The sequence below is a fragment of the Rhineura floridana genome, chromosome 7 (genome assembly GCF_030035675.1).
Source record: "Rhineura floridana isolate rRhiFlo1 chromosome 7, rRhiFlo1.hap2, whole genome shotgun sequence".
Lineage (NCBI taxonomy): Eukaryota > Metazoa > Chordata > Lepidosauria > Squamata > Rhineuridae > Rhineura > Rhineura floridana.
The window spans coordinates 101468427-101540515 of record NC_084486.1 but is presented as its reverse complement, the minus strand read 5'-3'; the positions used below and the strand labels follow the sequence as shown (position 1 = coordinate 101540515).

Sequence of the window (72089 nt, the reverse complement as noted above, 5' to 3'; positions counted from 1 at the left end):
TTTTGGGATGCTTCTGACCTGGCAGCCCTAAATCAATTTGATTCCTATATTGACCATTTGGTGATGTACACGTGAACAGTCGTCTTTTGGGTTGTTCAAAAAATGTGTTTGCAAGAAACAAATTATTGGCTTCACAGAATGCAATAAGTCTTTCTCCTGCTTCATTTCTGTCTCCTAGGCCTCATTTCCCCACAATTCCTAATTCTTCTCTGTTCCCTACTTTTGCATTCCAATTCCCCATGATTATCAGCACTTCTTGTTTTGGTGTGTGATCAATTTCTTCTGGTACTTCTGCGTAAAATCTCTCCAATTCCTCTTCTTCTGCGTTTGCCATCGGAGCATAGACTTGGATGATGGTTATGTTGATAGGTTTCCCGTTTAACCTCATTGATATAACTCGCTCAGACCTTGCGTTGTAGCTCCTAATTGCTTTTGCTACATCACTTCTCATTATTAAAGCAACCCCATTTCTTCTTAATTTCTCATTTCCTGAATAAAATATTTTGTAGTTGCCTGATTGAAAACGGCCCATTCCCATCCATTTTAGTTCACTCACACCAAGTATTGTAATATTGATGTGTTCCATTTCTTGCTTGCCAATTTCTAACTTTCCCTGGTTCATGCTTCTCACATTCCACGTTCCTATTGTGTGCATCGGACAACTCTGGACTCTCCTTTCGCATCTGTGCGCATCAGCCTCTGGGCTTCCTTTCAGCTTTGACCCAACTGCGTCATTAGTCACAGTGCTACTCATACGTGTCCTTTGTTCTTCCCCAGTAGCTTGGCAAGTGCCTTCTGACCAGGGGTTTCATCTTCCAGCACTATCTCATGTTGCATTTTGGTTCATAGGGTTTCCGTGGTAAGAGATATTCAGAGGTGGTTTACCATTGCCTTCCTCTGAGTTTGGATGCATGTTAGTCTGGTGTTTCAGCTTTGACCATTCCACCAAGGGTGCCCCTGCTAGGAGTCTAGCCTCTTGGTCTAGACTCCTGACGACAATGCTCTTAGCTTCTTCAACACTCTCAAACCCCCTCACCACGTTAAAGTGTGCATCCTAGAGGGGGCCATCTAGTGATGACTATATAAAAAGATACCATCCACACAGATATAACACCTCAATGGATCTGAGTATTTTAAAATGTGGCCTCTATGCCTCCTGTTCTTTGTATTTCTCCAAATTACTGTGGCTCTCTGAATGACACAGGGACTAAATTTGATAGACATCAAACTAAACCATAGGTCAATGGTAGAGCACCAACAAGGCCCTGTGTTCAATCCCTGATATTTCAAGATAAGGCTGGGAAAGATCTCTGCCTGAAAGTCTGGAGAGCTGCTGCCAGTCAGTGTAGACTTGTTCTTCAACCTTGAGCCCTCAGATGCTGTTGGACTACAACTCCCATCATCCTTGGCCATTGGCTAAAGTGGCTGGGATTGATGGCAGTTGTAGTCTGACAATATCTGGGGACCCAAGGTTGAAGAACAGTAGTATAGACAATACCCAATTAAATGAACCTATGCAGATATCATCTTATCAGGAGGTCTGTTCGACACAACATAAGAAGCATGGACCTTTAGTGTTGTAGCACCTATCCTTTGGAAGTCCTTCCCCTTAAATATTAGACAGGCACCACCTCTGTTATATTTTCAGCTTGTACTGAAGACCTTCCTCTTTCAACAAGCCTTTTAATTAGAGACCTTATCCCAGTCTGCATCTGCGTTGGAATTACTTTTTTAGATTTTTTAAAGCTTTTTTAAAAAAATGTTTTTAAAGATGTCTTGCTTTAATATGTTTTAAAGTCTTTTGTTTTTAAGATGTTTTAAAGTGGTTTTGGTGTTTTTGTTTGCCGTCCTGGACTTCTTCTAGGAGGAATGGAGGGATATAATAATAATAATAATAATAATAATAATAATAATAATAATAATAATAATAATAATAATAATAATAAATTTTAATGTTATTGTTGGAATTTTAATTGTATGTTTTTATGTTAAGCGTCACCCAGAGTGGCTGGACAACCAGCCAGATGGGCGACTAATAAATTTAATAAATAAATAAATAAATAAATAAATAATATACCATACCATCCTCTTACACAGGGCCAGTGCCAGGCATGACTGGGCCCTTGGGCACTAGCCTGTCCCGGGCCCATGGCACCTGCCCGCACCTACCTCTCCCACTGTGGTAAATGCTGGCCACAAACACATACCTGCCATCAACCAAGATGGCAGTAGGGGCATCAGCTCCTTAGGGAAGCCTCAGCCGCCATCTTGGTTGATGGCAGGCATGCGTACAGCGTGGCCAGCATTCATCTCAATGCGGGAGGTAGGTGGAGCATACAAACAGGCATTACAGGCCAGCATGGTTGTGTGTGTGGGTTCCTAGGAGCTCCCTCTCTGCAATCCATGGCAGGGTCGGGAGCCAACACTGCCACAGATCGCGGAATGGGAGCACTACCCACCCACCCTAATAAAGGGCTCTTCAGCCACCCTGTGGTGCCAGCCCTGCTCTCACAAAACATCAGAGCAGTGTACAGCAACATAAAAACATTTAAAACAATACAAAACAATAATTTAAATGCCTGTTCAGCATATATAGCTAGTTTGAACTGACCATTTCCACAGAATTTAGAGGCTGTTCTATGTGAATTATCTTAAAGATGCCTATTATAGGAACATAAAAAGAGCCCTGCTGGATCAGATGAGAGGCCCATCTAATATATCATTCTGTTCTCACAGTGGCCAACCAGATGCCTATGGAAGCCCACAAGCAGGACACAAGTGCAACATCACTCTCCTAACTTGTGATTCCCAGCAGCAATTCTCCAACAGTGGAGATAGTACATAGCCATCATGGCCAGTAGCCATTGGAAGCATTTGGATAGGTTTGCTTGTAATGGAGGTGGTTTTTTTGAAGTTGATGTAAAGAATGGTTATTGATTTGTTTTCATTTATTTAAATTATTTTTATGGTATCTTTCCTCAGCTTAAGGTGGTGTATACAGTTGTATGCAGAAAGGCTTTGTCCCTGCAGATGGTCATGTATGCACAGGCAACAGGACGGGACTACTTGGGGCATGCAGTGTTGGCTGTGGGTTTCTTTCCGCTCATGTGTTGGGAGATCATGTGTGTAAAACTTCTGAACAGGGCTATTGTTCCAAGGTATTCTGATTTAGCTACCTCCCCAGCCAATGTTTAACTGCCATAGGCAGCAAAAAACAAACCACACAGCATTATTTCAAGATTGAAATAGCTTAGTTTCAGGTCCTAATACCCCAGTTTTTAGCTAGCATCTTAGGAATATTTTTGTATTCTAATTATGATACCTTCCATTGCATTTTGAGCTTTTTTAAAAAAAAAACCCTTTAAACTATTTAGATTGTGTGAGAGAGAGACAGAGAGAGAGCGCTAAACAATCTGGTTTATGAAATGAACGTTTTTCTGTTGTTGTTTGGTTTATATTGCTGAAAAGTCCCAATACTGTTAAGTTCTCATGCACATTACTTAGAGCTATTGAATATTGTTTTGTGGGAATCTAGTAACTTAGTGTTAGTTGAATATCTTTCTGCATAATGTCTGAAGCTGAATTTACGCTCTTAGACTTATTGAGTTACAGAAACATGGGATTTTGTTCCTGCTGTCTGTACAGTTAACAAGACATCTGCTAATGAAATACACATCTTGAATGTCAGTTGATGGAAGTAGCCACATATTTATCATTTTTATCAATCTCTAAAATGCAGATTAATCCCATTATTCAGCCAAAGTCTATAAACTACTCAGACATGTGCTTTTGCAATAGTACTTTAAAGCCATTTGTTTTTTCCAGCTGGCTAAAGTGGTTTCTAACCGGTTTGCCACAGCGTCTAATAATGTGTCATGGGAATAATAGAAAAGGCCTGAAAACTGAAATCTTTCCCCATCTATTATGAGAGAGCTTGAATCCATTTCATTTTCTATTCAGGGTACTTTACAGAAACCGGGGTGGGGGATGGGGGAAGGAACAAGCCTTTGTCAATATCCCAAAGAGCTGTGACATCTTTGCTGAAGCAGTTGTACTGGCTGCCAATAGGCTACCAGCCCAAGTTTAAAATTATTATGAAATTGACATACAAAGCCATATACAGCTCAGGACCTGATTATCTGAGACTGCCTCTCCTCCTACACCCTTGTCCAGTCACTATGCGCGGCTGTGCAATCTTTGTGGGGAACACCATTTTGCAAGCAGTCCAATCAGCTATAACATGGCACCAAGCCTTCAGCTGGGTACTCCCCACTTTATGGAACTCCATCTCCACCAAAACCTTTTTTTAAAAAAACCCTAACCCTTTCCTAATTCAGGCTTAACTTAATCAGGGGTAAATGCTGATTAATATTAAACTGATTTCAAAATGTTAGATGAAGAGCAGCAAGAAGAACCAAGGGTAGATATATATTCTCTCCCTCTCCCACATACACTTTATAAAATAATATACTAATAATATAATATATAATATAATAATAATAACAATAATATAATAGCATAATACACAGTAAGGCTGCAATCCCTTGCATGTCTACTCAGAATAAGGTACGTGTATACTCTCAGGTAAGTGTACATTGGATTCCAGCCTAAATCTGTCAATTATACCCTATCAACCCATTCCGTCATCTCCAGTTCATGGGTGTGTCATTTATACTCCCCTCCCCAATTATTCACACACCATACATTTAAAGCATATTTAAAGCCCATGGCTTTTAAAAACAACAGAGATGCTCCCAAAACAACAGAAGCAACTTGCAAAAGTGAATCATTTGGGTGTTAGACGTTTAGGAAGCTGCCATATACCAAGTCAGGCCACTGGTCCACCTAGCTCAGTTTTGTGTACACCAAAGATGGGAAACCTGTGAACATGGAGTGCGCTTGAGGAGCTGAAGGATTCCTCAAATGCCCCACTTCACACTCACCTTGTTTGGTCCTTTTTTCAGACTATTATTAATCCCAACTGGCTGGCCCCATGTTCTCATTAAGGAAGGAAGGTAGGAAGGAAGGAAGGAAGACATTTGCCTTCCTTTCTGGCACAGTAATATTGTTGTACAACCAATAATATATGGCTGTGGGATGATATCAGTAAGAGAAAACAAGACCAATCCAGAGTGAAGCCAGCGCTTTCTGGACATCATTATGGCATTCACTTCATAAATGAAGTGAATGCAAGCCAAACTTTCTACCTTCAAGGGTCCTTTCTGCATTGACTTGTCTGTCAAGGAACACCTGTGTGTCTGCAGTGAAACTCCTATGCACCACAACGGATTCTGAGGAAAGTTTTAGGGCAGCCACTCAGTTCATACAGGGCCAAGGCCAGGCACTTTGGCCTCACAATCACCCCACATTATCAGATCAAAGGTCTATCCAGTCCAACAACCTGCTTCATACAGAGGCTGACGAGATGTTTTGAGGAAGGCCGCAAACAGGGCACGAAGGCTAATAGCCCTCTTCTGCTGTTCCTTCCCCAGCAACAGGTATTCAGTGGCAAAACTGCCCCTGAACCTGAAAGTTCCATCATACGGCATTCCCCAAGCTTGGGTCCCTAGATGTTGCCAGAAGTGGCTTGCCGGGAGCTATGCTGGCTTCCTGGTTAATAGGTTGCTCTTGCTTATTGGGATGAAGAAGGGGAGGGCCAAGACAGCGGGGAGGTGCTTCCGCCAGTCTGTTTGCACCAACCAGTCTCCCTGCCAACTCACCTCTCCCCTTCTCCCTCCCAGTAAGCAACAGTTACCTACCTTTTGGGAAGCCAGTGTAGTAACTCTGCACCACCAGGAGAGCAGCTTCTGGTTTTTGGTCCTCAACCCCCATCACCACTGGCCATGCTGGCAAAGGATGAAGGGGGTTTAACAGCATCTGGAGACCCAAGGGATGTGGGAAGCTGCATTATAGCTAACATGACTAATAATCACTGAATTACAACAGAACCCTATAGCACACCCAACACTAGCTATGTAGCAGAAGGTTTCTAGAGATGGGGATATTTTCTTTCAGGTAACTTTGTCGTCCATTATGGATCCTCTCAATAAAGATTCCCTTTTAAACTTCCAAAAAATCCCTAGACATTAGAATAAAGTTTGTGGGTGAAGAAACTCTGCAGTCAGGGCCCAGGAAAAGATATATGATTGCCCACTCCTCCCTAAATCTTCCTACAGACCAAAAGTTACTACTTTCTTTAAACAAGTTTTTAGGTGACTTAGATTTAATTTAGGATTATAAAGTTTGATAATAAATGGAAAACATTTATCAGAACAGGACAGTTAATATGTTTATAAAAATAACACTGTTCAAAATAACTCTTGCAAAGTTCACATTCTTTTGCGCTGCAATTTAAAAAAATATATTCAACATTATTTTGTTGAATATAAAATACTCAACTTTATATCAGTTCAGACTTTATACTTTATATCAGTTGTACTTTATATCAGTTCAGGCTAATGTACTTTATATCAGTTCAGGCCAGTTTTTATGCTGTTTCTAATGGCGTAAATAGTTTTACATTTTTTTATAGGACCTATAAAAGAAGTCCAGAAAATTCATGGTGGTCCTTCATTTCCTGCAACTACTGTACACTAGTACTGAACACTAATATTAACCTGATGTTTGAAGAACAAGCATTTCATACTTGGTTTTACAGACAAAAATGAAAGACATGGTAAAACTTGCAAATTTCTTCTGGTGTGCTAATTAATTCACAATGAAGTATTTAATAACGTGATATGTGACCAATCTATTCTTACCCTGAATAGTGCTAGTACATCTCTGTTCTTCTACTTCTGCAGAATCCTCATTAGCATTTTCTTCCAATAATAATGCTTGAGAATCCAAATGAGGCTTTCACTGTCTTCCTCATCATTTCACAAGGATTTTGATATAAAGCCTAGGTTGAATAAACTTGCCTGACTTTTTTTTTTGCTTTGCTTTTTCATATTTTCTCACTTTTCTCTTCTGTGCTTTCGACTTGTATTTGTGCTCCATAATGTCAGTTTTATCTCAAAATAATTCCAAAACTCATGTAGGTATGTTTCAATGTGTTCTAGCCACAGACTGAATAATATGAGCTCCAATGCCCTGAGTGGTTTAACAGTCAGTCCCTCTTCCCAGAGAACTCTGGGAATTGTAGCTCTATGATGGGAATAGAGGTCTAACAACTCTCAGTACCCTTCACAAACTACACTTCCCAGGATTCTTTGGGGGAAGCCATGACTGATTAGACTGGAATAATAGTGGAATAAATGTCTGGTGTGAATGTGGTCTCTATTGTTATGTAAACTAGGAGCAATACGTTGCCATGAAAACTAAATAGCTGGAAACTCTTCTGGAAAGTGAGAGCCAGTATGGCAAAAAGGGACATGTATTTTCCCCCTCCCCTTGCTGACAAGTGATGTCACCCAGGTATATCTATGTGTAAAAAAGAACAATAAACTGGCAGTTTTGGAAACACACAAAGTCAGAGAGAAAGGCTGAGGAAATAGCATTTCAGGGGATGGATTTGTCCCCCTAGAAATCTGATAGGGAGCAGTAAATTTGTGACATCTGATGAAGTTATACTGCATCTTTCCCTATGCCTGCTATATCTATCTATGAATCTGTCTCTACGTGTATTTTTATAGATATATTTGTACACCACTATTTCTTTTCAAAAAAACTTCAAAGAGATTTAGAACAAACAAAAACCCACACCGTAAGAACCATTCAAACACAGTATATATATATGTTTGTAATAAAGCACATATCACAAAATGCCAGTATATGTTTCCAGTGACCTCATTCCAAAGGAAACAGAACCTGAATACAGACTGCACCCTCAGAATTCTCAACACTCAGAGAATTGGATGAGAGTAACAGTGGCTTACCCAGGGCTACCATCCTCTGTAACAGCCTGCCTCTAAAACCCATCTCACCATGACCCTGTTGTTCTTTCCATCTGGAGCAGCCTTCTGCTGTACCTCTTGACTTGCCATCTACTTTTCAAGCCCCATCTGAAAATGTATATTTTCAGCCATGTCTGGAGAAGTCCAAGGTAAATAAGCTCCGCCAGTTTTACAAAGAGGGTTCAATAACCTATTTCAGTAACTGTCCCAAAGTATAAAGGTTGCCCATTTAAAACAAACAGAGAAAAGACCCCACACAAATGGGCACACTTTGGTTATTTTCAATCCTTTGGGTCAAAAGGATGAAAACAAAACTTAGCAAATTGTTTCTGGCCTTTGCCAAATAGTGTGATATCGCTGCACGAGAACAGATAGGCACACAAACAAAATAACACTAAGACCTGAAGGAGTATTTTCTCCTCTGTCCCACCACCTTCTAATTCTCAGCAAATAAATCACAACAAAGATGTCTCTTGACTGAGATTGTTATCTGCAGAGTGAAATTAATATGTAGCAACCAACCATATGACAACAGTCAAGACTGACTTGTAGCTCACACTTATGCGTGCTAATTTGGAAGTGAGCCCTGCTGAGGTCAATAGGTCTTGTTCCCAAGAGTACGTAACTTTTTAGCTTTAGAATAGGTCTAACTGCGACTTTCAGGGAAGAGAAGACTAGGCTGCAGTCCTAAGCACACTTCCTAGGGAGGGGTAGAGCAATCCAAACCTTTGGTCCCCTGCACTGGAGGGGATTTGATTGAGATGGGTGTGTACCTCTTCCCAGCTGCACCAGACTCTACTGGCAGTGAGGCTCTACCATTGCAAAAGTCCCCATTGTGGCTGTTGCAAGCACAGGCAGGCAGGAGCTATCCGTTCCAGTATTTCTTCCTGGCATGCTGCATCAGCCAGCATAAGCCCCTCAAAATGACATGTACTGGGGGTGGTGTTAGGAAGGAGTGGGGAGGACCAGAGTCAAACCAGCCAAGGACAGGTAAGTCGTGGTGAAGGCCCCAATCCAGACATGTTTGCTGTACTAGCCTGGAGCCGATGCAGCGAACATGCAGACTTTTTCTCCATCCCACTCACCTTCTGCCCTACCCAGTGCCAGGGCTATAGATTCAGCCGTGACTCCGCCACTCCATTAAGATCTATTGTTGCCCACCAGGGATTAGGATGGTACTTTAGCAATGGAATTTAATTCCAAGAAAATGTGCCTAGGACTAGGCTGTTAGGATTTTGTGATTCTGGATGAACTAGCCTTAATTGTAATGAATTGCAATCCAAATTGGACAGCTCTTTTACACAGAGCTGCACTGAAGGCAGCATCACTGAGCAGTTGGTTCCATAATAAGCTCATGGGGGCGGGGGGAGTTCTTCAAAGCCAGCAGCTCATTCTAAAACGTCCTCAAAGCCAACAACTAGTCAATGTCTTCTTCCACACAAATTGCATAATATCCTGCCCCATATCAACACCACATCTTTTCATCCTACCAAAAGGAACAGAGGATGTACAGCCAGTTTTCAAAAACTGTATGAAATGCACACTCCATTTAGGCCACAGTCTAATGCATTGTTGTGCCTTCATAAATCCCACTGAAATCAACAGATCTTAAGCATGCCAGATCTGAATCAGATTGTGGCCTTAAAATTCGCTGAAGTTACCATGGAGAAGATCTCTCCCTGCACCCAACCTCAGACTGGTATTACCAGAACAGCTACACTTTATCACTCATCACTACCTCAGAATCTAACAAGGAGGAATGATTCAAAAATTCTCCTGGAAGCTCTTAAATCAGTTGTTTGCATGTTTGAAATTTTAGATTTAACCTTCATTACTTTTTCAAGCAAGTGAATATTTTCAGTTTACTTAGCAAGGCTCGAGTTCCAGCTGAAGCTGCCACTCAATTCAGCTTCAATCTATTGCATGTGTGACAAATATTTACAATTTGAGCCTAATTACGCCTGTCCTGTCTGCATCAGCATTCTTCAGATTGGGCAGGTAATACCAAACTCCGTTTGTGGCCGCTGGTTTTACATGTGGCTCTGTCAAATCACTCGAAGACACATTTAAAAAAGAAAAGACAGCTTTTGTTTTGTTTTGTTTAAGTGTTGCTGGAAGGTGGGGGTGGAATCTTGAACACAGTTATCTTGTGTAAGAATCATAGATTAATCTTACAATTTGCAAGAACAATAAGCTAATTGTTGCATGTTGCCTCTTTAAATGCCATGAATTTTCAGCTAAAGTGCTGAAAAATCCTTTGTTATATCTTTTGAGCTCTTGTGCATGATGAAGGACCTCTTCACACGTATGCTTTTTTGTGGGTGTATTCTGTATCATGTCATTGACATACCAATAGGGCCTTAGTGGTGGATTCTGGAATGTCCACACATCATTCTACTTTGGTAGGTGTTCTGTGATGCTTCTCCAATGTTACTGCATTTCCATCTGGAAGGGCAGTCTTATGCTGTAGCGTAACAAAAGTGAGACAAAAACAAGCTTTGAACCTTTGTGGTATGAAAAGTTACTGTCATGGGCCCCATGGAAAACTCCCGGCAAAGTGGGAAAAAGGAGGACGAGGAGGACTGGGATCCTGGGGAGGGCTCTTGTGGGCTGCAGAGGGAGGGGGCTGAAACCAGAAAAGATGTCAGTAGTGTAGCCAGCAACAGCCCCACCCCTGAACTAATGCTGACTGTTGAAGAGACAGGACTGGCTGGCAAGCCTCCTCCCACCATTCCTCTGGAGTCCATCAGCCTTCCCAAGCCGAACCCTGGCTCCTCCTCCAGAGAGGGAAGAACAGTGGGCAAGCGCAGAGAAGGGGACTTGAGAAGAACTGGCCAATGTGCCTCCTCCCCTGTTACTAAGGACATGCCAGCACAACATTACAGACTGAGGTTGCCCCCTCACCCATGCGATAGAGCACCTGCTTGCTTGCCCAGTCCTGATCTGAGAGGCAGTTCTAGCACAAATAGTGAGCCCGCACTGACCCTATTTAAGTGGTCCTGGGGATGGTGTCAGGTTGCTGCAACAACATCTTCGCTTGAGTAGTCTTGCCTAGTAATTTCCTGTAATGTCGCAGAGACTCAAGTTTTCTGTAAGCTGATCTATGAACCACCCTAGTGTCAAATTTCACATTAAACATAATGGAGAAAAGCACATCACTGATTCTGAGTCTGATACCAATGGGGTAAGCCAGGACAATTGCAGGATTTCAACAGTAAGCTACTGGACGTTCACCAATTATACACAAAGCAGTATATCCACCTCAAAACTTTTGCAGGCACAAACAGTATTGAAAGCAGGATTGTGTATACCTGTAACTGCCCCAAAACTATCATGAATGCATATCATCATGGATGCATAATAAGAAGGGTATCTGGAGGCACCCTAAGTTAGAACACACTCAGTAATTTCTGCAAATAAGCCAATGGGCTCTATTTCTGCAATACTGCATAGAAGAAAAAATAACAATAGTACAGAAATACAGAGACCCACTGGTACATCATTCTCCCTGGAACTTACCTTCTTCAGCTTTGTTATTTTATGCACACAGCAGTCTCACTGTAGAGGTGGCTCTACTTCTGATTAGAGCAGTGGGGAGTGAGAGGTGCTTCACCATTTTCCCATGGGTCAATCGACTGATCAAAATAGGGGGCCCCCAGTAGGTTTTCTTACCTATGGTAGAAAAATTATTGGGGCTCTATCTTTTTCGCAGTGGGGAAAAAAATCTGGGGCCATTTTGATTAGAATACCACCTTGTGGGAAGATGATTAAGCACCTTACCTCCTCTCCTCTGATGAAGTCACATTCTCCTATAGCAGCATTGCATTAAAGAAAAATAAAGAGACTGGCTGTTTATCACCCACATCTCTTCTGGTTTACAACCCTCAGACTTCCACTCACTCCAAGCAAATAATATTGTTAGATAAGAAGGCAAGCAGGGATGGAAGTAAGGGGGTGGAATTAGACTCAACAAGAGTCTCAATGTCCAAAAGGTCAGAGGAACTGGAGAGAAGGAATCAGTTAACAAGTGGACCAAATAGGCAGAAAAGAGAGCAGCCAGCAAAGACCAAGGGAACCACAAGCCATGAGTGGTTCCCAGGGTGGTTCCAGGTCTGGACAATTTAGCAGCACCCAATCATTGCTGTTCTGCATTAAGGTGGAAGTGGAATAGCCACTTGGCTTCCAGACTTATAGCCAATCCTCCTTTCCTCAACCCAAATGGTCACTGTATTCACAATCATGATTGAATCATGATTCCCTCTCACCACCGCTGCAATTTTGGGTGGGAAGAAAAAACAGGTATAAAAGTAATGCTATTTGGACAGGGAAGAGTTAAAGTAATATAGTTAATTCCTAGAGAAGAGAACCCATAAAGAAGAAATGGCTTAGAGCTAAGGATGAGGGAGAAATTTGACTGAGTTTGCATGTATGCAAAGTTACCAAATTTGCACTTTCCAGAACAATATGCAAATAGAAACACAGCCATCCTTCAAAATTCACATTTTTTCCAAATTCTGCAATGCAGTTTTCCAGCTAAGTAATGTGCACACAAATGTATATATTAAGCTAAAGTCGGCATATAAATGTATATATTTGTGAAAAAACATACAAAAATGCACTATATTAGGGGAAACTGCATGCAAAAAATGTGTACGTTAGTAAAAAATGCATACAAAGGAGAAAGTTGCACTAAAATGCTGATGACCTTTCATGAGGATTTTAAAAAAATCACAAATTGCTGCAGAAATGCTGCAGAATGGGAAGACAAGAAATGGAGAGGACTGAAATTGGCAGATCCTTCTATCACTACTTAGAGCACAATCTAAGAAATAGCTAGAGCAATTTGAATCCACCAGGATAGCGACATGGTAGGCCATTTACACCAAGGAAAATTGTGCAAATATTCTTTTGAGTTAAAACATTCATCTGAGCTCTGGAGGGTGGGGGTGGAAGGGAGGTGAACAGGGAAAACCTGAGAGGGGATGTTTTGTTCACAATGTTGTGCAGGTGCCTTGTCAAAAAAAAAAAGGTGAACAAAATGTGGCTGTTCCAACTGTGGCTCAGGCAAGAGCTGCAAGATGACTCTGAAGAATATATATATAAGTAGTCAAGGCAAGCAGGAGTCAATGAGTAGAGGAGTTGGTGCAGCTCAACAGAAAGCAGCAAAGAGAACAGAACTTTTGGCAGGTATTTCTTATCATGGTTTGGCAGTGATCAGTGAAGCTATCACCACTCCCAAGGTCAATGATTCTAGAACAGTGATGCTAACTGTCTGGTGTCCATTTAAACAATCCTGCTTTCTTCCCCTCTCCCTATTTCAGGATGGGTGGGAGTGGACTACTTCAGCATGCAACCAGTGGCCTGCCTTCTAACCCTTTTCTTAGAATGCTCAGCATAAATCCACTTTCCCAATCCAGTGTTATCTCTGAGCAGGAATCCCCATACACATACCTTTTGCACAAGGTTGTTTTTCTTTTCTTTTTTAACTACCTTACACTACACTGATAATTTGTGGTCACCCATTATTGGAAGAGATGTTACAGTTATGTTATTGTTTAACAAGGTGGCAATGGAGAGTCAGTACAAGGAAAAATGAAGAGATGGGAAGTAAGGGATGTTGGTGATCATTCTGAAGCATGGTATGGACTGTGTAGGAGTCTCCCTGTAACCAGCCTCTTAGAATTACTGGAACTGAAAAGAAACTGAAAATCCTCTTGAGGCCTGCCAGTTCTCCTACCCAGGCCCAATTGGCCAAGAATTGGTGCATATCTAGCCCCATTTCTTTCCCAGATGCACCATTTTGTTTTTGACTATATTTGATGTCATGTAGATTTTAGGTCATATAGACTGAAGAGAATAAAGTTACATCTTTTAAAAAAAATACTGTAAAGTGTTACACAGAACAATGGAAATTGCTATATTCTTCCAGGAAGTAACTGTCACATTGTTTTAGCAAGAGATATAAGAACATAAGGAAAGAACCTGAGCACACCAGCATTCTCCCCTCTTGCAGTTTCCAGTAGCTGGTATTCAGAAGCATACTGCCTCCAACAGTGGAAGTATTCAATATGCAATCTCAAATAATTGATCATATGCATCAAAATCCCATGATCCCATTTGCACTAGATGCAAATTCAGTCCCACTGATTACTCAGACATGGAAATAAATGCTCCATTCCTCTGTACTACACATTTTTCTTGCTGGTACATTGTATCCTTTGTCAAATCTGTTACACCTACCTGTATACAACTTTCTAATGCAAATAAGGAAGAAACAGCATTGGCTGTCAGACAACAGAATGGCAATCCTGTATAACTTAAATGAAATGAAGCAAGCCTTTCTGCATTGTAAAATTAATTAGATTCATTAATTGTATGCAGCTATATATTTTTGAATGTAATAGAAAGATGTACAGCTTTTAGAAAATGCTTCTGCATGCAAAGTTAGAAACATACTTCATAAACACACACCAAAGGTTGTAGAATAAAATGTTTCTTATTGTTTAATAATAATTGTTAAACTTCTCCTAACCCAGCCCATATAACATATTGAACACAAATGCCAGAGTTCACAAAACCTCATCAAATTTCCATAGGGGATATGCTTTGATTAGGCCTTGAACAAGAATTTGTAACTCTTGCTCTCTAACCTTTAACTCTGAAACTTGCACCCCATTTTGGTGGCTTTTTACTGTAATGCTATCTGGGTCCACTGTAGTCAAACAGCATAGGAAATATGATTACAATAATTGTGTTAGAAACAAGGTGCTGTCATGATCAAGTAAAGGCCTCCCAAATGAAACTGATAAAATTGTATCTTTGACCTTCATGTCAACTCAAACGAGACACAGTTCAAATGCTGTCTATGAATATTAGGCTTATTATTGCTGAAGGAGAGGTTGGTTTCTGCATATCATTTCCTTACAAGAATTTCAAGAACTACTCAGTTTGCAAAAATCAGCAGACAGAAATAACTTGTGGAGCATAAAACAATCTGCCAATGATAGAATAGGCCAAAACCTTCAGTTAAGGTTATGGAATAAAATAAGTAATTGCCACCACACCAAAGAAGACTCGTGACACAGTTATGGGATAATGTTATATTTATTTAAAATATAACAATTATATTAAATCCAATTGCTGCCAATTACCAAATTTAAGCAACTTCGGGCAGGTGAGGATACCTATCTGAGAGGGATTTATCCCTCTTGTTTACTGGGCATGTCAGTCTCTTCAGACTATGACTCCCTAGCAAAGTATGTGGGTAAACTTATCCCTCCTTGCCAGCGGAGTCAATCACGTGTTTCCAACCTCCACATCCTGGCCCCACCGTACAGGCGTTCACCCTGATGCGCAAGTTGGTTGCACAAGGACACCCCCAAGATCCCCACCAGCCACGCCTGACTGGCGGTTCCCTAGTGAGTGCCCTTTAATACAATGCCTCAGTCACCTATTTTGTACCCCACCTTCCTCACCTGCCCGAATTCCATGCCAGCCAAAGCGAAACAACCCAAATCCACCCATTATGGCCAATTGAATCAAATCCCAGCAGTATGGAGTAGGCAAAACCAAAGGGATGCTGAAATCAGCATCCCCCCCAAAAAAATTCCTACTCAGCCCCAACTGGCGACTAGCAAAGCCCATACTGACTAGGGACGGGTGGGTGGGTGCCACAAGGCAAAAGAGGCAAGATTCAAGGGAGGAGCTGGCTTATATGCCCTGCTCCTTCCTTACTCTGATTGGCCCAAGGGGCCCATGTGGCACAATTTTTAACCCTTTGGGAATGTTCCTGAGCCTGCTAGCAAGGTGGGGTGGTGGCAAACACGCCCCCGCCTTGGCGGGAACAGCATACACTCAGAAAAATATTTTCTTCCATAGACCGTACTACTACTACTATGTCCATGACAGCTGCTCATAACACATTATTCCTACGGCTTCAATGGGAAAGGTTCAGAACATAAAACTCTTCAACCACAAATATTTACACCTCATTTGATTAAAACTAGAACTCCACATCTCTGTGGAAAGCAAGAATAACATCAAGGTTTGTGGTGTTATGTCTGTGCTTCAGATCTTATCTTAAACTAGCTACCAAAAGATCTAGCTACCCTAAGTTTGTTTGCTTGTTGGTTTAATACATTTGTATCTTGCCTTTCAGTACATGTACTATCAGCGTAGCTTCCATAATTGCAAATGTAAACAACAAATACAGAAAATAAAATAAGATTTTAAAAAGAATAAGAAATATTTTACAGCTTCTAATAGCTACTTACGTCACTTTGGCTACAATCCTCCAAACACTTATTTCAGAGAAATGTGAGCTCATTTTATGTATTTGTTTATTACTGGCTTACAAAAAAAATAACATGCCCTGCTTTTTCTCTAGGAATGCACAAAGCAGTGTACCACCACAAAAGTGACAGCAGTAATATCCATCTTAAAAACAAAACAGCATTACACACTCACTAACATCCAGAAACCATATAAAATGACATAGTCTGTATAAGGCATATGCCCTGACAATTATGAGTTGTCTCAATTACACGTGAAAAAAATGGGCTATTTGGCAATAGGAGATTGGGGGCAGCTCTCACTGTTGTACAGCAATTCCCAGATGTAGTCCATACCCACATAGGGTTGCCAGATGAGAAGCATCCCAAACCCTGACATTTCAGGAGTGGGCCTAGTGATGTCATGGGGGCGGGATCCTAGTGATATCATTAAGCATTATAAATTAAGTATCAACCACAGTTTTTTTATCATTAATTTTATTCAAATTTTCAAACACAAAACAAAACAAAACAAAAAAGAAACAAATCAAACAATAAAATAAAATGTTGACTTCCGATTTGTCGCAGATCAGCCATAGGTCTATGATATATAACAAACCTGTCTCTTAACATATTACAAAATCACTTTCCTCCAGTAGTTATCTTAATTAATCATCAAATCTCATTAACATCGCTTTATTATTTCCGCAAAAAGTCAAAGAGAGGTTTCTACTCCTTGAGAAATATATCCATCGATTTTTCTCCAAATAAACATGTCAATTAATCCATCTCATCAAGTCTGCTAGGTCCAATAATTTCAATAGCCATTTTTCCATTATCAGTGTTAATTCCATCTTCCAACTTCCATCCTTGCACCCATAATAATCTTGCTGTCATAGTCATAGTCATATAGTAAGAGTCTGATGGGAATTTCCTTCATCACAAATATTTCCTTGCCATCAATTCTGAATGTGTTGCTGAAATATTGTTGTAAGGTCATATCTCTGTTCCTCTTTTTTATGAAACGCACTAGCACATCTCTTGAGAGTTTTTCAATTGTCACATATCTGGAATTAATTCTATAAATTTTCTCTATTTCAAGTTCCATCAAATCATTCCAGTCCAGAAATTCCATCGAAACATTGATAGCTTTATCTCTGATATCTTCATCAATTTCTCCAGAGACAACGCCGAATTCCAAACAGTAAGCTTTATCTCCAGGATCCACAAGCTCCAAATATTTTTCCAGTTCCACACTTGATATATCTGTTCCAATCTCCAGGACTTGCATCCTCCCTTCAATTTTTGCCATAAAGTCCAAATCTTTTTCCAATTCCACATTTGATATATCTGATCCAATCTCCAGAATTTGCTCCTTCCCTTTAATTTCTTTTTCATCTTCTATTGCTTGTCCATCTGCTTTTTTTCTCATATAATCCTTTATTTCTTTCAGCTCCTGTTTCACTTTACCAAATTCAGTTGCCATCTCTTGTCTACTCTGTCTCAGTTCTTGTTTCGTTATCTTAATCTCATCCATTATCTTCTGAAACATATCCAGAGGAGAAAACCCTTCCAGGGGTATATCCAGGGTCTCTGCCACTTCTTTGATTGTCATTCTTAAAGCCAAAAAAAAAACCCTTCAAATTTCCAATATAGCCACAATTCCCAAGCAAAGAGTAATTTGCTTCTTTTTCCAGCAATAAGGGAGTTAATATTCCAGGCCTGCTGACATCATCTGGCCAGCACAGTTCTTATCTCCCGCACGTCCAAGAATGCAAAACAAATTTGGTTCACAGCGCTGAACAATTAGTAACATACACGAACAGCAGATTCGTCTAAAGAAAGTAGTCCAAGAAAAAGTAGTCCCAGACATATATCAATCAAATAATCATCTAAATCAGATTTTCTCTTCGGGTAAGTTGCCCCTCATCCGTTTTAATCTTTATAGTTTCCAAATTCAGGCCAGCTTTTTGCCATAAAAAATAAGATAAGCTTTTTAAATTTTCTTTCCTCCTCCTTAATTCCTTGTATAAAAGAGAGAAGTATAACTCACCCAGGTATCTTAATTGCTAATTCTTAAACAAATCTCTTTTACTGTAGTAATTTAAGCCAAATGATAAGATTAGACAGAAGAAACCTCGCCCGTTGTGGATCGTTTAAAAGAAAAAATGTCTCGCTTTTTTTCAGCCCAGCTTGTTGGAAATCCTAACTCCGTCCTCGGCTGCTAGGTATGCCTCCTTATCCCAGGGAATTCCTGATCAATTCCAGCCACCGACAGCCCAACGAAGTTTCTGTGGATAATCTTCGGTTCACCCTTGCCTGGGAGAACATTTATACCAGTCAAAGTTCCCTTTTGACTGATTTTAAACTGAAAAAAGCTTCCTCTGAGACAGAGCTCATCTCAGAGGCAGCCACAGGCGGAGCAATCCTTCCGGGAAGTCCCAATTAAGTATCAACCACAGTTGCATGGAGCATACCACTCAAACAAAAATAAATTCTCTGATTGGAAATTAAGATAGAAATCTTAATAAATAAATGAGGGTGTTTCCATGTCCAGCTGAAGTGACGGGATCATTCCTTCTCACCTGTTTAGGGAGCCTGGGTAGGGAACATTTAATCTAGCCTACTTGCTTCTGGCAAGAAGGGTTTATGTGCCCTCACGCCAGGCCAGTCACCAGAAGCAGGGCCAGTTCTAAATGGTGGCCAGGTGGAGCACTGGCCTGAGGGCCCCTGGAGCTACAGGGGCCCCTGGGGGGCCCCTCTGCTCCCCTTCCATGATCCGCAGCAGGAGCCGTAGATTGCAGGACAGGAGGAGCTTCCAAGCCACCTGCCATCCCCCCGCTTCACCTACCTTTCTCTCTGCTGTTTTTTGCAGTGCGCGCAGGGTTGCCATCAATCAAGATGGCGGCTAAGGTTTCTGTAAGGGGCTGAAGCCTCTGCTGCCATCTTTATTGATGGCAGCAATGCACGCACATGTGTGCCATCAGCCAAGATGGTGGTAGGGGCTTCAGCCCCTTACAGAAACCTTGGCCGCCATCTTCATTGATGGCAACCCTGAGCGCACAGTGCATGCAGCCGCAAAAAACAGCAGAGAAAGGTAGGTGAAGTGGGGGGTAGCAGGGGAATGGCGGGCGGCTCGGAGCTCCTGTCCTGCAATCTGCGCTCCTGCCGCAGATCACTGAAGGGGAGCGGAGGGGCCCGGGGCAGGCTGCTGCCCAAGGGCCCCGGCATGCCTGGAGCCGGCCCTGACCAGAAGGCCATTGTAGGAAGAAGGGAGCCCAGAGTTGTGGAGATGTGAGATGGGAGCACTCAAGAGCAAAGATGGATGCCCCTGAAGGCTGCAATTCTAAGCACACTTACTAAGGGACTAAGCCCCATAGAACTCAGCAGGACTTACTTCTGAGTAGATATGATTAAGATTGTGCTGTTGGTAAGGCTAGACTATGGATCCTCTGCAAAGATACCAATATGAAAGCAGGGTTGGCAATCCCCTGCCTACCTTTTAACGTGGCTACTCAAACCTTTTTACATACTTGATCCTTCATTGCAGAGAGAGGGTTGAGAAATGAGTAAGAGTTAAGAAGATTCTCTACCCTTTCCTACCTATACTGTGGGCTGCTATAAACTCACTTTTACAGCCAACCCAGTTCCAATGAATAATAATTGACAGAGAGAAAATACCCACAGTTTGGTCTACCTTCAAAGGCAGTAGCTTGGGAACAACAGCAATCAAAGCCACACTTCCCAGCATGTGAATTCTCTTTTACCACTATTGGACAAGAAACAAACCATCATGCCAACAACAACGTGCATCATCAGTGGGTTTAAGGAGGTTGAGCTGAGCTCATGGAACCTCTGTTATTGCTTTTATGGATGTAAAGGAGGAAGGTCAGAGGTAAATGAAATGCAAATAGAAAAGAAAAACAGAAGGCAGTGATGATTCCCTAAATGCAATACCATACCAACCACAACAAGATTCATATGAGTAAGGCAGAGAACTCAGCATCCCACAACCAGTCAGGGTTCCTAACCAAAAACCAAAATTAAAAAAACCTGGCAGCCAGTCAGCCAAGGTCACAGAAATACCCATGCAGCACAACCTGACCCAGGGCTGCAGTTAGTTCAGAATGCTGCAGCATGATTGCTGACATGAGTGAGACCCTGTCAGCACATAATATCTCTGCTCTGAAATCTGCATTGGTTGTCGACCAATTTCAAGGTGTGCTTTCCATATTACAGATGCCACATAATAATTGTTCCAATCTTATAAGAAATAAATCCTTTAGAGTGGCAGCACCTACTTTGGAACTCCCTACCTATAGACATTAGACAGATGCCTTCATGTACTCTTTTCAACACCTGCTAAAAACATTTTTTGTTTAGGCAAGCTTACCCGGGCATGTAGAAGAAACTATCAAGCTTTTTATCGGTTTTTAACATTGTTGGTTTTATTATTTTGAATGTTTTTAAAAAATTGTTTTTATCTGTTTTTGCCAACAATTTTATTGTTTTAATTCCTTCTGTAAACTGCTTTGAGGTTTTTCACAATAAAGTGGTATATAAATGTTGTAAGTAAAATACATAAATAAATTTCAGAGTCACTGTGGCCCTTGGGTCTCTTTCCACTTTTAGGAACAAAGGAATCTGCCTTATACCAACTCAGGCTGTTTGCTCAGTACTGATGACATGGACTAACATTGGCTTACCAGGATTCCAGGCAATAGTCTTTTCCAGAGATTGGATTTTAGACCTTGCATGCAAAGCATGTGCCCTACCACTGAGCTTCCCTTCCCTAGCCCTTCCTCTGTTTAAAAAAGTATCTTTTAAATTTGTTCTTTTCAATTCACTAATGAATGCACAACATACCTAGGGCAGATCCACACCATGCATTTAAAGCACATTCAGCATACATTTGAAGCACATGAATCCCACCACAGATTCATGGGAACTGTAGTTTGCTAAGGGTGGTGGAACTATAACTGTGAGGGGGGGACACTATACTTCCCAGGACTCCTTAGGGGAAGTCATGCACTTTAAATGCAAGTTGGATGTGCTTTAAATGTATTATGTGGAACTGCATTACTTCGTAAACATTGCCTGTGTATAAATCATTTTAATTATTATATTTTAAATGGAAATCAGCTGCAAAGTTTCCTTGGTGACCCTGGACTGCTCACCATTTCTTAGCCTAATCTGCCCCTCAGGGTGAAAACAATGGAGGGGGACCACGACCACCCCAATGAAGAAGGGCACACTCAAAATGTAGAGGAAATAATAATGTACAACCACAGTGTGAAATCAGATACATATTGAGACATAGTATGAAGAAATATTTATATAAGCATGCATGTCAAAGGTGTTTATTATTTACACAACCTGTAAAGATATTTATAGTGCAATCCTGTGCATGTTTACTCAGAAGCAAGTCCCAATGTATTCAGTGTATTCAAACAGGGAAGTGTGCACAGGACTGCAACTTTAAATGATAAGGAACTTCACTCACCCAACCCAAAATTCAGTATCATGCCACTTTAAGCTGTTTTGCAACTGTTTTATACTTGTGTTATGGTTATTGGATTCTAAATGGATTTATTTCTTATTGTAAACTGCCTTGATTTCTGAGCCTACCTCACAGGGTTGTTGGAAAGATTCCATATACACACACTGGAGATGTAAAAATACATTTACTGTATATAATAGTTTATTGTCAAAACCAGTTGGTCATTGCAGAACTTTTTTTTTAAAAAAATCAGTATTAGTTTCCTACCAAATAAATGCATTGACCATTGGGTGAAGGGTGGGTAATAAATTCTAATTCTAATAATTCTAAGTAAGCCCTGTCCGGTTACTTTTTTAAAAAAGATTGGAGAGAGAGAGAAAGATTTACAACACAATCCTTTGCTACTCAAAAGTCCCATTGATGTACAGCACAATCCTAACAATGTCTACTCAAAAGTAAGTCCTACTGAATTCAGTGGGGTTTACTCCCAGGTATGTAGAATTAGCATTGCAGCTTTACTCCCAGAAAAGTGGGTAATGGATTAAAATTTCATATTAAGAAGGTTTTCGGAACAGGCTATGAATTAGACAAATAAACTGCCTGCTTCAACAGCCCAGAAAAAATTAAACTTTTTGACTTCTTATTAGAAAAGTATAACATATTATACACTCACTCAACTTCTGATGTGCAGACAAACAGGAAAGAGAAACTGTTTTCAAGAGTTGAAATGGGTTCTAGCTCTTGCCTGGAGGTCAGCTAATCTCTTATCAATTACAATCCTGACTTCACTTATTGGCTAAAAACCTGAAAGAGTGGGGATTAGAGCAGCCAGCTTCTAACAAAAGTTGAGGAGGGAGGTGGCTGATGTTTTGGTGTATATCTCTTGAACCAGACCACGTAGAAACTTATTTTTTTTAAAAAAAATGAAAGCTAAAAGTCCAGAGATTAAGGTGACTCACCTGGCAACCTTATACCCACATCATACATTTAAAGCATATGGCTTCCCTTAAAGAAGTAGTTTGTAAACTACAGTTCCCAGATGTCTTTGGGAGAAGGGAAAGAAAAAGCTATTGAGTTCTGCTCCGCTTTCCAGATTACTAAAATGGCACAAGACATTGTTTGCATTACTTAAATGAAAGTGAATTAACCAGGCTTGTAGTTATTGGAAATTTTTCACTGATACCATTCTTCCTTTTCCTCCACAATTAAGCAAGTACATAATGATATCAAAACCTCTTTCCATTTGACCACTGGCATAAAACTTGCATCTCTGGTTTTGTTTGAATTATTATCTCCAATTAATTGGTGTTTTTAATATGATCTGTCTATCTGTCTATCTGTCTATCTGTCTATCTATCTATCTATCTATCTATCTATCTATCTATCTATCTATCTATCTATCTATCAACCTTGGGGACAGAAAGGCAATTCACAAGTACTTTTAATAAATACATTTACTTGGCATTTTACACCTCTATTTAAATTAGATGATCAGTCATCAAATTGGATATGTTACTACCTCACACATCACACCAGTGTTTATTTTCCTTTCTGGTACACTTGTGGCTGTTCGGGTTTGAAGAATGTAACTCAGTTGGCATGAGTGTTGGTGTTGAAATGGTCATCCCATAAGATGTCTCTGTGTTGTTTTGAAATGTACTATTACAAGGCATTTTAATAAACTTTGTTTGTATTTGCCTTGATTAATAACACATTTGCTGGTGAATTTTCTGGGATGTTTGGTTCATGGTCTTTCCTTCCCTTCCCTTAGAACTCCTTGGTGGTAGCAGCCGGCTGCAGGCCTTTTGGGACTATCCCATAGCGATCTGACCTGGTTCTGGCTTTGTCCAAGTAATTTTACTCGCACTAACACTTCTAACCCCCAGAAGTCACTGATAAGCTCCAGCACACAAAGTGCAGGGTCAAGAAAGTTTGAAATGTTGACCAGGAAAAAGAAATCTTTTAAACCATGTGATTGGTATTTATTTATCTTTGTGTGTGTGTGCATGCAACACAACACAACTCACTTAGGCTGCCATCATACGCATACTTACCTGGAAATAAGCCTCATTAAATCCTGTGGCACTTACATGCCGAGTAGACATGATTAATTTGCACTGTTAAAGTGCGGTTTTCTTAGCTTTTTCATAAATTGGATTTATGCTAAATGATTCTGTTTAACCAGTACAGCACTCAGATAAATTGCAAATAAGCATACAGTCTTAGTGTAAAGGAATAATTTTTCCAAACATGCTCTTCTAAACTTCTCTCGGCAGTGGCTGTTTGGTTACACTTCTGCCATTTCCCATGATGTGTAACTAAGCCTGAAATTTAATCTGAAAGACACTTTTATGCTATCTATGGCTTAATTGTTTAAATAGTAAGGCACATTCAATGGCATCACTCTAAATTGCACTGTTTTGAGTGGCATTTTTATTAATTTCATAGAATGCAACATTTAAGTTTAATTTCTCATTTTAAAAAGAGAGATGAAATCTGTTTTTATATCAAAAACAGCAGAAAACTAAATTACACTGAACACATAGTGTGATGTCATAATAGCTGGAAGCAGTTCTAAATTATATTGCAAAAATCCTGGCATTTATTCAGGACATGTCGGTATGTCCTGAAATGTAATAATGCATGTTTTGCTTTTGGAATGTTGCATAACGCATTATTAGTGATGGCCTGATCAGCTTGAGCTCCTTCACTAAGTGAAATTAGCAATCTGTTTTTCCATATATAATGGCAAATTCTTTTCTCTTTGGGGGTCAAAAAATGCAAATACTGCAGAGAGATCCAAGCACTTCTATTTTGCAAGGTTGCACAGCTGGCAATTAAAACCATAGCATGGGCTCATTCTTTGCAAGGCAGATACTGTAAAGGATCCATGAAGTGTCAGGAAACTGGTGTAGGTTTTTGGCAGCCAGCCTGCAACAAAACATATTGCTCACAGTGATGATCCTTGGTGATACTGCAGAGAAGGACAACTCAGCTATGCTATATGAAAACATGCCCTCACATTCATATTTTTACAAAATGGACTTAAATAAATGGCACATAATAATTTCACATAATAATTAGGTGATGGTCCTTCCTAGGAGACCTGACAATGTGGATTGCTAAAAAAAAATACAAAATCGTCAATGGAATTAGGTCCCTGATCCTAATCTCCTCCCTAGAGTATCTTCAGGCCTCAGTAAGCACTTTCCACAATGCTTTACTTTTGGGTCCTCTGGAGAGGTCCTGCCAAAAGAGCTGCTTTTCATGCTACATTCCTCATCACAAATAAAGCACGGCTTTGTGTGCAGCCCCCGAATACAAAGCATTATTTGTACATGGTCACTGGACAGACAGGCAGCCAATGTTCCTCTTCTCCATAGGTGTTGAAACAAAACTGGAGTGACAAGATGAAGTGAACTTATGTACCATTAGCACTGGGGACTGAAACAAAACATCTCCAGATTTTGACATTCACATTTAGAATGCAACTGGTTTTGAGGGGAACCATTTCCAAATTGTGCTTTAAACATATGACATGCAACATGCTTTTAAAGGACTTAAGCCTTCAAATCTAGTTTATGAATGTTAAGGCAATACTCAATAAACACCAAATTGACAAATTCAACCTTTTTACATTTCTCACTCTGCCTCCCCCCCCCCCCCGGCTTTATATGTAAGGCCTAATCTACATAGCCATGAAGCTCACTGGGTGACCTTGGGCCAGTCATTGCCTCTCAGCCTCATGAAAACCCTACATTTACATTTAAGGTGGTTCTGGGAGCTCTGTAGCTTACAGGAGGAAAAATCATATTTTAATGTTTACCTATCAAAACACCCCTAGGGAGGAAATACCCCCCTCTAAAGAAAAACAAAAACAGTGTCCTTACAAGTAAGGCACTGGCATATATGGAGTAGGCTGGATTCTGTGGTGTGCTAGTTTATGTGCAGGGAATTCTTTTATGTGAAGGAATATTCAAAACACACTCTAACCTCCATCACACCATCTCATTCTCCTGTATGTGTATATCAGGTTTAAAAGCATCCATAATTCTTTCCAACTGATTAATTAACAGAAGTAAGTTTCAGTTGTAAGCAGGTTAGAAAGATTTCTGTAACAGGTCAGCACAATCCTGGGAAAGTCTACTCAAATGTAAGTTTCAATGCATTCAGTGGAAATTGCTTCCAGGTAAATACATATAGGATTGCAGGCTAAATTTGTTCAGCCCTGTTTGAATCTTTGTCCACAAAGTATGCAACTGTGGTAATTTTGATAATAAAGTATGTAACATTTATTAAGTGACTATCTTATGCAAGACAATGTACAAAATACGAAACAGATGTGAGCCCACTTGATTTACAGTTTGAAACAACAGGGCATAATTGTGAGGAGTGGAAAGAAGGGACTAATGGAAAGCACAATGAATTAATAATGACTGCCTAGAAGTCCCAGCAAGTCAAGATGGATTAGCAGGCGCTGGCAGTGTGCGTTTCTGGAGCAGGACATGCAAGCTGGAACACTTGTTTAAGTTTATTTCAGTCTTGCCTTTCTGCTAAAAGCAACAACAACCGTAACAGTCAGACTACAGCGAGCATCATCTTGATGATAACACAAGGATCAGTCAATGAGAAGACAGCATGGTGATACTTGGTACCACTCAGGCTTCTGGTAGTACCACAGAGAGCATCGAAAACAGCAGGCAGATAGTAGTATTTCTGAACAGTTTGAGCTGGAGCAACTGCAAAAGCCACTAGATGGGGATGCAAGGCAACCCAGGATAGGAAGAAGGTACATCAGGAAGTATTCCTCCAGGCCACACTGAATTGTTGAGATCTAATCATCTATGAGAATACATCTGATGAAGGGCACTGTAGTGCCAAAAAGCTTATATCAGGGATGGGGAACCTGTGTTCCTTCAGTTGTCATCAGCCAGCATGGCCAATGTTCAGGGTTGAAGGGCTGGTAGTCCAGTAACATCTGGAGAGCCACAGGTTCTCCATCCTTCGCTTATACTATAATATTTTGTTATCCTTTAAGGTGCCATAATACTTGTGGTTGTTTGTGAGGAGGTATCACCCAATGTCTTTCCAGTGGAACTTGCTGTCTAGGGCTGGGTGATCTTAACTTCAGTCTACTCCAAGCACTGAGGTGTTAAAAGAGACACATGTGAAAGGCTAAGTGTGGCGCAGCTGCAGCCAACTCTCCCCAACTAATACTGGCATTCTTAAAGAAGTAGGGCTATACTGACAAGAGGTACTGGTTTGTGTTTTTTTAAAACAAGGAGGGTTGTATACAACAGCATGCTATTGGACTTCTGTTCACTCAACAGAACTTCGCTTCCTTCTTCCCCCATGCACCCCAGATCTACTCCAGAGAGTCTCCCAATCCTGTGGAGCAGATTTTGGGGGGGGGCGCTCATGGGGGAGGAGAGGAAGGGGAAGATCCATTGTATAAACAGACATTCATTTCACTTACACAGGACTTATATGTGTATAACTATAATATAATCCATATTGTTTTGCAAGCAGCATGCCTACTTACAAATAAATTTCATTAAAAGAAACTGTTATGTGTATGTAGGGCTGGTGCCAAAGTGTGGTAAGGTCAGGCCCTGGCCAAGGGCCCCTGCAGCCCAGAGGGGCCCCTCCTTAGGGTTTGGGGGTAGCGCTACCACTTCCAGGATCCTCGGCAGGGTTGACTCCTGACCCTGCTGGAGATCACAGAGACGGAGCTCCCAGCCCCCCCTACAGACCATGCGGGTCCGTGATGCCTGCCCACTCTACCTACCTCTCCTCCCTTTCTGTGAATTCCCCGCATGCTGCACACATTGCTGCTATCAACCAAGATGGCAGCAGAGGCTTCTATAAGGAGCTGATGCCCCTACCGCCAACTTGATTGATGGCAGACATGTGCACACACGCAGCATAGCACACATGTGTGCCATCAATGAAGATGGCAGCGAGGATATCACCCTTAGAGAAGCCTCCGCTGCCATCTTGGTTGATGGCAGCAACCTGCACACCCAGCACACAGGGCATTCCCAGAAAGAGAGAAGAGGTAGTTGGAGTAGTCCCACATGTTCTCTAGGGGGGGCTGGGAGCAGGGGGCCCAGGGCAGGCTGGCGCCCAAGGTCCCAGTCACACCTGGCACCGGCCCTGCATGTATGGTTGCTACTTATGAGTTTAGAAACTGTAAGGCACATGATGAGCATGTCAGTAACTATTTAAAGAAATTTTAACTTTGCTTCAGAAATACCTGTATCTGCATATCTGCATAAAATGCATATCAGGTCCAATTTTCTAGATGAGGAGTTGAGTGCTGAGTGTAGCAGGAGCTGGTGATACTTCTGGGATGTACCTCTCCAGAAATAGCCGGTATAGTCATACCCTAAGAAAACCATACAAAAAGCAGGCTGCTCAGGTTGGAAGTCACTGTCCCTCTGTTGACCTCTTTAAGTCTCTGGCAAAACATTAAGATCACCATTCATTCTATGACCATTTTGGCTAGTAGTCATTAATAGACTCAGTGCACCTAGTTGTTGACATTTGTGGCAGTGCCCAGTCAAATAATGGTGTGTTTTAAATACAATTTATTACAGGCTAACTAATGTGATATCATCAGTTGACAGTGAATTATTCATGTCTTCATGGGTAAGTGATTAACGGTACAAAGATTCCACTCTGACCGCAGCTCTTTCTTTCCTATAAAACTAATTAGGTGATGATAATTGGGTCTCTCTCCAAGAAACACTAGAGCTAAAGGAGGCAGCTGGATTTAATGTGCAAGGAAACTCAAAACCAGTTACAGCTTTAGTATTTTGCAAAGAAATTGACATATTATTTCCTACCTAGGTGACTATCACAGATAAAACACATTGTTGGTTTATTTTGAGAGCTTTTTCTACTTTTCATGGATTTTCAGAATTATGGAAATTATACACATCTTGGATATGATCCACATCCAATCGAAGTTCATGACACAACACTAACGGATTTTAACAGAACTGGACAGTAATGCTTGATTATAAACATTCTGGATAGGTTCTTGTACACAGTTTCATTAGAGTGAGGAATCTCCCTTTAATAATACCTACTGAGAAGTAGACGCAGCAGATTACAATCTCTCCTTATATGGTATTTTACCCTGATCCTTAAAAAAGGAAGAAAGAAAACAAAGTTAGAATTTTCAAAACTGTCTGATTTTTAACAGAACCATGCTAGAACTTCAGTTTAGAAATGTTTCATATTTCTTCTCTATTTGTTATTTATTTAGAAAAATCCATAAACTATTTAATCTAAAAGCACTCTAAGACATGTACATATTCAAACCGTAAATAAAACACAGCTTCAGCCCACAAAACTTTAAAGAATGAAACTATAAAGCCTCAATCTTCCACACAATTACTTCATAATAAGTCTCATGATAAGGAGAGAGGAGTTACTGCTGAGTAAACACATGCATAGGATCTCATGGTATAACTATCAAATGAATACAAAAAAAAAGTTTAATCATCTGCCTTTTAGAAAATTCATCCATTATTCCAGTTTAAATAAATGTACATATTTACAAAATCTCCATACAGGTGCCTTCTGAAATATCTGAAGAATTGTAAGTTAACACACAATTTAACAGTCTTCTGGCACCCTAAAGACTTAACAAATATATTAGGGCATAAGTGGATTGTAATTCACAAAAGCTTATACCACAATACATGTGTTAAAGTGCTCTGTGTTGGTTTTGCTGCAGCAAATTAACATGGCCACACCTCTAGAAATTGGTGCTCATTAATAAAAGCTACAGCACTATTTTAGAAAGAAAAAAGCCATCATTAATACAGTACTGTATTGTTATTCTCTGTTACAGTAACACACCAGTAACGAAACAGCTTCAAAAAAAAAAGTATGCCCATAATTTTCAGCCTCACTGATTACTATTTGTCCCCACTAATGATTAAATATAATGATTAAAACAAATGAAAGTTTACAAGTCACAACAAATTGATAATCTGGGAACTGTTTTAAAGCAAACAGTAATATCTGCCCCCCTCTGTCTCTCTCTCACACACATATACATATCTGATGTTTATACACACTATTGTGTACAGAGTGGCTTCTGCTAACAGAACTAGAAGAGCATTCTGTACATATAGCCTATCAGACTCAACCTCATAGCGCTGTTTCACACATTTAAAAATTGCTGTGTGGAAACCACTTCCACATGGAAAGCTGCATGGACCCTACATTATATATGCACACCATCCCATCTGAGGATCCTGAACATGAGTAAGATGATTTCCTATGGTGATTATTTCCTGTGATGTTGCACAGCGTCCTATACAGAAGCAAATGACTTCAGTGCAGGAATTTTACATCTGAAACAATTGCATAGAGTATGGTTGTGCTGACAGAACTGGGTCCATCATAATGCAAAATGTCATTAGGATACTGGGTAGATGTATTGGCACCCATCCCCATGCTCACTATACAGTCTCAGTGTTCAGTTTTGTGACAGGCATTCTGTGGATTACAGAGAAGAGTAGGACAGCCCTGTGTTCCCTGCACTCCTGTTGCATAGACAGAACTCGGCGTGCTCATTGGTACCCTCTGGACCTTTGCTAGTGTTTGCAGTCCAGAGAAAGTTAAGCAGGCTTGCCATCTTGACATACAACAGACATAAACATGCTTAACTTTCTCTGGAGTGTATTAATTTGTAGGGAAATAAGTATATCCTGTTAATTTGGATGGGCCTTATATCCAAGTAAATATACTTAAGAGCCTTAATTGTCTGCTTTTCATCATGGCTCCTATAAAGCATTTTTTATTGGTAGTCCATAACACACTTGGTATTTTGAATTGTGTATAGATTATAGGTCAAAGGGGGCTCAAGGTGGTATGTTTGTCTTACGCTGATGAAGTCAGATATTAAAAAAACAGCAAAACACTGTTGCAAAGTTTGATTGGCTCTTTGGCCATAACCCTGAAAAGCAAACAATGTAGGGTATGAACTTGCCTTTCAGACATTTCATTTTACTGAATGTTGCAATTGTGTCTGAATGGCAGGATTTTGCCATTTAACTAGTTGCTTATGTGCCTCAGCATCTCAAGTCACCTAGCAAAGAGAAACAGCAAGAAGCATTGGTATCCCTGGTGATTTTCACCTAAACCAAAACATTTTCAGCAGGCCAAGTAACACATCTATCACAATGAATGGCACTTCTAGTTAAGAAAATGGGTTATAGCTATACTTTGTTATAATAGAACAGGCTATACTGACCAGTTGTCCAGTATTTATTTTTACTCTTGTACAACTATTGCAGGGTGTCTGAAAACTCACCAAGATATGAATGGCAAATAAAAACTGCCCTACACTTCTGAATCATTGGATCTTCCTGTCTGGTGCTTATAAACAGCAAGCTAATTTACTATTTCTTTTTATTCATCTTTTGGGTAGGGTTTATTCTCTTGGATTCTTCTCTCATTGAAATAACTGGGGCTGAGCTGCTTGGCAAACATTCTTCATAGTCATTGTTTAAGATGGTACTAACATCCTTTCATCCCTGATATTTGTTATCCAAACAAATTAGGTGAAACCTAATCGTTTGCTGAAACAATAATTGTATTTTCATGCTTTTATTATTGTAAGCCATTCAGACCACGTTGTTATCAAGCAACATTGTAAATAATGTTAGTAACAGCAACAACAGTCCAGTAATTTAATTCATTCTCCTCCTGCGTCTTTCCTACCATCATCCACTTCTGCCAGAGTAATTTAACCAGTTAAGTATCAAAACCAGTTGTTGTTGTTATGTACCTTCAAATCGATTATGACATGGCTCCTATGAATCAGCGACCTCCAATAGCATCTATTACAAACCATCCTGTTCAGATCTAGTAAGTTCAGGTCTGTAGCTTCCTTTATGGAATCAAACCATCTCTTGTTTGGTCTTCCTCTTTTTCTACTCCCTTCTGTTTTTCCCAGCATTATTTTCTTTTCTAGTAAGTCATGTCTTCTCATTTTATGTCCAAAGTATGATAACATCAATTTCATCATTTTAGCTTCTAGTGATAGTTCTGGTTTAATTTGTTCTAACACCCAATTATTAGTCTTTTTCACAGTCCATGGTATCTGCAAAGCTCTCCTCCAACACCACATTTCAAATAAGTTGATTTTTCTCTTATCCACTTTTTTCACTATCCAACTTTCACATCCATATATAGAGATCAGGAATACCATCGTCTGAATGATCCTGACTTTAGTGTACAGTGATACATCTTTGCATTTGAGGACCTTTTCTAGTTCTGTCATAGCTGCCCTCCCTAGTTCTAGTCTTCTTCTGATTTTTTGCCTATTGTCTCCATTTTGGTTAATGAGTGTGCCAAGTTATTGATAATCCTTGACAAGTTCAATGTCCTCATTGTCAACTTTAAAGTTACATAAATCTTCTGTTGTCATTACTTTAGTCTTCTTGACATTCAGTTGTAGTCCTGCTTAATTTGAAGGGCTTTAGGTATCAATTGCTTCTTTTAATGTGGCAGGTCTTGCAAGACCTGTCTTTATTTGTACTGATCTGTTTTTAGGTTGTGTTTGTAGTTTTTATGTTTTTAATGAAGTTTTAATGAGTTTGCTGTAATTGGTTTTAATCTTATTGTTGTAAGTCACTTTGGGTTGCTTTGCAAGGAAAGTGACTAATAAACGTTAATTATAATAACAATAACCTGACCAAACATGGGAAAGGTTTGCACTATTGTGTCTACCATGTGGCAGTGGTGGTGAAGAAAGCATATTTCACCACTATTGCATCCTCGAGTAGCCATCCAGTAGAATTTTTCCAAGTGGTGAATGGACTTTTGTCATCTGGCCAAGAAACACCCTCGGAGGCCTGCTATAACAACTTTGTGAGGCACTTTAGAGACAGAATTCAGACAGATACCACAGTTAGAGCAAATCCAGAGGAGGCATCCAGAGCACTGTGTGTTCCATCTGTGCTGGATCAGTTTCTATTATTGCCACCTAAGGATGTGGTCAAGCTGCTTGAAGAAGTGCAGCTGACCACCTGCCTCCTTGACCCTTGTCCAGCTTGGCTTCTTAGAGCTAGCCATGACTGGGTGGGTCACTCTAGGAAGTGATTAATGCTTCAGTGGAGGAGGGGGAGGTACCATCTGCCTTGAAGGAAGCGGTGGTGCATCCCCTTCTTAAGAAGACCTCCCTGAACCCTGAAGTGTTAAATAACTATTGCCCAATGGCAAATATCCCCTTTTCGGACAAGGTGCTTGAGAAGATGGTAGAAATTCAGCTTCAAGCATGCTTGGAGGAAACGGATTGCTTGGATTTATTCCAGTCTAGCTTCAGGCCTGGCCATGGCACTGAAACTGCCTTGGTACCCAGGTTGATGACATTTGTCAGGAGACAGATAGAGGGAGTGTGACCCTGCACATTTTCCTTGATCTCTCAAGGATTTTTTAATACAGTTGGCAGCAGTATCCTTTTGGAGCATCTCAGGGAGGTGGGAGGTGGGGGCACTGTGCTTCATTGGTTTTGCTCATACCTCCAAAGCTGCTTCCAAAAGGTAGCTATGGGAGGCTATCGTTGGCACCATGGGAACTGTCCTGTGGTGTTCCTCATGGTTCCATCTTGTCCCCCATGCTATTTAACATCTACATGAAGCCTCTGGGGACTGTCATCAGGAGATGTGGAGTGAGGTGCCATCAATATGCAGATGACACCCAGCTCTACCTCTCTATTCCATCTGAATAAGGAGAGGCAGTTGAGTTGTTGAACCAGTGCTTGGAGGCAGCGATGGACTGGATGTGGGGCAATAAATTGAGGCTGAATCCTGAAAAGACAGAGGTGTTACATGGCCAGTGTTCTCATGTCCAGGAAGTGGGAGACAGCCTGTTTTGGATGGGGTTGCACTCCCTTGGAAGGAGCACATTCCCATCGTGAGGGTACTTACCTGGATCCAACATTGTCACTGGAGGTTCAGGTGGCCTCAGTGGCTAGGAGTGCCTTTTCTAGCTCCAGCTGGTTTGCCAGCTTTGGCCCCTTTTGGACAGAGATGACTTGGCCACAGTACTCCATGCTCTGGTAACTTCCATATTGGATTATTGCAATGCACTCTACATGGGGCTGCTCTTGAGACTGCCTGTTTTCTACATCTGAGAATGGGAGAATCTAGCTTGTCATTTCTACATCGGGGTGGGCAGATTTCAAACTTATGGTACCTACTGGGGGGGGGTTACTACTAAAATCTACCAATCAGAGCAAAATGCAAAAGACATTTAGTTAGAATTCGCTCATAGGCAAAAAAACCTTGCGGTTTAAGAATGTACCTATAGCCCACAGATATTTCTACCAAACTTTAAAAAACAGGGAAATTGGGCAGCTATAGTGAATGCACCAGGGGAGCAGGAGACCTGACCTCCTCTCTGAGATATTGGACTGCCCTACAAAGTTGTCAAAACGCAAACACAATTTGGGTTGGTCTTTCACAGTCCAATCCACTTGCTGTGTAGCTTGGAAGAATTTGGTAACATGGCTGATTTTTAATGAATTTCAACAGATTATGAGAACTCTCAGAGAAAAAAGTCCAAAAGGGCTCTGAGGTTTTTCTCTCTTTCTTTAGACTTTGAACTCTCGATTCTCTCTGACTGTTTTGTGTATCGCCATGAAAATTGACAGGGTTGTGAAGCAAGCATTTCTGAGTTCAGAACTATAAGTTTTGTAAGGTTTTGTTTTGAAATGAGCTTATGGGAAGCCTCAGAAAGGCATGGGGGATATTTTCCATTTAACATTGCAGAATGTGAAAAATCCCCGCTGACTATAGTATACAACCACTCTCGTGGCTGTATAATTAAAAAACAGATTGTGCTCACAGACATTTTCACACAAAGGTCCACTGCTGGTTAGCTTTCTTCATTTCAGCAACCAAATTTAAGTGGAACAAGTGATTTTGCCTGCTGCTATTGTTAAAAAACTGGGAGTCAGAAACCCTTGCTGATCTACAGAAAATCACCCAGATCTACCATCTCCTTGCCCCTGTTCTATGTTGATAAGCACAATTTATCTTGGAATTCCACACAAAAATAATGAAGGGGAAAAAGCCTATGATGGGTAACTGTGGATGACTTTGCCAGAGGAGGAATCCATAAAAGATAGGATAAGGACACGCTCAGAGAAAAGTGTGAGCAACCTCATAGCCTTAGAATGTGAGGTGCTGCTAGGATGCTCACAGTGAAAATGTGGCACTAATTATGTGTCATGAGATCTTTAAAGTTGTCTAAATGCCTATACATCAAATTGTTTTAGTGTGGACTTTGTAGACAAGCCAATAATTTGCTGCGTTTAAAACAGTTTGTTAGTAATGCATTCACAGCTTGATCCCTTTGCAGTATGCCTCTAAACTCTTTCCCAAAATATGGGTATTAATAAGTCTTGCATTTTACCCCCTCTTTCAAATAGATCCTAAACATATTTTCTCAGAAATTCATGCCATTTCAGTCAGAGTTATATGCTCTTTTATCTCCTCATATGTATGCTTAAGATGGCACTAAATATGCTTAGGATGTGATCCTAGGCATGTTTTGAAGCAAGTTCCTTGAAATGAATGGAACCAAATTTCTAATAAAATGTGTTTCTGTGGGCAGGGAAATGTCAAGCACAGCAGCAAGCTTTATCTGAGAGCTAGGAGAGTACAGTGCACACACACAGGGATGTTTTATTTTGTTAGTCATTTTATTCTCAGGCTACAGTGATATCTGTGGTTTAGAAGTGCTTCCATCACAATGTTTGTATGCTGAATCAATTTTTTTATAAGTTAAAACCCAATACAAAATATATATTTTTTAAAAGTGCATCCAGTATTTGTAATTTTTTGCAACTGTAATTTTTTAATTGATTTTAAGGTGATGTTTTTATGCATGTGATTGGTTATATTGTATTGCTTTGATTGTAAGTTTCCTTAGGGATATGTTGCTGAAAGCTGGATATCAGTCTAAAAAATAAATAGATAGGAAGGAAGGAATTGATCTTTTGTGTTAGATTTTTTTTCTGATTCTGATGCTGATGCTGATTCTGATGCTGCTTTCACAGCTGCTAAGGACTTCTATAAATATCAGTCTTCTGCCATCATCAGAACTGTAGCGTCCTATATTGCTGCCATGTTGTAGATTTTTCTCCAAAATAATGACTTGGATTTACTGCATTTCTAATTTAACATAATCTAGGGAGAAATTAACAGCAGAGAAAAAACTTGAAGTTATATCAAACATGTAATGCCAAAATTACAGTCAGTCTTCCCTGCCCTGCCCCTTAAGCAATTTGGCCATGTAAAACGCCTTATTGTATTCTTTCTTTTAAGTCTGGAAAAAAATTCTGACCTGTATTCCTTTACTGAGGGGGGGGGGGGACAAGTTTTGCTGTGTGCAGCAATTGTTCCCATAACACCATAGGATACTTAGGGCACATTGTGTTGTCCTAATCCAAACACTTAGCTCATGTATTGTTTTACACTGAGGACTACTCAAATGAGCCCTGAAACATTGGGACAGGAAACCAAAGCCACATTTAATAAGGGATTGCCCCTTCCTTCGACCTACTGCTTCCCAAAAGCTGTCTGCTTTATGTAATGCATTATAATTATATGACAGGGGACCAGTAGAGAATATAGCATACAGTTTCCCATAGGTTTCCTTTTTCAGATAAGAAAGATAAACATTCTGCTTAGCTTCACAACAACTGTTTTTAAAAGTCCTTCTGCAGTTTCCTGCAAAGCAATTTAATGCTGGATGATCTTTGTAGCCCTTGTCCTTTAAGTGTCCAGACAATGATCTCTGTTGTATGGGGAAACTGGGTGCACAAAGTAAGGAAACCTCCTGGATTGAGGTGCACGTCCTATGCTTCCTGAGAATATAGAGGTTTATCCAGGAACACTCCCTGGGCTTTCACACAGGCACAGATCACTGAGTAAAAAGGGAGTGAGGCTATTTGTGTGTGTGTGTGTGTGTGTTCTCTTGTTCTATGGACAAAGGAGAGAAAGAATGATTCTCATTGAGATTTATAGTGATAGCAGTGATTCAAGTGAACAAGAAGATGTCAGGTATGGAGTAGGCCCATAGCCCACTAGTTGAGCATATGCAGAAGGTCCCAGGTGCAATCCACAGCAGCTCCAGGTAGAGCTGGGAGTGTCCCCTTTCTTAAATCCTGGAGAGCTGCTGCCAGTCAGTGTAAATAATACTAAGCTAGATTGGCCAATGGTCTCATTTGGTGTGAGGCAGCTTTCTATGTTCCTAGAAATGGGGAATCAACATGAAGTTTAGGAGTGGAACAGAAAGACCAACTCAAAAGGTTTCAAAAGAAAAAGTGGACTGTGTCCTTAAAGTTGTCAAAGGAGAGGTACTTAATGGTGATTGCTTTTTTAAAGAGATTGTGAAATGGAATGGATGCCAGACTTGGACAGCAGGCTCCTGGGTTCAAATCCCCATTTCTCCACAAAGTTCAGTTGGTGATCTTGAGAGATGCTTTGTCACTCATCCTAACTATTTGTTGTAGGGAAGCATGGGAATCAGAGTCAGAATAAAAAGAGGCATAGCCAAAGATGGGAGGGGCAATGCTAAATGAGTGTGGTTAAAAAAAGGAAGAAGGGTGTAACCTTTGATCTATCAACAATGTGTGCAAGAGTGAGTTTTTTTTAAAAAAAAACTCAGTGTGTTGTAGTGGTTAAGGTGGTGGACTATGACCTGGGAGACCAGGGTTCACATCCCCACATAGCCATGAAGCTCACTGGATGACCTTGGGCCAGTCACTGCCTCTCAGCCTCAGAGGGAGGCAATGGTAAACCCCCTCTGAATACCACTTACTATGAAAATCCTATTCATAGGGTCACCATAAGTCGGGATCAACTTGAAGGCACTCCATTTCATGATACTTCAGTACAATAAGATCAAGAACTCTCTTTTTTTCACTCAGGGAATATGTAACTTGACACCTGATGACCCAGATCCGATCCTAGACAGGGAAGTATTTGCCATAGGTTGGTTTCCACACTCTAGAGAGATTCAGCAGAGGACAGTAAAGAGCCAAGCTACACTGAGAATCACTTTTAATTACTGACTAAAATGTGGACAAGAAACTCTACTCTTTCCCTCCTCCTTTCATTAGATTGCTAAAAGGACAGTCTAGTCCTTAAAAGGATATATCCCAGTCCTTGCTGGGGGAGGGGGAGGTGTTCGATTTTAGCTAAGCAAAATTTCCAAAAGGAGAGTTTGGAAAGTAGCTGAGGTGTGAAATTCCATATATTAAAATTACATTAATGAGAGAAGTATGCTCCTCATTACTGTCAGTGTATTGAGCTTCCCAGCATTTAACTGGTGCTTTTCTATTTATGATCTATAATACAGCCTCCTTAAGATGTGTGATGCACTGACATCTGCTGTGTGTTTGACTAATACAGCACTAAGATTAAAAGGTATGAAAGATGTATTTACAATTAGGCTGGTAGGTTGCATGTTGCCAGCACACATTAGACTGTTATGATTGTTTAGAGGAGTTGCTGCTTTAAAGTACAAATTAAAAACAGACACTCTGCCCCAAGGATCTTACAATCTAATTATGGTTATTCCACTGGGGGAAAAACAGAATCCTGCCATTTTCAGATTCTAGTGAGGTATATTTTAGTAGATGAATGGAGGAAATAAAAGTGTCTTTTAATTACATTTTATGGTGCTATACCATAACACAATCTGCATAATAAGATACTGTCCTGACAAATACTTGTACTGCTATGTAACAGAAACATGTAACCCAATTCTATGCATGCCTACTCAGAAATAAGGCCTGCTGACTTCAGTGGACCAATTGAACCAACAGGTTCTTTTTAAACACAGTTTTTTACATAGCATTCAAACTTTAAGACATGTTTTATTGTTTAATCATTTGAATGCTATTTTTGCTTTCACTAGCTCTTTGAAAGCTTCTTTAATAAACAAGTGGAATTTGAGGTGTCTTTTACTTCCAGCAGCTATCCTAAGCATACTAACCTGAAAGTAAGTTTCTCAAAATAAACATAGTTCTGGTGGAATGATTTCTGAGGAAGTCAATTCATTTAGGGAGTTAAAAAGTTACTTTCTTTGCAATATCATTCCTAAATAACATTTCAAATATAAGTTCTAGCTAATGCTGTAGCAAAATTTCTCCCATGCTTTTAATGATAAAAGAATTTGCATATGAAAATTAGCAACAACATGTCAATTAAATTCTTATGGGTGGGGCATGCTTACCTGATTTTTAGGGTGGTCAAGGAGTGTCTCTAGTGGTCTTCAGCCTTCCTAGGTGCCCCCCTCAATTAAATCCCAAGGGAAGATGCCATTAGATGGGACTGTTTCAGACCAGGAAGTATGGGGATCCAGGGAAGCTGCTGAATGCCGGAGAAATGTTTACAGGAACGAAAAACACACACCTCTTGGCCACCTCACAATGATAAGATAAGCTCAAATAAATTCTAAAGTGTCCTGAAAATGAGGCAGAAACATGGAAGCCTCTTTTGCAGAGAAGCCTATTTTGCAGCTTCTGAGAAATTGGAAGACAGATTTCAACACAGCACTGCTTTTAACCTCAGCCTTCAGTAATTTCTTCCCTAAGCAAACCAACTTGGACTCTAATCCAATTAACATAACCTACTCCAGGGTCATATCCATTTGATAGATAAATATTGAAGACCAACATCATTGCATTTAGTTTTGAAGACTTATGGCAGATGGAACCTTGTGGCTGTAATCTTATGTACATTTTTACCTGGGACTAAGCACTACTGAACCCAATGGGGTTACTTCTGAATAAACATGCACAGTATTGCACAGTGTGACACTAACATTCTTGTACTATGTTTTAAGTTTAGTGTGTGGTTTCAGTCTTTATCTGTTCAATCTCTTTGAATGACAGTGTACCAAATGTATGCATGCATACAGAAAGATGGGTTAAGTGCAACCAATGGGCCCTGCTGGCTTGGGCTGTTATTCTAACATTCTGTCTGAAGGGCATTTACCATGTTGGGTGAAGCTGATGTTGATAAACCTTAAAGCTTTGTTAACCTTTCCTGTAACATGTAGCTCAATTCATTTTCTTGAGTAAACTATGTATTACTAAACATATCGGGCCTTGTTCTATATGATATCTCTGCCACGTGATTCCTCAGCATCTGGATGATTATCAATTAGTTATGCATGCTTTTGGCTTTAGGGTAGATCACCAAGCACTATGGAATCATTTTTGCCCTATTTATATCTTGCCATAGACAGGCATCCTGTAAAATATATTTATGGTTTCAGGAATGGCACTCAAAGAGGAAAGAATTGTCATTTTTCAGATAAGTCACTGAGTTTAACTCAGTATCACTGACAAGCAAAATGATGGCATTGGCAAGTATAGTGCACTGTTTATTTCAATTCTAAAATGTAGACAAATCTGAATTTATGCAAAAAATTCATTTCATCCCCAGAAGATGACTATGGCTGAGCATAATTCCTGTTTCTTGTCTTTGAAGCTGAGCCAAGCTGTCTTTGTTTACAACTTTGTAAAGGGACATCACTTCGCTTTTGTTCCAAATGGGGAGGCCAGCCTGTTTGTTTTCATTTGCAATGTTCAGCAGCCTTGCTGTAGGCCAGTAACTGTAGGACAGCGGTAACATAGAATTCTCCTGCAGAGCCCATGAACCAATAACAGCCAACTGGATTGCCACCACGCACACACACTCACACAAAAACCCACCCCTGTTTACATTTAATCACATATCCTGTTGCTTGAATCTAGCCAATTGTGTAAATCCAGTAAGATTTTCAGAATAAAGCTCTCACCCCCTCTGTGATTTCAATCAGCATTCTTCTTCAGAGTATTTATATTTTTGAATGAATGCAGGAATACTTTTTTATATTTGGAAACTTGTGAAAATAGGATAGAAGCTTAGAATTTTCAACTTCACCCATGGCACACACACATACGACTAATGTGCTCTTTTCCATATTTGTTCAGGGGAGGGCACTGTGCTGAGGAATATCCTAATATTCTAGGACAGCACAGCTGGTTAAAAAAATAAGGAAATTAGATAATAGAGTGTCAAAAACTATTGCACAATAAATAAATGTCCCTCATCTTTTTACTATGTGGTGTGGGATTCTGTTTGCCCCTGTCCTGAAGAATACAGGATTGACACCTTTGGAGATGGGATGCCTTTTAGAGCAGGGCAAGGAACTAATATTAAAGAGTTGAAGATTTCACCTTTGAAAACCTTGGTGGTTTAATTTCTAGGTTTATAGGGAGAAGGATCCCCTCCCTCCTAGGTTGTGAGTTTGATTCTGAGGCATTCAACAAATTTAGTTCGGATTCCCTGATCTCTGCACACAGTTTCCTGGCAAAAAGGAATAACTACAATATTGTGCAGAAATCTGTAGTGTAGATACTGTGTTATTCCCTTTCCTGTAGCATGTAACAGGTTCTCTTTGAGTAACACTTTTTGTGTGTGCTTGTTTTATAAAACATATTCCTTGTCCTACTGGTGTCTTGGGAGTCCATTGCCATTCTCCTGCTAATGCCACACTAACATCTGGCTGATGCCCTTCTCTTTCATGAATTAGGCTGCAAGTCTAGCCATACTTTCCTGAAAATAAGTCCCACGGAACTCACTGGGTTTACTTCCAGACATACATATATAGAATTTAACTGTGAATCATGCTTGATAAATGTAAGAGGATTTCCATGTTTGTTTGTTGCAGCAAAAACACTAGGAACGTATTGTGGCACCTTTAAAGAGGCTTTTGTGGACCAGAAAACAAATAAGAGTCGGTGACTTTCAGGTTAAATTCACAAGCCTGTAATTTATATTTATAGATCAGACAAATTGTATCACAGATTAATGGTGGGGAGATAACAACCTTTGCAAAAAGGCCCTGCAGAATTTGTTAAAAGCAAGAGCCTTAGTGCACAATGCACAGCCCTTTGATGTCAATAGGAAATATACCCGTGGATTTTAATAGATCAGATGCATAATATACTAGGAAGTTGTCCAAACTCAATTAATGGAATGGAATAGTTCTTATCCCAACTGGGTATAGATGGGGAAACTTAGAGCTTACACCCACAGGAGTGCATATTTTTAAATACTCCAGCATTCTGGCAGTGTGACCTGCAACACAATTAAGCCAAGTGCATAGTCTATTGGAGGTTGCTTAATTCCATTATAAAGTTGATAGAAAAGGCATCCCATCGCTAGACATTTTTGTCCTGATTCAGTGATGATCATCTGGGCTCTTGATGAATGTGACTGTTGATATGTGCATGCCCAGCTGGGATTCCAGTTAGCCCATTGCAATATCCACCCCATACATTTAAAGCATATGGCTTTCCCCCCAGGATTGTATTTCTATGAAAGGCTGACTACAGTTCCCATAACGTTTGGGGGGAAATTACGTGCTTTAAATGTGTTTTAAAAATATGGTGTGGCTAGGCCAGGATATGGAAGCAAATCCCATTGATTTCTGTTGCTGCTTATAAATCAACGGAACTTGCTTCCCCCAGGTAAATATTAGTGTTAATCAGCCTGAGTACAGTTTTAGGTTCAGCTGTGATGTTGATCAGAGTTTGATTTAAACACTGGGGGTTGAGCATTTTGACCAGGGGTGGCCAAGGTGTGGCTCTCCAGCACCCATCAGCCCTAGCCAGCATGGCCAATGTTTAGGGATGATGGGAGTTGTGGTCCAACAACATTTGGAGAGCCACAGGTTCTCAACCCCTGGTTTTGATAATAAAACTGTCGATTTTTTAAAAAATGCTGAGCTGACTAGTTCCCTCATGAAAACGGAAATATTTATAAGAGCTGCAGCTGGTGAATCTGGTGGGTCTGGGCCAGTTCAAAGATGGTGCAAGGGCTGGAAAAGTGTTATAGGTTGCTACTCCAGGATATCTTGAAATCCTTAGGCAGCAAGATACACATTTACCTGGGAGTAGGTCTCATTCAATCAGTAGGATTTCCTTTGGATTAGACATGCTTAGGATTGCATTGTTTGTTTGTTCTTGATGGAATGGGATGGGGGCAGTCGTGAATAACCTGGGAATGCATGTCTGGAAGTACCTTTGTGCAGTGACCCTGTTCTTTGCTTGTGGCATGTTATAAGTTTGGATTGCACGAAGTGAAATGTGGGAGGCTGAGGGTGGCCACAAAGACTGGATGATCATTTAGTTTCGTCCTACTGTGTGATTTTATGGTATGTGTGTAGACACATAAGAATACACTCACACTGCCATAGGTGTACCACAGAACCGCAGTTATTGGAAACAAAGCTTATTTGAAAATCTTTTTCAGCATATAAACAGCATTTCCATTTCTACCATTTTTATTTACTTATTTTTAAAGTTATTCCATCAGGCCATTTGTATAAATAAAGCTGTATCAATATGTTTTGGATGCATGCCACATCTGTTTAGGTAAATAATATACACATGTTATACAGGACTCTTCGTGATTACTGATTTTACCTGGTGCTGTGTCTGGTCAATTAAATAAAAATATTCATTGAAAATCCTCAATTAAAGTATCTGAGGCTTCTGAGAGAAGATGGTGTCTCTTTGGTATAAAATAACTTATCTTTTCAAACTATCTGCTAGGCAAGGAGAGCTATCTGTGTATAGGATTGCATTGTAAATGGCCAAGTGTGGATTGTTGTGTTCCTGAGTTCAGTGGTACTTATTTCCAAGCAAGTGTGCATAAGAGTACAGCCGGAGCACAATTTATATAAGGTCTGTAAATCAATTTGCACCCTCAAAATACAGTTTTCAGTGAGGCACCACTTATTATACTCCATTTTGGTGTTCCTATTTGTCAATATGTCTTCTACATGGTCTACATGTCTCAAGCCATACTTCTACATGCATACAGTCTTCTTTTCCCTCTTGTGGGCTGGGCATACATGGTGCAATTGATTATATTATATGTAACATGTCATTAAATGTGTGTGCATACACGTGGGTTATAGTAAAGCTCAGTCTCATGCCAAGAAACCCGAAAGTGCCTTTAGCAGTCCCTCAAATGTCATGTTTCTGTGTAACAGGTTTCCTTCTCCAATTGTTATTAGAACAAATAATCCAGGGTCTTTAAATAAAGCATGGCAAGTTTGTAGGGGGAAAAAAAACAGAAGTCTGTAAAGACTGTAAGCAAATCAATTCTCAAAACTGTTGATACCACAAGCATGCTGGAAACAGAGGAGGGGGATAGGTACCCTCAAACAGCAACCCCACAGCTTTTCTTCTTGGGAACGAAGGAGATCATATTCTCCCTGGTTTCATCTTGCTGGGGTCAATCTGTGTAAGACTCACTTCATTCTTAACAGTTTGGGGAAGGGAAGGAGGGTTTTAGAAGGGCAGAGTTACTCTCCTTCCCGGAATGGGTGTGAAATTGACAAGTCCCATGAAACCAGGCCTGAACGAGACAAATAAAAAGTAGGGATCTGCATAGGTTTCCTTTTTAAAAAAAGAAAAACAGTAGTTACCCACAGTTCTGCTTTTAAAATGTTCTACACACCCACTCACCTCTTCTGAAAGTTACCGAGGAGATCCTTGTGCTGTAATTTGTAGCCACTCTTTTCGGGTCCTTCACTTAAAAAAATGTGTTTACAGGTTTGTGTGCTCAGGAAAAGGAAAAGCCCCCTGGATTTGCTTTCCGTCGAGTCGGGCCACTTGAGGAGGACGCAAAAGGCGACACAAACGGTGTAGGAGCGTCTAAATAATTAAACAAAGAGGCTTTAGAGGAGGCTACTGTTGGAAGAGAGCTGTCTAGTTTTCTGGAAGGCTTCCTCTATACTTCCCTTCACATTTATTTCGTTGGAGTCAGAATAACCTTGAAGTGAGAGGGGAGATGACTCCCCTAGTAAATCCTCCATGCAGGGCGGGAGGGGGGACAGCTACAACCACCAGCATTAAAAGGTGACTTTTGGGGGGGGGGAATTTATGGTTTTTTTAGCCTCGACTAGAAACTGTTCCCTTGATAATGGGGAGAATGGTAATAAACAAAGACACCGGTCGCCTTTGCTTTACATTTGTTTTTTAAGAAACAAAAGAAAGACTTTAAATTAGAATGTTTCTTTTCCCAGTTTTTTGCTGCTAAAAGTCGCCTTTCCACCCAAGAGCAGGTCAGTCTTGGAAAGAATTGATAACTTTAACCATAAACCCCAATGTTTATGTGCATTCTTAACACAGACTGAAATATTATCTGATCCAATTGCCCGGCTGCTGGTGGTTGTCCCCTCTGAATTCGGGGGGGGGGGGGAGAGGGAGAGAGAGAGTAGTTATATACATTTATAGAGAGAGACTTATATAGTTACAGTGGTATTGAGGTTCTCCTCATGATGCTCTCAGTGTCCTATCCTTTCTAAGTGAAATGTTGTTAAAAGGAGCATTCTCTCCTGTTATAAAAATCACTGATTTCTTCTGTAATGTGAATTCATTACAACCATTAGATTTCATTTCTTTGCCTGGACAAGGAATGCGTGGATGAAATTTCGAAGATGTTCAAAGTGGGCTAGTTCTTAGTTCTTTTAGCTGATTTCGACCATGTTCGTGTTTTATGTTATCTAAGCCGCGATTTTTAATGTGGGTGAAAGAAATGGGAGTTGGTAAAGAACTTCCATGGTGCTCTGGCTCCCAATGTGTGAGAAATTTAAAATGAATGGCCCAAATTGGCTGTTTATCTGTGGAACCACCCGTGAAAACGTTTAAAACAAGGGCAATCACCTCAGTTCAATTGGGAATTGTTCTCAATAGATTTTCAGGACCCTTCTCTCTGTGATATTTCTCTTGCGGTTCTCCAGACATCTGTTTTTTTTAAGTAGGTGCATTCTCAATATCTTGTGTAAAACGCACACACCAGATTGCAACTCAGAAGCAAGATCCAGCACAAGTTGAAGACATGTTCCATTGATGTCAATGGAAGAATTAATTGTGTGCTCCCAGTGCAACAGCGGAAACTATAGCGTATTTTCTCGGAAGTTAGTCCCACTGTGTTCCGTGGAGCTTAGGAATTGCTGACCTGATTGTCTTAGCAGGGTTTTAGAATTCAACAGAAGTAAGGCAATAACTGAACGCCATTTTTATTTGAAATGTTGAGATATTTGTGTTAAAAGAATTCCCATGAAAGTGTTGTTGTTGTTGTTGTTATTCCGTGGTTTTCTTCCCTTTCGAAATGTTGTTTCTGTAAATATCCTGGTCCAATGCAACCATTTTACTCATCACCCTGCGTCAATCTGTATGATTGAAAGCAATTAATATTTCCTGAGCTGGGTTCATTTAAATGAAATGAAAGCGATTTTCCCCTTTGGCTGCTTCCTGAATTGCCCAGGACCTTCAAGGCGATATCGCTTTCCAGGTTTCACACTTTTCAGAGTTAACAGTACAACTCCGTATGCTTTTCGTTCACTTGCAAAATGCCCTTTCCCTTAAGTACAAAAATGGTACATCAGTGGAAGATTTGCTATCAGTTTTGGCGGGGTGGAGATTGCACCACTGAGACCTGGATCCTAAATTAAACTTTTGAAGGAAACTCCATGTGGGCCATGCTTCAGTTAAATCCTTATCCTAAACGGTCTCCCTAGAAGTAAAGCCCCGATTATTCCGGCAGAAGCTAGTTTTCCGGGTGGCAATCCGTAGGAATTCTGTTGCTTAGACAAAAGAAAGATATGATCCCTTTGAAAACCTCTCCTGTCTGCCTCCCGCTCACCCCGGCATTGGTACTATCCCGACGCCAATGAACTGGAGTACTTGAGATGAAAAGGAATTGGCAGCCTGTTCACTTCAGGTACTCTTCTTGCCGATCACTCCCAAGTTTATATTGCAAACCCCACTTCACCTGTCGCTCCATTTAGCCCCGAATACGTTGCATTCAAACTGTCTGGATCTAGACCCAGGCATTCTTCCAATCCTGATTGTTGTTGTTGTTATGTGCTTTCAAGACGATTACGACTTATGGCAACCCTATGAATCAGTGACTTCCAAGAGCATCTGTCATGAAACACCCTGTTTAGATCTTGTAAATTCAGATCTGTGGCTTCCTTTATGGAATCAATCCATCTCTTGTTTGGCTTTCCTCTTTTTCTACTCCCTTCTGTTTTTCCCCAGGATTATTATTGATCCTGATACTTCGGTTTAATTTGGATCGGAATCAGGTATTAAGGTTATGGCCATACCTAGACCGAATTCGCTGTGTGGGTTATTTATTTATTTATTGCATTTATATCCCATTTTTTCTCCAAGGAGCTCAAGGTGGTATACAAACATGGTTCTCTGCCTCCTTGTTTAATCACAACAGCCCTGTGAGGTAGGTTGAGAGGCAGTGACTGGCCCAAGGTCACCCAGTGAGCTTCATAGCTGCATGGGGATTTGAACCCTGGTCTCCCATATCCTAGTCCGACACTCTAACCACTATGCCACACTGGCTCTCAAGGGATCCAGGTTAAGATCAAGGTACAAACATATACCTGGCAATGCGATGCTCAGAGCGTTTAGTCCGTAGGGCATTCTTCAATGGGACTTGCTCGTTGGGGCTTACTCTAAAGGGCGTTGTGGGCTGCAACCTTAGAAGTCTTCTCCGCTGGAATCGAGATCCACTCCCAATTAAGTATGCTTTTTTTAAAAAAAATAGAACTGGATGTCATGAGTTTGAATCCGCTTTGTTTGGACGCAGCTAGAGCATCAAAGGAGACCTTCCTGTCTGTACATAGTTTGTGGCTTCTGGTTTTATTGTGTTTTATTACTAGGCTTTGGGGGGGGGGGAGAGAAGGAAGGAAGAGAGTGGAAGTTCTTGGAGTCCAAGGGCATCTACAAGAGAAACGGGTCATCTTGCTGCCTTTCCTTTGCAACCCTTTCCTTCATTTTATAGTTATAAGAACTGACACCCGAGCTAAGAGTACGAAACACTAACCCTGTGAGCGTCAGCAGTTATCCCCTAGCCCTGATGATTTTCAAAGCAATGCCAGGGGAAGAACACCTCGGTCCCTGCGCGTGCGATACCTATGGGCTGGTGTCAGAGCAAGCTAGGTACAATTCTATGTAAACTTAGAAGTAAGTAAACTAGGGAGTATGCCCTAGTGAATTCAGTAGAGCTTACTCCTGAGTAGGCTCAGTAGATTGCACTGCAAGTAAGGCTTAGGTCCCAACGAATCAAGGGAGAATGTTTAATCAGGTTCAGTCTCGATTTCCTAACCACCAGTAAAAGCTGCAAACCTTACACATGCTAACCTGGGAGTAAGTCTCATAGGGTTCAATGGGACTTACTTCTGAGTAGACATGTACTGTAACTGTCTTTGGAGCCAACCAATTCTAGCCATCTTCGGGAAAAGCTAAGTCACACTCGGGAATGATTGCTAGGAAGGAGAGGAGGGGAGCAAACAAGGGTTTTCTTCGAGCAAAACAGTGACACACACACCCCGCCAGTCATGGGGTGCCAGTCCTGCGCGCTAGGCAGGGACAACCGGGTGCCCCCCTCACCTTCTTCGCCATTTCTGCCCTCCTCCCGCGTTCTGATTTCATTTCCAATCCCACAGGAGTGTGTGGGGCATGAGGAGTGGGAGGGGGGGAGAGAGAGAGGCTGCTTGGACAGTCCCCTTTTCCCCGAGCGCTCCAGCCTTTGCCCGGTTCTTGGCGATGCAGAGGCGCTGCTTGTCTCTGGGGCCGCCAGGATCGGGAAGGGAGGGCTCTGCAGCCTGGCGGAGGTGATGACACACAGCACAATGCTGCCACTACACCTGCGGAAGGAAATGCCTGCGAGGGGGGATGGGGGGAGCAGTCCCGGCCGGCCTGGGTGGTCAGGGGGAAGGAACTGGCCCCAACTAGCTAACGCCACCGACCTCCACAAGAAAGCGCCGCCGCTGCTCTGAATCCCAGTAGGCGCCCGGGCGCTCGGTTTCCGTTGGGGGCCAGACACTGGCACCGTCGGATCCAAGGCAGGGCCGAGACGGGAACTCGAGAGCCCGCTCGATTAGCAAAAGGGAAGCCATGATGTCGAGGCTGCTGCAAACGCCGCGGCTGGTTGACTCTAGAGTAGCCCAGCGGGGCTGGCCCCTGGCAGCAAGAAACGCTTCGGGTAAGTGGTGCTGCTTCCTTCCCAGGAAACGGGCGCAAGAGCCGCCGAGCTTTTCGGTTCAACCAGTCCTTTGGATGCGTTGGCGAGTGTGGGCCAGTCTCTGGCCCGTGGCGCTTAACAGCTGAAGTGGGAAAGAGGTTTCCCAGCCCACTTTTCGGGAAGGAAGGGGCTGATAGAAATCACAGGAAGGGGCTGATAGAAATCACAGACCCAACTTTACACATCCAAGCTCCACGAAAAACAGTCGCGTTTGACCACAGATTCCAATAGAATCAGACAGAGATGGTTTCTTAGCTCCTCTATCGTCATCAAAAGTAATGGAGGTTCAACCTTTCCGCAAAATAATGATCGCCTTGTGTCCCTTTAATGTATTTCCCCTTGGTTGAAAAGGCGACTCAAGGGCTTTTTAATCTTTAAGTGAAGCCTTATCTTGTTCCATCGAGCTTTCGAATTAATGTAGGCTGCAAAAACGTTATCAAACAGATGCGGGTCTTAAATTAATACAGCGCCGTTCAAGACAGGCCGAGAGGAAAAGAGCACGCGCTTTCCCCTGCCAGTGCTGGACATGCAGTGGGCCCTTAAAAGATTCTCCTTTCATTGTTTCAGTTCTAAGCAAACTTAATTGGAAGTAAATTTCATTAAATGCTTTGGGTTTATTGTTAAGCAAGCTTCTGTGGAGGGCTGAGGAAGCCCTGAAACTGTTTTTCTATAGCAGATAGAAAACATCATGGGCCTTTTTAAGGCTGGAAAGTAACTTGGATGTCCAACCTGTCCTGGATGGGGTTGCACTCTCCCTGAAGGAGCAGATTCATAGCTTGGGGATGGCTCCTAGAACCATCTCCGTCACTTGAGGCTCAGGCAGCCTCGGTGGCACGGAGTGCCTTCTCCGAACTTCAGTTGGTAGCCCAGCTGCGCCCCTATCTGGACAGGGATAACCTGGCTTCAGTGGTCCATGCTCTGGTAACCTCCAAGTTAGATTACTGCAATGTGCTCTATGTGGGGCTGCCTTTGAAGACAGTTCGGAAACTGCAGCTTGTGCAAAATGCAGCAGCTCGATTCAAGGTGCTGGTTTTAACCTATAAAGCCTTACACAGCTTAGGACCACAATACCTGATGGAACACCTCTCCCCACATGAACCCACCTGTACACTACACCCAACATCTAAGGCCCTCCTCCGGGTGCCTAATCCGAGGAAAGCTGGGAGTCTGGCAACAAGAGAGAGGGCCTTTTCAGTGGTGGCCCCCAAATTATGGACCAATCTCCTTGACAACGTGCGCCTGGCACCAACACTTATCTTTTCAGCGCCAGGTCAAGACTTTTCTCTTCTCCCAGGCATTTTAGCATGTGTTTTTAAATTGCTTTTTTAAAAATGTGTTTTTAAATTTGTATGTTTGTTTTTAATGTTTTTAATTGTTGTAAACCGCCCAGAGACCTTCGGCTATGGGGCAGTATACAAATGCAATAAATAAATAAATAAAAGTTTTACTGAAATGAATAAATTTTGGCGGTAAATGTGGGAATGAGTGTAGAAAATACAGCGACAAGTTACTTTTTCTCACCTCAGTCCTAAACATTTTTATTAGGAAGACAGCAAATAAAACTGATGTTACTGATTCCAACTAACGAAACAGAACTATTGCCATGTGCATTTTATTAGAACCTGCAGTTCAGTATGTATAATTGTCAAATATCCTAAAGAAAAGAAAAGAATCCTCATATGAACCGTTGAAAATCAATCCGGTTGTGAAAAAGGGGGGGCATAAATTGCACACAGAGAGAGCTCACACAGGTGCAGTTAAGACCCACTGATATCAATGGTGTTTTTTCTTTCAGCTGTTATAAATGGGGGCAGAAACTGGACCATAAAGCTCAGTAGCTGGAAATAACTGCCTCCATTTATAACAGTTGAAAGAAATATCAACGTGCACAACTTCCGATCAGGCTCTATAAGCAAAGCTAAAATGGCGGTTAAGTTACCCTGATGCAAAGGCCTGCCAATCCAAGGTTAAATCAATACCCCACCCGCAACTAAAAGACTAAACACAGGCAGGATTAACGGCTGGATTCTCTTGCAGCCCTTTTCAAGGCAAGAAAATTGCAGAGCGTGTAAGAACTACGCTGACAGAGCCGTTCTCTTCTGGAAGGGGAGACGAGGGTTGTCAGGCCCAGAATGAATTAAATATGTACATTAGGAACGAAAATGCGAGACCTGATTCGAGGCGTCAATTCCGATGCACGCTCCCTTTCCCGCAGGAGCCGTAAGACACTTACGGCAGAGGGGCTGATGTAATGGCAAAGCCAAATTGTTTGTCCTTTGGCAGTAAACAGCCTCATGACCAGTGGCTGTTGAGCGAGATGAGCAGTTGTTTACAGGTCATGGGGAAAACATGGAAATGACCCATCACCCTTGGGGAAACATCAGAAACGTGAAGGCCCAGCAACTAATTTGGCTGACAGGCTTTTGTCCAAGGCCTTGCAGAGATCTCTGCTTCAAGGCCAGCCTTAGCGTGGGATTTGCCAGAAAGGACTTGAACACCTGAAAGTTTGTGGGGGAGGCGCTGTCCCAGGCACGAAGAACGTCCCAATTAACCCGAGGGAACCGCATCTTCGCTTAACCATCGGCTCGCTTTTCTGTAGAAGCCTGGCAGAAAACATTACAAGTCTCTTTTTTTTTCCCTCCCCAAAAAGCCCCCCTCCGAATGTATCTATCCTAGTTGCCCTTTTCTCAGACCTGGGGGACGTCTTTGAAACCTAGAAATAAAACAGGTATGCTTTAACTTGGATTCCTGCAGTGAGCCCCGGATTGGAGTCGATGGCCTTATAGGCGCCGGCCATCTCCACTGTTCTGTTAAGCGGTATCTGGATGACACGGGTGGTTTTCTTTTTTAAAAATCTTGTCTGGAGAAAGCAGCCAGGCGAAATGTTAGGGGAGTTTTCTTTTGCTTTTGAGGTGAATAGAAGGTCGCAAGGATGAAGCCACAATATGTGTGAGATTTTGATTCGTTTGCTTTGTTCTGGAAAAAAAGTTGCAGGGCGCCCAAACACTATTGATTCTAAATTAAAATCATGTTGCTGTCTCTCGATAGACAGACAGATAGTGCGCCGTGTATCTATCGATCTGTCATTCCCATTTTTAGTTTCCCTAAAATATATGAGCTGGGCATGTAGTTCAGTATTCTTACACAAGGTGACAATAAAAGCAAACAAACTCCTTTCAAAACAAACTTTGCAGCAAGACGTTGCCATATTTTAAAGGTGCGATTCAACAAGCTACAGCGCAGTTTCCTATGGGCCCACTTGCTCCAGGGGAGTCTCACTGGACGTCGGTGAGATCAGGGCCCAGTTCGACTGCTGCCCTTGTTCACGATTCTTTCTGCTTCCGTCTGTAGCCGCCCACCACCCATCGCTGCACACTACCGAGCCCGCACCTCTCCAGAGAGATCACAATCGCAAACCGCAATCCCTTTGCAGCGCAGAGAAGCTTCCCCCCCCCGCCTCTCCTCACTTGTTTTCCTCCGAAGCTGCCTCGTGCATTCGCCGCATCTGCAAAAGAGAGGCAGCTTCTTTCCCGTGAAGGATTTCGAGGGTGTGTTTTCCAGCCATCGAACATTCCCACCCCCGCGCTTCCCTCCGCTCTGGGACCCCCTTTGGCTTCAGCGGCTGATTTCCTCGCCGGGGTGTACTTGTGCAATGTGACTTCGCCATGAACTCGCCCGTGCCCAGCTGGCTCCCAGGCTTGGGGGGGAGGCAGAGGGGGGGCGACGAGAGAAAGGGATCCTGACGAAAGCGGAACTCTCCGGAGCCCATACAAATCAGAAAAGAGCTAGTCCAGAAGAGCAGTTGAGTGGATATCTGAGCCTGCTGATCAGGGAGGCTGGCTGCCTGCCTCTTGAAAGAGAGACAGAAAGGAACGGGGGGAGACAAAAAAGCCCACCAGGCTCAGGCAGGGCTTAAAGTAGGCAGGCGGGAAAGGCGCTTGGAGCAGATCTTCCTGCGCGATCTTGGGGGAGCCAGCGCCGCGATCTGGTGGGCTGGGGGCCCCGATCCCCTGAAGCCACCTTCGAGGTGAGCAGCAGCGGCAGCAGCAGCCTGAGCAGCAGGTGGTGCCATGATGGCCACAAGCTACCAAGACCCCCCGCCCGAGGACACGGTGGCTCTGCTCCACCAGGCCGCCAAGGAGCCCGGCATCGGCGGAGGCGAGTCGGGGGTAAAGAGCGAGCTGAGCCCGGCTTCCACTAAGACGTCTTCGTCGTCCTCGGCGGCGCCGCTGGAGAAGGGCGACCCTTCACAGAAGCCGCCGTACTCGTATGTGGCGCTCATCGCTATGGCCATCCGCGAGAGCGCCGAGAAGCGCCTGACGCTATCCGGCATCTACCAGTACATCATCAGCAAGTTCCCTTTCTACGAGAAGAACAAGAAGGGCTGGCAGAACAGCATCCGCCACAACCTGAGCCTCAACGAGTGCTTCATCAAAGTGCCGCGAGAGGGCGGCGGCGAGCGCAAAGGCAACTACTGGACGCTGGACCCAGCCTGCGAGGACATGTTCGAGAAGGGCAACTACCGCCGCCGCCGCCGCATGAAGAGGCCTTTCCGTCCGCCCGCCGGCCACTTCCAGCCGGGCAAAAGCCTCTTCGGGGCCGCGGCCGAGGCGGCGGGCTACGGTTACCTCACGGCGCCGCCCACCAAGTACCTGCAGGCACCCTTCCTCAACGCCGCCGCGTCCTGGTCCCTGGCGCAGCCCGCCCCTCCCCCGCCGCCTCAGGCGCCCCCGGCCGGCTCTTACGCGGCCTGTCAAATGGCTGCCGTGGAAGGCAACGGCAGCGGAGGCGCCACGGGCGCCCTCAGCCCCGTCAAGGGAGTGGGACTTTCGGCGGGGCCCGGCGGAGCAGGAGCCGGCGCCGCCTCAGCCTACGGCCCTTATTCGCGCCTTCCCGCCATGGTGAACTCGTACAACGGCATGGGCCACCACCATCCCCACCACCACCCGCACGCCCACCACCACCACCCGCACGCCCACCACCATCACCACCACCACCACCACACTGCCCAACAGCTGGGAGCAGCCGCTGTGGCGGCCGCAGCCGCCGCAGCCGCCGCCGCCTCGGCGGGCAGCCCCTCGCCGCAAGCAGCGCCCAACGGAGCCGCCGGCCTGCAGTTCGCTTGCGCGCGCCAGCCCCCCGAGCTGGCCATGATGCACTGCTCCTACTGGGACCACGACAGCAAACACAGCGCCTTGCACTCCAGGATAGACATCTGAGGAGGAGGCGGCCGAGCAGGACCTCCTCCAGCTGGAGGGGAGTGGGGGTCCTTCTGCGCCCCCTCCCTCCAAAAATCATCGTCACCATCACCATCTTGGATTTTCTCTCTTTTACCATTTTCTTTTCCACCCACTATCGAAACATACAGAAACTTTCAGTGCCAAAATGAGAACGAACCCGCTCCCTGTTCGCCAAAACACCTCTGTTCTTATAACGATCTGCTCCGGGTGTACGTGAAGGCAGCGTAAGTGTAGAGAACTTCCAACCCCATCTTTCCTGCTACAGAAGCTCGTCTGTCGATTTTCTGGCTATTGCTGGCTTTTAGAGTTAGGACGCATGAGGGTGCCGAATAGTGCTTGCCTGTAGGGAAGTCCACGGTGAAATGTCGAACGTGCCCTTGTTTCTTAACTTTCTTTTCGAAAATAAAAACACTGGTCACGATCCTAAATGTATTTCCTTGAAAATAATACCCCGAGCATAACCAGGGTTTCGTAAAACTAAACTTTTAATTGTAGGTAAATATCCTCATGATCGAGGGATTTATTGGTCTCACTGTTTTGAGAAGAATTTACTTTTCGCTGGCAGTGTAAACAGGGTAAAGTGGGGGGGTGCACACAAATAGAAGTAGGGGAATCCAGCGGATTGGAGATAGAATGATAAACCAGAAGAGGCCTACATAGATATTCATACAGAGGAAAACGTGCAGAAGCAATAAACTGATATCCCGTTTAGTGGAACAAATGCACTGCGATATAATCCCACTGAGTGCTATCCGGAAAAAGCCAGGGTATATTTATTTCGAAGTGCATCTTGTTAAAACAAAAATGAGGCTTTAACTTTCTAGTAAATGGAGGGAGGAGAGTAAATCCCATTGAAATGAATAAATTTAACGATATTGTCCGCGTTTACATACCACTGGCTAACTTTGCAGTCCCGCAATCTTCTAAGGAGGTAGGGTTGTATCTGATAATACCCGCCAACCCTAAATGAAAAACAGTCCAGTTTTACTCAAATATCTTTCCAGGGAAGGTGCATATTGTAAAGCATACCCCTGTGGAAGGAAATTCCATTGAAAACGTGCGATTTAATATCGTTAGAAGTGCCAAAGGCTCACCGATGCTCCTTGACAGTCTCACTCCTACCTCAAATGTAATTGGCTGGGGAGCTCAATCCCAACAAGATTTAGTTCCAAATCTATTTGGGGTTGAGAGGAAAACCGGTTTAATTCCTAGGAAATGAGTTTAGGATCGGGATCAAAATGTTTAAATTAAAGGCTTCGATTTAATAGGATTGCTCTTCTGACCGCAATCGCTAACCCCCGAGAAAAAAACTCTCTGTGTTTTGAAGGTTGGCTGATGGCGGAATTAAAGAAGCGGAAGGCACTAACCGTTTCCCAGTCTGTTTTCATCTACTGTGATAACAGATTATTTTTTAATTATTTCCTGAGGCGAATGTTGCACTTCTTCAAAGCTTTAGGTTTCTATCCAAAATAGTACTTGTTTGGAGACTGTATTTGAGCAAGAGCGCCCTTTTATATCGTGTCTAGTAGCCATGTTGATTTGATCCTTGAAATACGGAGGAAATTTGAGAGCAACTGTGGGAACAATAGGTATATATGCATATGTATTTTTTAATAAAAAGAAAGTGTCCTCTGAAGATAGAGTAATTTTATACAAGACTATAATTATTTAGACACACCAAGACTGTTTTCCGAAATTACTATTAATAGTAATAATAATGGACAGTATTTTTCCAAATACATTATTGTTATATTATTGTAATTTTTCAGTGGATATTAAGAGTGATTTTTAAAATATTTTTCGCCCCAGACGATCTCGGTTCTAACAGAATCTTCGTTAGATTCTTATCAACTTCTTTTTTCTTTTTTGAACAAAGTTTCGATCCTCGGACCTGAAAGAGATGATGTAGAAGAATGTGTTTATTAATTTGGGGGACCAGGTAATAGCGATTTCCTAAATGTTTGTGTAAACGAACAGATATTTTGGTATTCAACCATCCCAGGACCAACTTTTCTAGAATAACCTAGCACTTTGATTGTATATCGTAGCTTTGTATAGTCTCCAATAAAATGTTTTCTCTTTTAATAGAGTTTGGTTTTCCTTCAGCCCAACATTGGTCAAATATTGAAGATCTTAATTGGCTTATCCTCTTACTGACATAGCTAAAAATTGACACGTTGGTAATTAACGCTTGGATTTTGGTGGGAACGGCTTTTAATGATATAAAGAATGTGTTTATAGACAGGGGTAGAATTTTCAGGCCCTGAACCTGCGGCTGGGTCCCCCCCCCTCTCTCTCCCACCCCCACTCCACTCCGTCATGTTCCAATCGTTTCAAAAACGATGTGCTGATGATATGCTAAAAGGCTTTTCGAGATTTTGTTCTTTTTTGTCACCTGAAAATATTATAGTAGCAACTTCCTTTCTGGTGGACGCTATTTATTTGTGGAGTGACTGTATTAAAGCTCCCTTTAAATAAATAAATAAATAAAACAGCTGACCTTTAACACCTTTATATGGAATATCAATTTACTTCCAGGTAAGTGCTGCTGAAATCAGTGGGATTTGTTTCCAAGTCAAGGCGTTGCGCGACCTACAGCCTAGCCTTTTCAACTATGTTTACTCAGAAGGAAGTCCCATTGCTTGCAGCAAGGCTTACTACTAAGCAAATGTGTTTATGATTGCTGTCCAACAGTCCCCATGCCAAACGTGTTTACTAGGAGGTATGTCCCAATGACAGCAACAGGGCACACTTCTGAGCATATATGGCCAAGATCGGGCTGCAGAAGCCCATTAACTGGTGGAGCTGGCTCTAGAAAGACCATCCAGCACCAGGCCTCATAAAATCCTTATTGTGATTCCTGACAAGTAGTTTACTGAGGCTGGTGTTCCTTGCTTAAGGTGATCCCTGCTGCTTGTGCGCCTCTTTAGATTCTGGCATGCGCGTGTGTGCGCTGAGGAAGATGCCCTGCGACACTTTAAAGATTAATTTATTGCGGTGTTACTTTTCTTACATATTTTCGTTTACAGGAAAACAATAGTGTATGTAGAATTGCAAATTACCAATATTCCTTTGCAGCTATCATGGAAAGCATAAATGCTATAGATCTGAGGTAGGAGGGGGAAAGTGTATGAGCGTGAAGATGGAGATCAGATGTTCCTGTCGTTCTTTTTATTTCGGAGGGCAAGGTCATTTGGAGAAATGCCTTCTTGACATAAGTATGCTGCTATTCTTAAGCACGCTTGCAGCCTGATCCTAAATATGTTTACTCAAAAGTAAATTCCAGTGGGTTCGGTGTGACTTGTTTCCTGATGATTAGGCTTAAGAATTGCAGCCTTATTTGGAGGTAAATTCTATGGGAACGACTAGGGCTTACTTCCAACCAAATGTACTTAGATGTGAACGGTCTTTCATAACTCTCCTATTTAGGGGATGTTCTTGTTTTCAGTGATCCCGGTTTGATTGTTTTAATTATTATTATGTTGCTGCTTTTGGAGGTCTTTTCTTCGCTAGTCCTGCGCCTTAAGGCTTCTTTGCCAAGGGGCCCTCCCTTGCGCCTCTATCCTAAACGCGTTTACTTAATCTCATCTGAGTAGCGTGCAAGCTTTCCAGTTTCCCAGCCTTCTTTTAAAAACTATTTTGTGGCATTTAATATTGTCCTTATGACAGTTTTACCCAGCTGTTACCTTTGAGAACCATCCTCACACACACTCCTAGACGGACAAGGCTACCTACAAAGTTTCCTCTCATTTCGGTTTGCCTTTAAGATTGGGATGAAAGGCAGAAAACTCAATGGAGAATAGAGGGGGATTCCCTGACGTAAAAGGCTGTTTGCTGTTTATTGAAAGGAAGGCGCATTAAACTGATGGGGGAAGTCTGGAGAGTTTGTGTGCCATTCGGCCAGTCTATTGATTCTTGCCGGTAACACTGAAGCTTAAATCCCCCCCAAAAGGGGAAATCTCGACCTGACCGATCCTCAACCCAATTAAAGCAGAACCCCTTAGATGGAAGGCCGGTTTATCCAACCAAGTCCTCCAGAACAGCGGGATTATGGATCAACTAGCCAAGCTGCAGTCCTAACCCAATCTACCTGGGAATAAACCCCGTTGAATTCAATAGGTCTTACTCCCAAGTAGTCATGGTTAGGATTGCGCTGTAAAACTCCCCTGGCTGATGGAGAGTTCTAAATGAGGTCTACATAGACTTTCTCCTACGTTTTTGTTTCTTGGGGCCTAAAGATACATAGTAATGACTGAAATTTGCAGAGAAGGAGAAAACAGACCGATCCACAGATATCTGAAGCTTTGCGTCTACAGGCATATACTAATGTATAGGTATAGATGCATCTGAGTAAATTAAAACGGTGGGTGGGTGGGACCTCTCCAGCACTGTGGTTTTCAGGTCGCCAAGGGAAACTTTAAACCAAGAAAAAAATTGTAAAAACGGAGGAAGAGGGGGAAGAGATGTAGGACTCAGCGCAACACACTCAGGGCTCAGCTGCCCTGGTCTACCCCTAGCGACTCCCCTTGCATTCAAGCCGATTTATGCTGCGCTCTTTCCCACGCACGAGAAGAAGGTTCCAGTGGAATCCACGGGACATCCATGTGAGGCATCTGGGGTGTCACTCGAAAGCAAAAGGATTTCCGGGAGACAGCGACCTTTGTAAATTGGAATGAAAAGCCGGCTCTCAGTCCTTCTTCCTGCCCCCCTCCCTCCACCCATAGTCAGGTAGAAGTCAGCATCGGGGGGGATGACCGATGAAGTCTGTTCCAAGACAGGAAAGGTGGTTAGCTCTGAACACAAGTCCAGCGCAGACACCGCCGGTTACTAAGGCACTGGGCACGATCCAACCCCGCGCCCATACCTTGATGGCAGTGCGGATTGTGCTGTGGCATGCTCCACCATCTGTTGCCAGCCTGCTAGCATCGCGGTTGAGGGGGAAACCGCCACTCTTACAAGGCCGTCCACTAGGCTGCATATACAAATCAGCCTCGGGGGTTCCCTATTTCCCTTTCGCCTGCATTGTCCTTGACCAGTCCGATCCTATGAGGCTTCCTCCTGAATTCAGCCGGACTAGTTCACTAGTCTATGAGTTCCGAGTGTGTTTACTCGGAAGTAAGTCCCATAGAGTCCGCGAGGACTCAGCTCCCAAGTAAGAATGCCTAGGAATGTACACGGGACGGTTTCTTGAGAAGAAGCCCCACTGACCGTCGTGGGGCGGGCTTGCTTCTTATCTGCTGCTGTTTTTATTGTTGAGGATCTGTTCGATGTTTAAAATTGTGTGTGTGTGTGTGTGTGTGTGTGTGTGTGTGTGTGTGTGTGTGTGTGTGTGTGTGTGTGTGTGTGTGTGTGTGAGAGAGAGAGAGAGAGAGAGAGAGAGAGAGAGAGAGAGAGAGAGAGAGAGAGAGAGAGAGTATTTTGTTCTATCTTGTCAGCCGCTGTCTGCCCTCTTTTGGGAGTTGGGCGGGATATAAAAACGACAAATAATAGGATGTAATAGAATCGGATGTAATGGTGACCGGGAGGATGCATGTGTTTTTAAAGTGTGTTGCCCAGCAACCTCTGCCTCCTCTAAAGTGAACGTGGAAGTGCGGCAATCCCCCTTTCTCTGGCTTCTTCTGCTCTTGGGACGTGGTCGCGGGGGTTGTGGCGAATGATTGGGTCTGATGGTTGGTTTGAAGGCGGGGTATGCTTGGCGAAGAAGTCTCTGTACTTTTGGAATAGGTGGCCTTTTGAATCTGTGTGCTCTGATCGGTGATGTATCTGCTAGAACATCTAAAATATAACATGTCTTTTTATTATATAATAGCTAGCAATCATACAACATGATTAAAAGCCATCATATATGGCAATAAAATATGCTTAATACATTCCTTGTGTGGGTTGGATTTCTATCCTTTTTGGTTTAATTCTCCCCCCCCCTTCCCAGAGCATCAATTCCAAAAGTGATTCTAGCCGGTGTTGAACATTGTCAATACATAACTCGGTCTGCAATCCTGTGCATGCTTACTAAGCCCTTCTGAACTCAGTGGGACTACTATCTGAGTAAACGCGCATAGGATGGCACACTGAGAATATATTCCGGGTCAAATGGGAGTTCGGTGTGTGTGTGTGAAACGCTCGGGAATGTTGCCACGAAGTTCTGTGGGTTTCCCCAAGAATTGCCTTGGGTTGGGCTTATTTGAATCAATGGCTTGCTTATCTCATTCCCTTTAAGGTATATCAGCTCCTTAACTGCTAGGGGTCCTCCCCTCCTTCAACTGGAGAGAGGGGAGCAGAGTATTGGGAATGGAGTCTTACATAAGGCGCAGTTTGACTGTCACTCTAGACGTCCACGACGGATGGCACTGTCAATTCACTTTGCGGGGAGGGGGCAGATTTTGCTTTTTTACACTCTCTCTCACACACACATCTTTACCTCTTGGGCCGCCTCCGTAAAAACGAAGGCCATTTCAGGGGAAAAATGCCCCTCCCCCCAAAAAATTAGGCTTGAAGTCCTAATTACGTTTATTAAGAAGTAAGTCCCATTGAAAACCGTAAAGGTTTTTTTAGAAGATCGGGTTAAAAACTGAGCCGATGCAGTCTGGACTCCACCCTATGCCCTGAAGCTGAGGCCAGTAATAGCCTGTCTTCTTTCAAATGAATCTGGCTTCAGCAGCCGGCAGTTTATACGCTCTCAAGCCCCCTCCTGCGCCCCTATGGACTTCGTGGCCGGCTTCTGTCTTACGGCCCTCGCCGTTCCTCTTCCTTCATGTGGGACTCTAGAGGCCCGAGGGGGCTAAATTGTCGGGGGGGGGGCTGATCCGGCAGCCCCTGAAACCAGGCGAAAGCCTCAGGGAGACCCATTTGAGGCCGAGCCTGTGGCCAGTCGGTCATGTTCTCCAAGAAGCACCTCTATAGATTCAGGAGCCTTGGGAAGAAAAGGGAAAAGCAAAGCCGCTGCCGGATTGTGATTTATTGCGCAGGGAGGACTAACCACATTCATAAATGTCTCGGGAAGTCACTACGCGTCTCCTTAATGTCAGTGGGAGTCCGGGCAGAAGGAGAGACTTTCCTGGCGGTGTGTAGGGACGGGGCGGGGGGGATCTTGCCGTTCAGGTCTGAGTCTGACCGATTTTATTTCATTCTTTCCACCCTCTTGCCTGTTCCTCGGTTTGTTGCGCGCAATCTCTCCCCCCCACTAATGGGACTCCTCCGCAGTCAGGGCTTTTGGGGGGGGGATGAGGGGGGAGTGGGGGATGAGCAGGACGGGCTGCGGCAAAAATGCCTATTCCCAGTAGCTAATGTTACAAACCGCAGCTCCTTCCCCCTTTTACGCGGGATGCCGCCAAAGCGCAGCGTCCTTGAACCCACGGGGGATCTAGGTCCACCGAACTTTCAAAAAGGCCTTAATTTTGGCAAAGTGGTGCACGTTCATTTTCTGAAATGTATCTGTTTCTCTTTCTTCCACCCTTTCCTGATATATGTGTGCTTGTTCCGCAAAAAAGGCGAATGGGCAAACTTTTGGGAAATGAAGGCTGCAATCTTATACCTATTTACCTGGGAGCAAGCCCCACTAAACTCAATGGAACTTCCTTCTACGTAGACATACATAGACTTGTGCTGCTTACAGACATTGGAGTAAGCGCCACTGGACACAACGGGGCTTGCTGTAGGAGGGAGTGGGTCTCTGAAGACCAGTCGCTGGGAATTCCAAGCGGGGAGAGGGCTGTGGTGTTCAGGTTCCCGTAGGCAGAAGTGTAGTCCTCCGGGGTCTCAGACTCCTTACTTTTGGGGGAGCAGGGTCCCAGCAGGGTCCCTATGTCTCCAGCATCCTACAAGCCAATCAGCATGAAAAGGGAGCATGTTAGCCACTGAAAAGGGTCTTCTAACATGCTTCCTTGTCCTTTTCTGCTGCTTGGAGCCAATCAGAGTGAAAGGAAGTGCATCAGTCACTGAGAAGTGTCTTCTCAGAAGCTAACACTACCCTCTTTCATGCTTTCTCATTCTCAACCCCTCAGCAAAAAAGTGGGGGAAGAGAGCATGGCTGTAACATGAAGGGACCCTGCACTTCTGAATTTGCCACTACACTACTGCCCATAGGCATCTGTTTGGCCAGGATGTCAGACTAGATGGTTCTGATCCAGCAGGGCTCCTCTTATGACTGCAAAAGAGCCAGAAAAGTCAGAATGCCTTCCCATTTGAGGAGAAATCAAGCAGGCTTCCAGATCCACTAAAAATTAATTTGGCTAGAAGCGGAACAGTAGGAAAGAAACTTTTTAATAGATGGTGTAAAGGCGCTTAGGGGAGGAGAAGTATGCATTTTTTTAAAACGATCAAGACACCCCCCTCTTTTCTCTTGACCCCTATCCTCTAATACTATGTATTCATTCGAAACTGTGCTCTGTAAAAAGCAGAGATAGCCGTGTGAGTCCCTAAGATGGAAACCCTCTAAAATCCACACCTGGTCAATCACTTTATTGGGAACACCAACCAAAAAGATAGACAAGTGCCGCCAGCTTTCCAGTACTCTTCATCAGGCAAGATGTTGCACAAAGCAGGGAGTGAGGGGGAGGAGGAAAAAAAACAAAAGCACAAAAAATAGCTGGCCTTGTAGACGGGGAAATACATAGTAGATAGAAAAGGCATACCTAGTTCTAACTAACTAGGTTGGAGGCGTAACGCCCAGGTGTGGGAGTTAGCCCCATGCTAGGAGAGAGAGCAGAGACAAAGGGATGTCTCCTCTCTCCCGGACAGTCGGAGGACAAAGGAATGGAAAGGGCAGAAGGGGGAGGGGCAGGTAAGCTTCCCTAAAGATGTAACAGTCTAGCGACAGAAGGAAGTCAGTCAGAGCATCACAGGTAAAAAAGGTGAACAAGTCTGTCCATCTGGGGGACCCTAGCTCTATCTCCCTTCTGGAGCATAGACAAAAGAACAAAACAGGAGTTGCTCTTGCCCCATTTCCAACATGAACTGTCCTAAGTGTATTCCAATACCTGGATCGTACGTACTGACTTCAAGTCGATTCCGACTTATGGCGACCCTATGAATAGGGTTTTCATGAGGCTGAGAGGCAGTGACTGGCCCAAGGTCACCCAGTGAGCTTCATTAAATACTCTTAACAGCCCGATCCTTCCCATTTTTACTCAGAAGGAACTCCTACTCTGTTCATTGAGGCTTACTCCCCAGTAAATGGACCTGGGAGTAAGCCCCATCGAGTTTAGTAGGACAGCTCTGAGAAAAAAATGCACAGGATTGGGCTGGAGCTCCCACTGATATCAACTGATAATTTAAGTACTTAAACAACTCTAAAATCCTGTGCGCACTTACTTGGAAACAAATCCCATTCTGAGCATTTAAGGCGGTTGGTTATTTCCGAATAAATGGTGCATAGGACTGGGGGCAAACCCACTGAAATAAATACTATTCTTAACCTTTTTAACTCTGCAATCAAACTCACAATCAAAGATAAGAGTTAGCCGTGTTTAAACCCATTGAAGTCAACTCCATGGTGTGGGACTGGAGCCCAGGGCCCTATGGAGATGAATCATATGTCTAAGTGTACATATCTTTCAGGTAGCTTCCCAAGAACTCCTTATACACAAACTATTTAGTCCCATTAGTTTCAGTGGAATTCATCCCCACATAATAGGGAAAATCCTGTGTGTGTGTGTGTGTGTGTGTGTGTGTGTGTGTGTGTGTGTGTGTGTGCGCATGCGTGAGGCACATTAAAACCCTATCCAGTTCAGTGTGGTTCAAATGTGAATAGCTCTGTACCAGATTGTGGTCCAGGTGCTTAACAAATGGTGCTAACACTGAAGCTATGATAACATGCGTGTGGGACTGTAGTCCACAAAAGTGTATGTATGCCATAATAAATTGGTTAATCTTTAAGGTACCGCAAGACTCTTTGCTACAAGAGAATTACAGGGTTACCCATGACTCTGGGAATGTCTCTTTCTAGCACGCCTCTATTTTAAAGAAAGAAAACCAAAGATAAAAATAAATACCTGAGACTGGATCCGAATCAATGAAATTTAAGGTAGACTAACTTAAGTCCCGCTGTTTTCCAAGGGTCTAGTCGAAACATTATTAAGTCTAGATCTAACTTCTAGTTGGTCTTCGAACATCCTGAGCCCAGAGAGAAAGCCTCTATAAGGATGGAAACACCACCTAAAAGTGTACGTTTGTAATTGGCTGGTGTAAGTTCAACTAACAGTTTTTTCTTACAATTGCGCTATTTTAATCAATCAGGAATTGATTACAATCATATGGTATCGCCACCCCCAAAACAACTAAAGTGAATTAGAATCGCCCCAATACGAATAAAAAATATGTACCGAAAGAGGAAGGCAAAAATACCCCTTTCCATAGATATTGAGATACGTGCTAAGAACCTAGTGTTAACTCATATCCGGCAATGCTCTTTCTCATGCGCCGCTAGCATGAATGGTTAGTATGTATAGAGACCTGCAGTGGAATCCAAGGTATATTCCACGGGCTTCCCGGGTGGGGAACCTGTGGATCTGTAGATGTTGTTAGACACAAGCTCCCATTCAGCCTAGTCAGCAGGGCCAGTGGTCAGGGATGATGGAAGTTGTAACCCAACAATATTTGGAACGCCACAGGTTTTCCACGACTGCTTCATTAAGCATGTTTAGGGTTGCATTTCGTCGGGTTTGCAGCACACCTTGACGGTGATTCATCTTCTGGACTTTAATTCTTAAAGTTCAAAGTTTGAATATGGGATGTAGTTTCTAAGAAGTCAGAGCACCAGTTTCCCCTGTTGTCCGGAAGGGCCTAATATCAGCTCACTGAAGCCAACGGAAACTGGCTGGCATTAATTAACCTGGGATCAGCCCTCCCCTAAAGCGGGAAGATTACGTTCTCCTTAAGATCCACAGGTTTTCCGATTTTCCCTTTGTATGTAACTTTACCCCGTGCAATCCTATGTACACAAGTCCTATTGAAGTCAGTGGACCTAATTTGCAGGTAAAGATTTTTATTTGCGTGTTTCTTTAGAAGACTATTTGCACAGGATCCGATTGCATAACTTATTTCTATACTGCAGACCATTTGGGCCTCCACAGCTGAAATGCTTATTGACCTTCAGCGATGCCAAAAGCATTAATTTCAACGGGATTTAAATCCACACTGACGTGCTGTAGAACATAGAAGGAAATTTAGCCTGCTGTCCTATCCACACTTTTCTGGGAGTCAGCTCCATTGAACTCAGTGAGTCTTACTTCTGAGCAGACATATATACACTTCCACCCTTAAGCTCTGCTGGAAGGCAAGGGGATTTAAGCGTCTTATTCAGAAGTAAGTCCTACTGTCAATAGAGTTTCTTTTCAAGGAACTGTGCATGGGATTGCAGTTTGATTCAATTTTAAGTAGGGTCATTCGGTTTCACTGGGATATAGATCCAGCTGCCAGCTCAATTATTAACGGGGTACCTAGGTGGCCCCTTCTTCATAATACATTTACTTGGAGGTAAATCCCACTAAATTCGACCTTGAATTTGAAATGAGCCGTCGTCCCATAGAAGAGTTTTTTTTTATGATAGGGGTATGGATGATACGAAACCCAGATATTTCGGGTTAATAGTGACATTTTAACTGTGTGTGAATGGGACTGAGAAGTACTCCTTTATCTATAAAATGAAAACGCCTCTCCAGCGAAATGAAAGATGGGCGAAAAAGTAACAGGCCCATTGTTTCCTCATTGTATTGACTTGTGAAGAGCATTGCTGCTCTGAATCAGATTCTTTCAATCCCTATTGCTGTTTATTATTCAAGGGGAGCTTGCCGGTGGCTTCCTCTCCTCCCCCCCCCTCCCAGGTCTCAGGTCACTTCGTGACTTTAGTGTGCACACAAATAGTCCCCCAATGAACCGAGCGGGGATGTTTGAGTCGCTTGCTAGACACGAGGACTGGCCCTGCATTAAGAAGTCGCCGGTATTATTTTTAAAGCAAAAAGAAAAGGACCCGAGGGCTACAACTGGGTCTTTGTTGGTGTGGCATTTAATGAAAGTGATTTGTAAATCTGTATGACTGGAAATAAGAGCTATATCTGTATCTCTGTTTGGAAGTACATTTCCCGATGTCCAATAGGACAAAGGATTGCAGATAAATCTATCTATCTATATATGCTCACGCACCTCTCTTTCTCTGTCCATATGATTTCTAATCAACGCTTGTGTCTTAAACCCAGTTACTGGTAAATAAGATATAAAATGTCCCAGTAACTCGTTTTTAGCACACAAGGGTTGATTAGACTTCATAAAGATAGATGTGTGCAATATTAATATAATCTAGTATAATCTAGTATAATATATATATATATATATATATATATATATATATATATATATATATATATATATATATATATAACACATATCTGTAAGACTGCAATTCTGTTTCCTTTTGACATCGTGGGACGTGCTTCCAAGAACATAGACATGGAGTCACATCCAATCAGAGCTTGGAAAAGTTACTTTTTTAAAACTACAACTCCCATCAGCCCCAGGCAGCATGGTCACTGATTGGGCTGATGGGAGTTGTAGTTCAAAAAAAAAACTTGTCCAAGCTCTGCATCTAGTGTTAGTCATGCTCAGAATAAATCCATTGGGTGGTATTGGGAGGAAATCATGTGAGCCACTCTTGAGCTCATTGGAGGAAAGGTGGGATCCAAATGTAATAAAAACTACATTCATTGTTCGACCTACTCAGAGCAAACCCACTGAAGTTAATAGACGTGACTAACTTGGGTGCATTCATTTCAATGGATCTGCTCCCAATAGGACTTAGTTGTCTACAACCCATTGACACTAGTGGGCATAACTGATTTAGGGGGGATTTGGTCAAGCGGAGCGGTGTAGAGATCCAATCCACATCACTTCTTCCTCCGCAAGAGAATTGCGCCAGTTTGTCGGAAGCTCCGCAGATTCTCATGGGCTCTGCTTCCAAACAGTAAAAGGCCTCCGAGATCTGGCAGACCCCTCCTGCTAAGCGACAAAAGCTGGGGCGCGGAGGAGGGAGAGAGGAGCGGCCTGTCCAACATCCTCTTCAAATCCCCTCCATCTGCTTGATTTATTCCTCTCTTCTGCAATGGAGCCAGAATTGGAGAAATGCAAGGAAAGCCCATCGGTATTATACATTCGGGGGCACTTTATTATTCAAACAGGGCGGGCGCATGAGGAAAAAAAGGTGGGGGACTTGCTATTACTCCAAAATGTTCCAACGAGCATTCAGCTGGTCCCAATCAGGTCCCCGCTAGATCCTCTAAAATCTGTTCCTTTTTAAAATATGTCGATGCGATTACCCACGCGAAAACAACAACGGGTCGCATATTCCAAGGAGGACAAGAAGTGAACGATCCCGGGGGGTTATTTCTGGGCTGTCTTGATAAAGCTGGTTGCAAAACGTCGGGGAGAAGTTTGCGGATCGAGGCTGGAGTCTGCAGTCATTTGCTGGGAAGAAATAAACGCCACTGAAACCATCAGGGAGATTTTCGAGTAAATGTGTGATTTGCCCAATTCAAAAAAGAAAGAGAAAGCAGCCCCACGTCAGGTGAAGGCTGCAAATCCCAATGAACTCAGCCGGACTTACTTCCACGTGAACCTACACAAGAAAGGGCGGCACAAATAACAAGCTGACATTGCGGGGGCTTCGGATCCAAGGCGTGGAAGTCCTTTTCTTGGGTAGCGAAGTCTTTGTCAAGTTGGGGAAACAAAACGCAACAAACCAGCCGCCTTCCTCTCCGTGACGGTTTGCAATGCTCTGCGTCAGGCTTGGCTCCCCCCCCCGTTATTATTATTGATGTGAAGGGTGGCCCGTAAAACTTGCTAGGTTTGCCAGTACCGGGAGCAAACCAAGGGATCGATCCTGCGCCCTCTTCCTCCTTTGAGGCGATCGCATTGGCGAACTTTTTGAAAACTTGGCCCCAGTTTGTCGGAGAGTGGCAAAACTGGGAATGGAGATTTCTGAATGAGCCTATATGTGTGTTTGAATTTTTGCTAAAATTTATACCTTCCCTGCGAATTAGTCAGACAGAGACTTTAAGCTTAAAAATAAGAAATAACTACTTTATTCTGAAAGTACACACTTGATAGGAAAGAGTCCTATATCTAGCTAACTAGCTAAATTGGAGAATGAAAAGGGGTGTTGGAATATGTGCTTCAACTCCAACTTGTGGGTTGAGGCTGCATGGGGTTAAAAAGGGTAGCTAGAGAGGAGACCTCCTGATTGCTAGGCTAATACCTTTCCTTTGATCTCCTGGTGTCTCTTCCTTCCTGCTAGACTGATATGCAAAGGATGTTGACCACATCTCCTTCCTCCTTTCTCTTGAGAGGGAGAGCAGACATATTCTGTCTGTCTCTCCCTGTCCTCCAAGCATGAGGGCAAACACTAGGCTTAGTGTTTGCATCTCCAACTTAGCTAGTTAGCTAGATATAGAACTCTTTCCTATCAAGTATGTATTTCCAGAATAAAGTAGTTATTTCTAATTTTAAAGCTTAAAGTCTCGTCTGACTAATTTGCAGGGAAGGTGTAATCTTTAGCAAAGATTCAAACACACATAAAGGCTCACTCAGTCTCTCCATTCCCAGTTTCGCCACTCTCCGACACAAGAAAGGATGGAGCTGGATGGAGCTTCTCACCCTCGTTCATACTACCCTGACTACACAGATCCTAACTTGACGTCCCATTGCTTTCAACTGAGTTTTCATTCTACCTAAGGAGTTTAGGATCTATCAGCCCATCCAAAACCAAAACTATCTGCAGGAAACACCAGAAAAAGAGTGGGGACCAACACCCCTCCCACATAAGTAGCTCTCCTTCAGTTGTTAAACCATCTGTGGCTATTTGAAGGAAAGGCACTTTCACAAGCTACTGACACCGAAATCAGGCCGCAATCCTAAGTATACTGGCTTGAAAGTTAAGGTCCTTCAAAATCAGCAGAAGTGACTTCAGGGAAAAGTGGCAGTTCTCCCTCTGAAATGTAACTGGCGGGCCCAAACCTTTTGCCCTTTCCCTGCTACCTCCAGATACAGCCACTAATGAAGAGCGGGAGCTTTTATTGGGACCTCGTGGTGAAAGAAAGGGTTAACTACGTTCCCAGGTGGACCCGATCCTGGCCCCCTTGCAGCTGCTACTTAAACAACAATCGGACAAATGCATTGAAGATGCTGAAACTAGTTATGTTTTTAAACTACGAATCAAATGGTAGCCTGTGGAGGGAGAGCTGTCCAAGGAAGGCTGCGCTTGGTGAACCAGACACTAATCCAGGTTCTCTGCCCCTGGGATTTCTCTCGCCATCTATTCCCCCAGGTAAGACTATGTTATCACAGTCACCAGCCAGATGCCTGTGGGAAGCCCCCCGCAAGCAGGAGGTGAGCGGGACCCTGAACCTCTGCCTGAAAATCCTATCCAAATAGCATGGGGGGGCTTGGAAGGGATGGCTGTTGGGCCTTTCCCGTAGAGCGGAAAATCATAAAACCAGCAAACAATGTGATATTTAAAGTGGAGGGGTTTGGATTAAACTCTGGGGAAGTTGAAGGGGCTTGTCCCTTTGGCCTGTTTTTGCCCCATTAGCAGGGGTGTAGTCGTCCAGGGTGGGGGGTGTCTTAGACCCTTTACCTTTTTGGGAACAGGGTCCCAGTAGGGTTCCTATGTCTTCAGCATCCTACCAGACAATCAGCATGAGAGGGGAGTGTGTTAGCTACTGAGAAGAGTCTTCCAACATGCTTCCTTGTCCTTTCCTACTGATGGGAACCAATCAGAGTGAGAGGAGGTGAGTCAGCCATTGAGAAGATTCTTCTCAGCAGCTAACACTCTCCCCTTTCATGCTTATTGGCTCCTAGGGATATCTGTTGTTGGGGAGAAGGCCTTAACAAGGATTTCATTCTCAACCCAGCAGCAAAAGGAGGGGGCATGGCTGTGACTAACATGGAGGGACCTTGCACTTCTGAATTTGCCATTATACTACTACAAGGAGAGAGTGTCAGCCTTGTCTTTCTTGGGACTTCTGTGCAGCTTGGGAGGCAGTCTAACTCTGTCTAGCTCCCTTTGGTGTTTCGTCCTGGAGGTCCTAGTATGGCACAAGGGCCCTGTGGTGGGTTAAGAGGAGGATGAAGGATCCCGAGTCTCCAACAGGGGCTGCATGTGTTTGGCTTCCATAATTTTAAGTTTGTTTGAAAAAGTTGCCCAGCTAACAATTCCCACCTTCGGAACCCATTTTGGGTTTTTTTCCCTGTGCCGCACACACTTAAATAATTTCCACCTTCTCTTCTCTTCCAATAGCATGGGGGAACCTCTGCGGCAAGCGAGGTGCACTTTACTTGCAATGGAGTCCTATGTGCGTCTACTCAGAAGTCGAACCATAACCGGCGTTTGTTGGGAGGTAAGTTCCACTGGGATTTATATCCCACTAAATATGCCTAGTACTATCTGCAGCCCAAAGCCACTCAATTTGGAGTCAAACCAGTTTAGATTAAAAATTGTTTCATTGTCCCCTGCACTGCTCCATATTTCCAGTTGCCATGGTACTCTTGGTTCGCTCATCCGCAAGGTATGCATATTTCCTTGGGAGGAAAGTCCCACTAAATGCAATGGGGCCTACTTCCAGTAAATGTGCTTAAGACTGTAGCCTTAAGCCTAACTTTCTTGGGAGAAAATTCCATAGATGGCTTCCCCCTGAAAAACTTCACCTGTTGGATTTCTGCTTCTCCCAGGCTTTTTAAAGGCAGAAGAACCCTTGGGTAGAGAAGAGTCTTCAAACAAATCATACAATCTTTTTGGTAAGGCCTTTTGTGTTGTGTAAATTTGTATAGATATTAGAGATTAATGGTCTGAGTTGCTGTGTGCCAGTGTGTGCGTTTACCTAAGAAAGCAGGCTTTTACCCTGCATTGAGATCACTGGGACGTAAGACTTAGTAAAGTAAGAAAAGCAATTTTATTTATAGAAATACATAGTAGATAGAAAGGCATACCTAGTTCTAACTAACTAAGTGGACAGTTGAAGAAAAGGAGAGAGGAATGGGCGGAAGGAGGAGGGGCAGGTAAGCTTCCCTAAAACATATTAGTCTAAACGGAAGGAAGTCAGTCAAAGCATCACAGGTAAAGGTAGTCAAGCCTATCCATTTGGAGGACCCTAACTCTATCTCCCTTCTGGAACACAAACAAAAGAACAAAACAGGAGTTGCTCTTGCCCCACTTCCAATATTTTGCTCCGTATATATTTGCAATAAGATATTTTCATTATTTTATAAACACAGACCACAACTAAATGTAAACAATTTCTTTCAGTTTTTTTTTAAAAAAAACCTTATAAAGTTGCTGTTTATTTGGACAGCATTCTTTCTTGTTTATGGTAGTCATTTAACTTGTAAATAGTAGCATTTCCCCCTCTGCTCTTTCAACAACGCATAAAACAACAGGGGTGATGTGATATTTTATAGCTGAAAGCCTAATCCATAGTCCATCTAAAGGGGGAGGGGGGAATCTGGATTGAAGCCGATTTAACATTCTGTCCTCAAAAGTCTGTCTCATTGATTTGCAGTGGAAGATAGCAAGCTTTTTTCCAAAGGACTCACTAAACCTTCTTTCCTACTGTCTGTTCTTCTTTTCAAGAGTGAATGTTGATGATGGAGTTAAGAAGCAGAAAAGAGGCATTTTGGTTGAACAAATGCAAATGAAAAACTCCCACTGCATGTATGTTACAGGTATTAAAAGCTCTTGTTAGTGTTATGTGTGGAAAAGGAAGTGAACGACATGACTAACACAGGTGATTCTGAAAATCTACAGATTGGTAGCTTTAAAACATTAAACGTTAATTAATAAATATTATTACATACTATATAGTGTGTCACTGAAATCCCAGTCAATAAATTCATTACTGGGGCTCACTGAGCAGACCACTGAAGAACAAGGGTTTTCCTAGACCTCATCAAAACCACAATCTTCCAATTACAGCCCTTTTTAACTGTGCTTTTAAGCCCTCAAGTCTGACAACCAGTTTCTTTAATATCTGCAGAGTTCATGATTAGCGCCA

At 42.6% G+C, this 72089-nt stretch overlaps 2 protein-coding genes across 11 annotated transcripts; one reads left to right on the top strand and one right to left on the bottom strand.

Moving 5' to 3' along the window:
* Window positions 1–23850: 23850 nt before the first annotated feature.
* Window positions 23851–53191, bottom strand: LOC133389317 (uncharacterized). Of its 10 annotated transcripts, none has more exons than XR_009764060.1 (6): window positions 48543–49198; window positions 44236–44424; window positions 38940–39073; window positions 28760–28815; window positions 27922–28053; window positions 23851–24596 (listed from the first exon to the last, which is right to left on the bottom strand). XR_009764060.1 is itself a non-coding variant. In XM_061636740.1 (5 exons), exons 1-5 carry the CDS (start codon window positions 52584–52586, stop codon window positions 24475–24477), a joined length of 801 nt encoding a protein of 266 aa, XP_061492724.1. In that variant the 5' UTR covers window positions 52587–53191; the 3' UTR covers window positions 23851–24474. The 10 variants fall into 10 exon arrangements, 2 of the variants coding, with proteins under 2 accessions (XP_061492724.1, XP_061492725.1); XR_009764058.1 differs by having other exon boundaries at window positions 38940–39076; window positions 48543–49197; XR_009764056.1 differs by lacking the exons at window positions 38940–39073; window positions 48543–49198 and adding an exon at window positions 52285–53191 and having other exon boundaries at window positions 27922–28125.
* On the top strand, window positions 52414–54479 carry FOXL2 (forkhead box L2). The gene is given in 3 exon segments (XM_061636739.1): window positions 52414–53734; window positions 53737–53779; window positions 53781–54479. Coding segments are annotated over 3 exon segments (1146 nt in total). The 5' UTR covers window positions 52414–52887; the 3' UTR covers window positions 54037–54479.
* The last annotated feature ends 17610 nt before the right edge of the window (window positions 54480–72089 follow it).

What these genes read in the sequence shown, in the direction of transcription:
- LOC133389317 (XM_061636740.1), bottom strand. Translation starts at nt 52,586, where the DNA reads ATGGGCTCCGGAGAGTTCCGCTTTCGTCAGGATCCCTTTCTCTCGTCG. An exon ending in CTCGGTAACTTTCAGAAGAG is followed by an intron (nt 28,816 to 44,235) that starts GTGAGTGGGTGT and finishes TCCTTTTTTAAG; the next exon opens with GATCAGGGTAAAATACCATA. An exon ending in ATGCAGATATGCAGATACAG is followed by an intron (nt 24,597 to 27,921) that starts GTATTTCTGAAG and finishes GTTTTGTTGCAG; the next exon opens with GCTGGCTGCCAAAAACCTAC.